The sequence below is a fragment of the Crinia signifera genome, chromosome 3, assembly GCF_055691185.1.
Source record: "Crinia signifera chromosome 3, ASM5569118v1, whole genome shotgun sequence".
Taxonomy (NCBI): domain Eukaryota; kingdom Metazoa; phylum Chordata; class Amphibia; order Anura; family Myobatrachidae; genus Crinia; species Crinia signifera.
In genome coordinates this window covers 225,442,544-225,514,632 of record NC_139219.1, presented here as the reverse complement: position 1 = coordinate 225,514,632, position 72,089 = coordinate 225,442,544, and the positions used below count along the sequence as shown (strand labels likewise).

General features: G+C 44.5%; 1 long non-coding RNA gene across 1 annotated transcript; it reads left to right on the top strand.

Moving 5' to 3' along the window:
- The first annotated feature begins 12,446 nt into the window (after positions 1–12,446).
- Positions 12,447–38,343, top strand: LOC146062667 (uncharacterized). The gene is made up of 3 exons (XR_014471457.1): positions 12,447–12,499; positions 37,454–37,528; positions 37,991–38,343. It is a non-coding gene; the product is annotated as an uncharacterized LOC146062667 (long non-coding RNA).
- Positions 38,344–72,089: the final 33,746 nt, after the last annotated feature.

Sequence of the window (72,089 nt, the reverse complement as noted above, 5' to 3'; positions counted from 1 at the left end):
ACCAACTAACCCAGCTACAACTAGTAGATGTTTGGAGGGCGTGCCACCCGGTTGATCGAGAGTACACGTGCCTGTCGGCGGCGCATGGCTCCCTCTCCAGGATCGACTACGTGCTTATGTCCTCATCCCTATTTCCTAGGGTACAGGACTCAGCACTGGAACCCATAACCATATCTGATCATGGGATCAGCTGGGTGGCGCTCGCGACATACATTGATAAGGGCCCTGTTAGGCAGTGGCGATTCCCATCCCAGCTATCGGACTCAGAAAACTTCCGCAATATGCTTGAGGTGTCCTGGATGGACTACAAACTATGTAATGTACAAGCGGAAGAGGACTCCCCTCTCCTATTCTGGCAGGCCTCAAAACCGGTCATTAGGGGCTCAATCATATCATACTCCGCAAAACATAAAAAGGAATCCCAAAAACTGTATTTAGAATCCCAAGCCAAGCTGACTGATGCATACCAATTATTCCAAAAATGCCCCACGAGGATAAACAAAGCTCAGTATGAAGAGCAGAAAGCCCTTTTTGACATCATATTAACTAAAATGAAATCTAAACTCACATTCCTTTCCCAGGCCAGATTTCACAAACATGGCAACAGAGCGAGTAGACTTATGTCAAACCTTCTACGAGGACAATACCCCCACTATACAAGCCCTTCAAAAAACAGATGGTGCAGTAGTACACTCAGGCTCTCAAATAGCAGAAACCCTACATTCATTCTACGAAAACCTATACTCCCAACCCCAAATAGACACACAGGAGAAAGAGAAATTTTGGGACTCCCTAACACATCCGACACTAGACGTAGACTCCTAACAGCCCCAATAACAGAAGAAGAGGTCCTGGCCACTATTAAAGCCCTGAAGACGGGAAAGTCCCCAGGCCCCGATGGGGGACGAATTTGGCCCCTTTCGATAGGTCAGAATTAGACCCTGTGTACAATTGAACATTTGCGCATCCTCAGTCAAGGAACGTACTGCAATGAACAGTGATATTATTACCTGACAGATGTATTTACCTAATAAAAGTAAATGCTAAATTGATTTGTGGTGTTGAACAAAATCTTCAATAAAGGTCTTTTCTTTTACCATGTATGAAGAGACATAGGGATTTGATTATGAAATGTGATTTTGCAAAGCTGTCAAAATAGTTCAAGTATGTACATTTGAAGAAGCACCTGTCTCTAAATAAGAATATTCCATGCTAATCGCTCACTGAGCAGATATGATTGCAAGAGTTCTACTAGATGCTTTTTATTATGTTAAATTATGTCAATCATAATTCCCTATAATTTCACCTCTGCCTGATAGTCTTAAAGTATTTATCATTCAAAAAGCAAAATGCATTTCAGTAGTTTGAATAAAATGTACTTTAAAATACACAGCAAATTTTAGAAACAGCTTATGCTTGTGTCAGGTTTAATATACGTACAAATGGTACTCAAATGAGACATTGGGCCTGGTTCTGAACTGTTAGCAAGACTGCAATTTTTGTTAAAAAAAACAACCCTATGCTGCACTGCTGGTGGGTCAGATGTAACATGAGCAGAGAGAGTTATATTTGGAAGAGTTATTTTGTTTCTGTGCAGAGTTAATATTGGCTGCTTTATGCTTACTCTGCAATTCAGATTTTAGTTTGAACACACCCCACCCAAAGCAACATCCCATCTGAAATAGAACTCCCATTTTAGTAAATAAACCCCTCAGATCTCTGAGAAAAATAACATGGTGCACATTAAGTTTATACACAGGTGGAGAAACGCGTTTTGTGAGCCCTACAACCGGACTCCGCTGATTAACAGCAGCACAGCTGAGTACAGAACCATCTGGCGGTTCTCCATACTGTTGTGGCTGCAGATCTACCCACACCTACATCCGGAGTGCATCTCTGGTAATAAAGGGAGGACTGTAACTTGGACACCATTCAAATTGGAAAAGCCCCAGGAAAATTGTTACATAAATAGAGCCACTGGAGATGCTGGGCAGCGGGGCAGGAAGCGCTGCTGGATTTGAAAACATTGAAAAGACTGACCGAAGGCCAATCAGCATTGGAGTCCTCCAGCCCCCACTGCGTGGACGCCGCTGCCACCCTCACACCAGTAAATGCAGAGACTAGGCCGGTGAGAAAGAGGCCAACCCGGGAATGTCCTTGCTTGAGCCCTGGACTGTATTCCCGGGTAAGTCCCTGCATTTTCTGCTTGTGAATACATTCACAACCATGCACACAGGGGAAAACCATTCACAATCACCCACCATCTGGTTTTCTGCCTGTTTGCAGGCCCCAAATAAGCCTAGACATACTCGGTGCTATGATGGCTGTGAGGAGATAGAGGGCACTGCTGACATCAGCGGCCCTCCCTCCCAAAGGCCAGTATGAGTAGGTCCCCCAAGAGGCACTAGCAATCAGCGGACGAGCCGTGATTCAGGACAAGTGCAACGCTATGCTGGTGGTGAGCTACAGTAAACCTACAATAGTATCAGGGTTTTCATTATTTGAAAAAGAAAACATTCTATATCTCTGTGATGTTTGGTAGTATGGATTGTGAATGCACTGTGGGGTAGATTAGATGCAGATTTGCCTACCCTCCTGCATTGTGCAGGAGATTCCCTGAAATATCAGCAATCTCCCTCTCTCCCTCATTAGTCTAGCAATCTCCCTCATGTCACCTAGCCCACATTACACTGTTATATCATAGTTACCTCCCCTCCTGCATTCTGCAGGAGACTCCCTGAAATAGCAGCAACCTCCCTCTCTGCCTCATTAGCTAGCAATCTCCCTAATTTCACCTAGCCCACATTACACTGTTACATTTTTTTGGGGAAAAGGAATGAGAGACAGATACATTTACATTGAATCATCAGAACCATTGCCCAGCACTTTACAAAGTATAGTAGCCCTTACTAACTGCTTTGGGGCTCATCTACATGTGGATATAAGTCATTATAAAAGATTCCTCTCAGATGTAGCAGTACACACCCAGGCTTCTAGGTGCCACATTCACAATCTCTTTTCATAATCTCTCCATATATGGAACTAGACACGCTCTTTTGGTGGTGTGACACGCCCCCTCAATGGGGCACTGTGCAGAATTCTACTACCAACAAGGTTGGGTAGATGAAGCCTGATGACGTGATAAAGTGGAAGGTGATGCAGAAGCCAGTCAGCTCCCAACTGTTATTTTGTTAACCCAGCTTGAAACTTTATAGTCAGTAGCTGATTGGCTGATGCATTATAACCTTGTACTTGATCACTTTTCCAGGCTTAATACATCTGCCACAGTTCCATAGCAAGTATTATTACTACAGTAAATGGTGCAGGATACAGAAAGTAATCCTCATTTCCACTTCCAGGAATTTAGTAGCAATTTACAACTGTGTTTCAAATGTAGTGTAAAAATAACAAAAGTTGTAGAATTCACAATGTTGTTTTATTTACATTTCAGCTGTTGGAAAGAACAGTGTGAGGGTTTCTTATTCAGGAGAGAAGAAGCTTATAATAGTTTAGAGCAGAATCCATCAGATGATTTTGCTACAAAAATGTCAAAGCTTTTATGGAGCAATCAGCGTCTTGTATAATAGAACACCTTAATAACTGTTATCTGGTTCCTATCACTTGGAAGCTTAAAGCTGGACTTGTGTCACTGCTGCTTTATTAAAATGACTTGGTGCTGTGTGATCAAGGGATCTATTAATGAAGCAGCAAAAAAGCCTATTTTACAGGGAAATTGACAGAAAATCGTCTCTTCACTTTTTATCAAAGGGTTGTGAGGGAGAAATCAGAAATGTCACTGGCCTGGACTCATTTATCTGTGTTTATCAGAGCTTACCTGCACTCTACTGTAATGTTCTTGTTGGGGTGGGTACCCATTACCTTGGCCCAGGTCAGGGAAGGGCAGGATCTGAGCATCTGCTGAAGGGAATAAATGCATTACGGCAGCACAATACCTCAAAACTGCTTGAATTCTTTATCTATAGTATATACATTGAACAGTGACATTGTGGGACTGATTCAGACTAAGGGGCTGATTCAGATTTTTTCATACAGGTCCGAATTCGGCCCCATTTTTCTATGGTGGGGGTCTGCGCATTTGCAAATATACGCGTGGGAACGCCCCCTGTACAAACGCCTTTGGCAAGTATTACACTTGCCATGGCATACGCACCGTATGGGGAGGGCTGGGGGCAGCCAGGGGTGGTAGCAGGGGGCGATAGAAGGGGAACGGCCAGCGTTTTATGGTCAGGTGTTCAGCATGACAGCGGGCGGTGCTTACCTGTTCGCTGTGCTGTGAGTATATGCAGCCTAGCGAACAGGTTTGAAGCAGGCCCTAAGTCTAAAAGCACAGTGTAAGTACATGCATGGCAAAAGGCAATCACACACTGTAAATGTGCCATACAGTACCATGCATGTGTACACTATGGACATATTGATTCTTCCATTGATGGGTCTCTCTGTGAGAAATGAGTGTCTCTGGGCAGTAAATGAGCAATTAACCCACAGCATACTTGCCTACTTTTGAAAACTAGATTCAGTGAGATTATAGTTGGCAGTAGAATTTTGCACAGCACCCATTGAGGGGGCGTGTCATTCTCCCCCCAAAGGGCGTGTCTAGTTCCATGTATGGAGAGATTGTGAAAAGAGAACATGGCATCTAGAAAAGTGGGTGTGTACAGCTACATCTGAGAGGAATCTTTTAAATGACTTATATCCAAATGTAGATGAGCCCCAAAGCAGTTAGTAAGAGCTACTATACTTGGTAAAGTGCTGGGAAATGTTGCTGAGGATTCAATGTAAATGTATCTGTCTCTCATTCCTTTTTCCCCAAAAAATGTAACAGTGTAATGAGGGCTAGGTAAAATGAGGGAGATTGCTAGACTAATGAGGGAGAGGGGGAGATTGCTGTTATTTCAGGGAGTCTCCTGCAGAATGCAGGAGGGTAGGAAACTATGCTACACAGACATATACAATAGATCCGTCTCATGGGAGTGTGACTGTAAGCCAAATATAACTGTTCAGTCTCCTCACCGTGTGGGAGAGATCCACTCTGCCACAATCAGTGCCGGATTAAGCACACTTGCCTACCTGACTCTCTCAATGAGGGAGAAAATGTTCCATTCTTGGACTTAACTGGTAATGTATGATTACCACATACCTCCCAACTGTCCTGTTTATTGCTGGAAAATCCTGTTTTTTGGGGATATTCCCGCGTCCCTCAAGGGGCCGGCAGTGTCCAGCGGCAGGGGGGGTAGTTGGGAGTCCCCCGTCACACATGAATAGACACTGTGCGCATGCGCCCAGCATCTATTCTTGCAGCCGGAGGGGCTGGGGGCATAGCCAGCAGCTCATGTAGCTGCCGAGCATGCCCCCACAGTGGCGAAAACGGGGCGTGGCCATGAGTACAGGCCACTCCCATTTCCCGCTTGGCAATGCCCCCCAAATTTGTATCTCCTTGCGAGTGCAAATACAGGGCTACTCTTGTTTTATTGATTAGCATTGGCTGAAATACATAGTAGACTTTGACCCCCTTCCTTCTACTTGTCTGACACATTCTTGTTAAAACACTGCAACTGTCCAAGTTAACAAAGTTTCTGCATGTACTACCTTTGTGTCTGCACCATCAGGCCATTCTTCTGCACAGTAAGACAATAAGGTAATGCAGCTGGAAAGTAAACAGAGGTTGCCAGAGTGCTGTGACCCACAAGGTAAAATTCCATAGTGACAAAACAAGGAAACCGGCCACATTTGCTGTGCATCTCTGAAGATGTGTGTGAATACAGTCAGCTCCAATTAGGGAACATAAGCAGAGAGGATGAGAGAACATTGCTGTCTTTCCAACTGAGCAAATGGAGAAAATGACCATGAAAAATGAAATGAAATAGTTTTGGAGAATGAGAATGCAATTTCAGAGTCGGCTATGAAAGTAAGCCTGGATATTCAGAATGATGTTACTTCCAAATGTTCAGGATAAGAAAGTGTATTACCAACATGATTCTCCGGTGATAAATAGTGTTCACATTTATTTTATATACAATAAATGTCATGTACAATGCGCGGTCTGTCTGAGCTATCTGTAAACAGCAGGCTTTTTTTTTCATTTTTCTTCCACTTAATCACATTTACTGCGTCTCTCCAACTTCACCTACCTCATCTCATAGACTATTGTCCTGATGTTAAGTTGAAACAAAAGGGGATGTGGTCATAAAAGGTGTGTGGCAACATAATAGTACTTCCAATTCCAATTTACATTACAGTGCACATAGTCCCCCTGATTCATATTACACCTTAAAGTAGTTTCCCTTATATACATTACACCACACAGTTGTACCCTTTGGAAAAGTTAAATAGGAGATCCATTAAGGATTATACCCATACTGGGACACCAGTAACGGGTTTAGTACAGATAATAAGTATATAAGCCACTTATTAATTGACTGCAATTAACAACTTGTTTCTATTGTTACTAACTTTTGAGGTTTACTAAATGGCAATATAGTTTTATCTGAAATTTACATTAAACTGTAATAATATTGTTTCAATTTCTTTGAAACCACAAACAAGAGTCTGAATGTAGGTAGCATGAGAGAGCTATATATTTTATGTTAGACCGTCGATGCGATGCCGCTGCCATTCATACAACATGGCAGGCGAAGGCAGCCGCAGTAGGCAGCAACACTGCATACCTCGCTGAGCGGGTAATTGCATACCTCATGGAGATGATGGGGGGTTTGCGCTGAGGAGAGATATGCAGCGCTGGTATCGCTGGGGGAGGGGCAAGTCCAGTTTCCCAGTTGGGCCTCCCACTTACATATGCCACAGCGCAAAAATGGGAGATGAGACCACAGGCTCTGATTGGGACATAGCAAAAAATCAGATTCTGTCTATCGTTTCTCTATAGCATCCTAGAAAATGTTAGACAGAATGGGGTTGCTCTTTTTTATTTTTAGAAGCATTATTAAATGAACCAATAGATTTTGATGGCAGATAGGAACCAATTGGCCCATCTAGTCTGCCATTTTATTACCTTTTGTTAACCTCAACCCTATTTGCTCCTTAGTTCCTCTCTCCAACCTCAGCGCATGTCCTCATGTTCTAATACTTTTCTTCTTATGAAGAATATCTCCCTCCAGTACCATGTTAAAACCCTTCGAGTTTCTATCATGTGCTTCCTCTCCGTTCTCTATTTCAATCTGTACATATTCTGGGTACGGTATAATGTAGGCCATGCATCCATTTAGTTGCCCTTCTTATAGTAATAAAACAATAAACACAACATCAATGATCATTAAACTTATATATTTATATGGAATCATTTAGTCCTTCTAGGCTCAAAGTCAGACTCAAGCTATGGTTCTAAAAATTCTTTCCCAATTTTTAAAACAGATCCCTACTCCAGGGAGTAGACGCTATGAATTCTAACACAGTAATTATCACTTCAGATGGATGTCTACAAAGTTTCTTTTCAAGATGTCAAGTATTATTCCCTTTCAGAATATTTCCTCTATGTATGACAGGTACAAGATGTCCCCTTAGATGTTACAATGCCAAGTCCTTGCTATAGCAACAATAGGTCATTTTCCTCACTATCCATTTAAACTGCTGCAGTGCTGAAGGGGTTAATGTGATAAACTACACAAACAGTTCTGATACAGTAAATGTGGGGCAGATGTATTAATCCTTAACAAGAGATAAATGCAAGGGTGATAATGAGAGATAAATGTCCAGCCAATCACATTCTAACTGCCATGTTTCAGGCTGTGTTTGAAAAAAGTCAGTAAGGAGCTGATTGGCTGTATGTTTATCTCTCCTTATCACCCTTGCACTTATCTCTTGATAAGGCTTAATACATCTGCCCCTGTGTCTCCCAACCATTATGCCGTAATAGATAGGCAGTCTCTTTAAATAATACTAAATGTCAAATAAAACTTGTAACAATATAAAGATTAAGCGAGGGCTGCAAAGGCATGAGGGCATTTAAGAGCCTGTGAATTTTGTGATTGTCCTAATAAAGTTGTTGTTCAAAGTAGTTCATTACCCATAGAAGTGCATGTGATTGATAGTTAGAGTAGCCAGTTAGGTAGAAAAGGGGTGGTAGCTTATGCAGGGGTATATAAAGGGGAGTCAGATGATGCTGCTTCCTCTTTGAGTCTGGATTCCCACCCTCCCTCCCTTGCTCAATTGCTACCTGGCCTTTCGGCCTTCACCTAATTTGGCTTTACAAAATTAATTAATAATTGTCAGGAGGGCGCTCTCGACCAGCAGTCAATTTTGAGGTACAGGTGGTCACTGTGTGGTATTGCCCCCCTCTGCCAGGATGGCTGCTGAGTCCTGCCCCTGAAGGGGATGTTGGCCACTTCCTTGAAGTGTCCTCGCCATGCCATAGGAGGGGCGGTAAGACCGTCACAGTGCGGGCTGTGCCTTAAATTCAATAGGGGCGGTTCATCACCCTGGTTATAAGTTGGGGCATTGTAGTTGCCGCCATTACTAACATTTTTTACCTGAGCTGGTCTCCAAGCGCTTTCCTGGCCATCCCTTTCAATAGGGTCCTACCACTTAATAAATATTGTAGACCTTTTAACTTATGCAGTTGTTGTCCGTGTGATTATTTTAGAATAAGCTGTCCGTGTGATTCATTTCTAGGGGTAATTTAGAAGTTAAGTTAAGGTAAATGTCAATCATGATAATTCAATAGGCGCCTTATATATTTTACCATATTTGTAGGTATACTGTACTACTGCACATGTAAAAGTCAATAATCCATATTGGCAGGTCCTATATTTTGTAGACTGGTCCACATATGCCACAAGTGCAGCCCACACAACATCGGTATAGAAAGCAAATCATGAGGTTTGTATGCTACTCTGAGTAAGGCTCCATGTCATTGTTGCAACTGTAGAACAGATAAACCAGTGCACATATAATATATGTACCAGATTCAGCAAGAAGCATCTAGGGCAGGCATGGGCAACCTGTGGCTCTGCAGCTGTTGTGGAAAAACACATCCCGCATTGCCACAGTTTTAGCATTCCCTAATAGCAAAGGCATGATGTGACTTGTAGTTTCAAAACTACCTGGGGGAACACAGGCGGTTGTCTCACAGATTGGATCACACTACTATGATTGTACATACAGTGATGAGCTAATGGTTAAATATTGGTTAAATATTGATGGACGAAACCATGGACAATCAATGGCAGAGCCATCCATGGTCAGCACAAGTGCAGGTTGCAATTGTAGCAGTGTCCTTCCACTTCCCTCTACTCCCCTTCCGTCCCCTTCCCTCCCAGTCAGTCATTCATAAAATAAGTTCTGCCAAACCAATATCCTCAACAGGAGTGGTATAACACCCCAACAGTCGGGATTCCGACAGTCATTAGCCTGACGTCGGAATCCCAACTGCGGGGACTCAGGCAGCGGGGCAAGCACAACTAAACCCCTTAAGTGCTCTCTGCGCTCACCATGCTGCAGGCACAGTGGCTCACCACCTATTTTGTTCTCCTTCTATGGGGGTCGTGGACCCCCATGAGGGAGAATAGCTGCTGCCCGTGTGTCTGGCATTTAGCAGTCGGGATTCCAACATCAGGGTAATGAATGACTGTCAGAATCCCGACTGCCGGTGAGTCCTCCGGCACCCCCCCCCCCAACATGCCCAGAAGGAGCTGAACCAATGAAGTTGGTCAAGTACTATTATATATGGTACATGTATTCTGTTCTCTAAGCTTATAAAAAATAGGTTTTATTTCTAAGGCTATACGGCAGGGATGGGGGAACCTTCGGCCCTCCAGCTGTTGTTGAATTACACATCCCATCATGCCCTGCAACAGTTTTAGCATACACACATAGCAAAAATGTGGCAGGGCATGCTTGGATGTGTAGTTCAACAAGAGCTGGAGGGCCGAAGGTTCCCCATCCCTGCTATATGGGTCATGCACCAGCAGAAAGTCTCAACTGGACAACAATGTGGTAGTTACTCATTGCTGCCTGTCAGTAAACTAAGGAATTGTGTATCACATTGTTCATTAGCTAAACCAACCTAAATAAGTAAGTCAACATAGAGACCCCCCAATTTTTTTCACCATGTCGACTTTTTTCATGCCGACCTTGGCCAAGTCGACCTAAAGTCCCTGTCAATCTAAAGTCCATTTTGATCTAAGCCATGTTGAGCCTTTATAGGTGTTGACCTATGGCTTGTCAACCTAATAGTGTCGACCCAATGTATATCGACCTACATTGACCCAATGACCCATACCCAGTGGGAGAACTGCTAATAACAGTGGTTGGTACACTTAAGCCCCAATATTTTATTTACCTTCAACCCCACAGCTGGGGTGGTGGTCTTTGAGAACCCTAGCACATTAATAATGGATTGTTTTGTGTACAGTACACATTGCTTCATCAATTGTTATTAGTTTTTAATAGGTATGAGATGAGCATAACATTATAAAGTACTGAGTAATGCTCAATACAGGGCCTGGTGGTTCCAGCCACCCTGGGCTAATTCGGATGTGGCCGCCTTACTTCCACGCGACCTATTTTTTCATTCTTATTCAGGTAAAAATCTGTGACAGGCTTGGGCCTCAGCTCCATTCATATTGCCACTTACCGCTGTAGCAGTGCTGGATACAGCAGCAGCGACATCAAGTACAGCCTGGACGGCAGAGCTCATGGCCCTCACAGGGTCCCCTCTTACTAGCATCCCTGACTAAGGTACCCCAGCAATCCCAGCTCAGTTCCAACTCCAGCAGCACCAGGAAGAGCTCCCATCCCAGCGCAATCTATTGTGCCATTGCTGCGCCCCCAGGACCCAGCGCTCCAAGCTGCAGCTTAATCGCCTATTGGTTTATACATTATTTAAGGATCTGTCCTTTATTAGGACTCACTTGTTTGTATCAGCCTCACTTGTTTGTATCATATAAAATGTTGCCTTATGTCATTTAAATTTAGATAGACATGGACAATTAACAGGAGGTTTAGAGTGCCCCAGGTTTTATGCATACAGCAGTACTGCATACAGGTACATACACGTCCATCTCAGCCTGGATGACCCAATGCTTCCTGAAACTATACATGGTTAAAACTGAACTTCTAACCTTCCATCCCCCGCACATCCCCTCTTCTCCCACTATCTCCATCAGCATTGGTGAAACCGAGATCCACTCCACCGACCAAACGCGCTGCCTTGGTGTCATCATTAACTCCTCCCTCTCTTTCACCCCCCACAGTCTTGCCGCTTTCACTTCGGCAACATCTTGCGCATTAGACCATTCTTCTCCACTGACGCGACCAAAATTCTCATTCACTCTCGTCATCTCCCGCCTTGACTACTGCAACATCCTTCTCTCCAGGCTATCTCTCACCCGCCTCGCCCCTCTTCAATCCATTCTTTACGCCGCTGCTAGGCTCATCTTCCTCTCCCGTTGCTCTACCTCTGCCTCCCCCCTCTGTCTATCTCTTCACTGGCTCCCCATTCCTTTCCGAGTTCTCTTTAAACTCCTCACTACCACCTACAAGGATCTCTCCTCCTCCACCGCTCCTTACCTCTCTTCACTGATCTCTATCCACACTCCCTCCCGTCCTCTTCGCCTGACCTCTCACCTAATCACCTCCTTCCACTCCTGTGTCCAAGAATTCTCTCATGCTGCCCCCCTGTACTGGAACAACCTCCCGCCACCCATCAGGCTTTCTGATTCCCTTACCTCCTTCAAGCTCTCCCTCAAAACCCACTTCTTCCGACTAGCCTATCCGTCCTCCTCCTAACCTCTTTCGCTCCTCCTATCCTGCCAACACTACCCCTCCATCCGTTCTCATCCGTTCCTACTTATCCTATTATTTTTTTGTTCGTCCACCCACCTTCTTTTAGTCTGTTAACTCTTATGAGTAGGGCCCTCCTTCCTCACGTACTCACCCTACCTCTTTACCTCACCAGTGCTCCTGCCCTGTTCTTCCCTTCCTCTACTTCATCTTCAGTTTCCTTGACAATTTCGACACCTACTTCAGAACTGATGCTGATTTTAGTTCTACCAGCTATACCCCTATTTATGCTGTATTGTATCAACACACTCTGTACGTTACCTTGTAATTTATTTTTTGTTTGCTATGTAGGGCGCTGCTGACACTTTGTGGCGCCTCATAAATAAACAAACAACTACTACACCACTACTGTGACCTCTCGCAGCAGTGTATGGCTAGCCGATTTCTTGGATGAAATCAGCCCAAATTGCGATAGTGTATTGGGGCCGTTAGTGTAACAGCAAAATATTTTTTTTTCATTTTTTTTTTATTATAAAGCAGCAACATAATATGCAATGCTGTACATTGTAAGGCTCATGATACTAATGAAGGGCATACAATGACACGAGACAGAAGGTAAAGATAACACTGCCTAAATGAGCGCACAAATCTTACAATGAGGGGTACGCATCACTGAACCTGCCGTTCTGAGATTCAGCTTGTCTGCTCACAGCTTGTGTGCACCTGAGATGGGAGCACAGATGAGGTGGGTACAATAATATACCCATTATTTTTTCTGCTATGTAATGGGGCGTGTCACAGGTAACAATTTGATGCATGTAAATTAAATAGCTTCTGCTGAACAACACTACAGAGAAAAATGTTTCCTTTGTGAGTATATATATATATATATATATATATGATATCTGGACATGTTATGAAGATGATGACAGCACAGTAGGCTGCCAATTATTATCACTACATCTTCCATCTGCAAATCCAGGGTCACAGCCTTTGTTGTTTCTATCCTCACAATCACATATTTCTTGCTGCATTAATAAAGCTGCTTGCTTCACGCTGTTAATTGTCAATTCCAGTGGTATGAGTATTACCTAATATTGCAGCACAAGGCACCCTGCTTCCTTGTCTGTAGTGCTCGGAAATGGTTCCAGGTGAAGTCACGTCAGTAATTATTGATAACCGTAACAATGTGCTGTTTTTCATTTTGATTGTTTCTTCTGAGACAAACCTAATTTGAATTTATATGAAATTGTTCTCAGGGTCCAAAGCAGCAAAGACCCGAGTACAGTATTTATAAAATAGCTTACTGCTCTTTATATGGTTTCATTCATCTCTTCTGCAGATCCTGAACAGTGCAGATGACTCCCCATACACAATGGGACAGTTTATACTTGTTCATTAGGCTGCATGTACTCAGTCAGCACTGCCCCCCGCCCCACCGAACATGCCCCACTGAACTAGCATGTGAGGGGATGAATGCAAGAACACATCCACCTCACATGTGGCCGAAAATTCAAATAGGGTAGCCTTACCTACTGCCACTCAAAATGCTGCCAAACATTGTTGGCCGGAACTGACTGGCAGTTGGTGTGGCACCCCTATATGAACTTTGGAGCCGCCACTGATATTAACAGTGTAGTACAGATGGAGCACCTCTCAGCCAGCACTGGGGCTCGCCAGAACGCCCCCATTGGCAAGCCGGTGCTCCATCTGACTGGGACGCACGAGCCTTGCCCGTCTCCACTTCAGGGAGATGGGCAGGGTTAGGGGGGGGGGGCGGGAAGGTGGGATCGGGCGGCGGGGACCAGCGGCGAAGCGGTGGGGAGCGGCGGGGAGCTCCGTTGTAAGGGGACGCATGCGCGTCTCGTGTGCGCCGCGCGTGTCCCCTTCCGGCGACTGGTGGGGGCTGGAGGCTGGCGAATCTACAGAAAGCCCCTGGAAGAATGATGGCCACCACATTTGTATAATGTAGCTCACAGACAATGTCTAGGAAGCCTGCAAAAGCTCGACATGCACAAGGTCAACATTGACAAAAGATTCCCATGGAAAATTCGAGGGTTGAACTTGACATGCCTTTATAATGTGTCCACACCTGAGAACCCTCCAATGGGTCATTTTGCTTGTTATGCAACCATTCAGAATTAGAGTGTATGTGGATGCTAAAATATGAAAAAAGTACAAATATATATAAAAAAATAAAAAAAATTCCATGTTGACATTTAGCCTGTTCTCAATATTGATCTTTGTAATGTCGACCTTTTGGTATGAACCTATTGACTGTCCACCTAGACATATCTGTCTGCAAGGATCTAGATGGCTCACCGAAAATGTCTCAGCAGTCTGTCTATAGGTCAACACCGAAAGTCCAATTGTTCGACAATCAATAGGACGACACTGACAAAAGGTCGACATGCGCAAGTTCAACAGTGACAAAACATCAACACAGTCAACATGTCGACATGGAAAAGTTTGACACCTGTGTGAGATGGGTGTAGGGGCGGTGCGGTGCATGCTGCCATGCAGGTGTCGTCGGACCACTTACCTGGTGCCGCATCCTCTCACCTTCAGGCCGTGCTAAATCACGGTCCTGGAAACTCCAGCACCCAGACACGAACTCCTAGGGGGAAGAAGAGGTGATGAGTACTGTTCTTCCTGGAAGCAGACCGAATCGCCCTCCGTCCTGCAACGTCTCTACAATAGGAAGCTCGGGGCTCCGGGAAACATCATCATCGGCGCACGGCCTCAGAGCCCGGAGTGTCACCTACTGGCACTCGCACACAAGGTGAGGCCTTGACCTCGCACACCCCTGGATTTAGGAAGGAAGGGAGACAGGCAGAGACAAACACACACAACACTCACCGTCGTCAATCTTGTACCTTCTCCTTAACGTCCCTTACAGGTCCCTGTAAGGAAGCGACAACACCAAAAACAACACCGTGCAGAGTCTAACGCTTACTAGTGTAACACGTAACTAGGTAACTACATCACATAGCCCTCAAACTGACTATGTGTGTGTGTGGTGTGACACAAACTAACAGTGCTAACAATCCTACACAGAGACGCCCTGCACGGAAAACATACAACCATACAAAATATGAACACAACCCGTCTCTTCAAACCTCTGCCTATTTTCAGGTGTAACTGCTCCCTTCCTGACTAGAGCTGGCCAGCGTATGCACACTCTAAAAAAATCCCGGTTAGCTACTTGGGGACCCACGAGGGGACTGCCGCAGAGCACGTCCACCTCTTAACCCCAACCACCCACAGGAAACCACAATATGGGGCCTAGAGACCTTTTCCTACTCACATGCAGGCCTAGTACCTGCCTGTTAATTACACCAGTGCCTTACAATACAATCACCCCTAACTGTGGCTCAGGCCTAGTGCCTGTCTGTGTCCACAGGCCTAGTGCCTGACTGGGGGCACAGGCCTAGAGGCCTGATTCAATTAGCCCCCGAGCTATGGGGGGCCTCGGGCCTTGTGCCTGGTGATGGGGGCCATGGGCCTAGTGCCCGGCTAATTGGGGGGGAGCCCAGGGGCCTGGAGGGCCCAACTGAAGGTTCAAAGGCCAGAAGGGCCCAACAATTGCATGACCACGGGCCGAGAGGGCCCGACTACAATGCCCACAGGCCGGAGGGGCCTGAAAGTAACCACGGGCCTAGTGCCCGACACCCGGTGGTTTAGGGTAGGGGTAGGTTTTTTCTATCTAAGGTCAAGTGTCAAATTTTGCTTCCAATGCATCCTGACATTTAGTAACATTGTATGAATGCATATGCAAATTTTGCTTCCAATGCATATCGACATTTAGTAACATCCTATGCATGATGATTTTAGCAAAGGACAGCGTATTGCCCACTGCCAGTGGTGTAACTATGGAGGGTGCAGGGGGTGCAGCTGCTATGGGGCCCGGCCGTATCAGGGGCCCCAAAGCCCTCATTGCACTGTACTTCCATAAGCCAGTCGCAATACAAGTTTAGGAGAGGTAGTAGTGGTATCACCAGGATTCCTTACCCACTGACTGTGTTTGAGCCCCCTGGTGGAGAAACTCATGAGATGATGGTAATGTCATCATCTCACAGAAACAGGAAGCTCTGCAGTGGCGGGCGCATGGAGCAGGTTCTGCAAGTAGGACTCTCTTTGCGGATTCCGCCTTCCACCTTTCCCTGGCTGACCCGGCTCCTACTGTGATCTTGCCATCTGCCGAGGTCTCCATGAGTGCTGCTAAGTGGAAGGTACATGCACCTGCTGATCCTCGTCCCAGCAACAGAAGAGGTGCTAATGTGGCTAACAGATGGATCTGGTATAAAAATTATGGGTGAAATTTAATAGGATGAGAGATTCAGAAAGTGAGAGATTTGGTAAGAAATCTTCAGTTTTTTGGCAACCATTTACACGACAAAATCAAACTGGTTTTGCATTGTAGATGATTACCACTAAAAAAAACTAGAGATTTCTTACCAAATCTCTCACTTTCTGAATCTTTCAACCTATTAAATTTCACCCAATGTTTCTCCATTACATCCAGCGAGCCACCTCTCTCCCCACTCTCTTCTACCTGCCCCTTCTATACTTTCACCATTTCCTCCTTCCTGACCCCACTGCACTGATCTGTCATGTCCCCTGGTCCTGGCACCTCTGTACTCTCCTTAATATCATGTAACTGCCCCCTCTATCTGTTGCTGTCATTCCTCTCTAATGCCCTCTCTATACCTGGCATGTCACTTATGTTCTGTCCCACTCCCTGTCACTACTCTCTCCTTTCCCCTCTGTCTTTTCTCTCCTCCATCTGTCCTGGTCTTGACACCTCTCTTCTAACCCTGTCCAAGTAATGGGATACATACGATATCCCGGCATTCCCAGCATCCCAATACAGAGAATCTAACCTTATCCCGCTTAACCTACCCACCCCTATCCCCACACACGCAGCCCTCCCCATTAGTGCCTAACCCTAACCCCCACTTCCTGCAGCACTTGCCTACAATTTTGTCTCTATCCCTATGGGTGTGGTATGACACAACAGTCGGGATTCCGACAGTCATAACTCCAACGTCGGAATCCCGACTGCACAGCTCGCTGCGCTCGCCACCTATTTTATTCGCCCTCTATGGGGAGTCGTGGACCCCCACGAGGGAGCGGGATTCCGACGTCGGTGTAATGACTGTCGGAATCCCGACTGTCGGGGAGCCGTCTGGCACCCATCCCCACTGCCATGTCCTTACCACTCCTTTCTCCTGCTCACTTTCTCCTGGTCCTGCCACGTCTGTTTTTTCCATCTCCCTGCCAGCTAAACCGGTCACATCTGTCCCGCCACCTCTACCCTGATAAATTCACCTCTTTCCTGCCCTGTCCCCTCTGTCCTGTTCCCACTGTCATGTCCCTGTCCTGTCACCTCTGTTCTGGGGTGGGGGGGGATTCAAGATTTTTGTTATGGGCCCCACTAAGTTCTAGTTACGCCGCTGCCCACTGCATCCGAGTCCCGGAATCCTTTCGCATTCAGGCTTAGTACATACGCGAACACGGACACTTTGGATGCTTCTACACTTTGCTGCATCTCGGCCCTATAAATGTTTTGAAATATGTTTTGTCAATGATACATAGCAGTCATAAGAAAAAACATGAATGTTATAATAATCATAATATAAATGACAATGAAGTGACTAGTTTTATTGTTCACAGTGGAGAAAGGGACTATTTAGAAGGGGCGCATTGTAGTGTAGTGTAGAGTCAAGCATAGACAAGTACATAGACAAAATAATCTCCTATACTGTGGATACCAAACACATTCATGTGGTAACTTAACCTAATTCAAATTGTGAGGGTGCAGGTTTTGAAACAATCCAAGGAACCCAACCAGGTCAAAGGAGTTATAACAACATGTACTTGCTGACTATGGGCGAAATGTAATAGGGTGTGATTTTTGGACGAGTTCCAAACTCGCCAGAAATCGCACCTTTAAAAATCGTGTTTTTTGCTGCGAATTCGCATATGTAATGAGATGCGAATTAGCGGCAAAAAATGCGATTTGCCGCGATTTCGGGCGATTTTTAGTCATGAAAATGTGCGCATTTTCAGTCATGAAAATGTGCGCATTTTCATAAATGCGATTTTGTGGACGCCGGCCTGATAGGGTTAAATCGATCATACGTTACATTGCTTTATACCGGAGAACTACAAGTGCCAGCAGACCTCCCCCGCATGCTGGGACTTGGAGAACCACAAGTCCCAGCATGCGGGGCATTAATGGGCCCGCTGGGACTTGTAGTCCACCTGTAAAAATAATGTTTATAAAAAACACACACACAGAGAAGTAAAAGTTTATTACACACACACACACCTCACTTTTACACCAGCGTTACTTACCATTCCTGGATCCAGCGCTGGTCTGGCTGCTTCACAGCCGGCTCCCCCCGCACTGACAGGCAGCGGGGTGAACCGGCTTTCTCCGTTGCCTCTAACAGCTTCTGTAGCGCTGTCCCAGTGCTACAGAGGCTGAGAGCGCGATTGGCTGAGCTATGCGTCTCCATGGAGACGCATAGCTCAGCCAATCAGGACTGAGCTATGCGCCTCCATGGAGACGTATCGGCCAATCGCGCTCTCAGCCTCTGTAGCGCTGGAACAGCGCTACAGAAGCTGTTAGAGGCAACGGAGAAAGCCGTTTCTCCCCGCTGCCTGTCAGTGCGGGGGGAGCCGGCTGTGAAGCAGCCAGACCAGCGCTGGATCCAGGAATGGTAAGTAACGCTGGTGTAAAAGTGAGGTGTGTGTGTAATAAACTTTTACTTCTCTGTGTGTGTGTTTTTTATAAACATTCTTTTTACAGGTGGACTACAAGTTCTCCGGTATAAAGCAATGTAACCAGTGTGGCAAGTAAGGGGGTACGGCGTGGTACGGAGTACCTGTAAGAAATATGTTGCAGGTACGCAGTACCACTTACCCCTGATCCACTGTCATTTCTATTTTCATTTTAAGTCTAAATATAATGCATCCGCAGCCCGCCCACCCAGCGTTATGATTGGTGCTGTATGCAGCTACCGGCTACTGCTGATTTAGCCTGTCACACTGACAGGCATCAGCAGCACCGACAGCATGAAGAGCAGGCTCCACTATTGTAAGCACAAGCTGCCTGGCTCTCCCCCAAGCAAGAGCCAACCCACCCCCAGTCATTCCCTGTTTCTCATTCCCTGTCTCCTGTGTCCACGCCTCTATTTTCATTTAGTCACTCCTCTAGCTTTGTGTGACCACGCCCCCTGATGACAAATGACCATGCCCATTTTTGGTGGAGGCTATCAGTACCACCAAGAAAAAAATTCTACTTGCACCACTGAATGTAACGTATGATCGATTTAACCCAATCAGGCCGGCGTCCACTGGCCACGGACGCCGGTGACAGCCCCGGGCTTCAGCCCTGGACGGGTGAAGCCTAGGGGGGGGGACCCCTTTATTGGGGGGGTCCCCACTCCTCCAGGTACCCCGTATAAGGCAGACCAGCCACGGTGCTCATGTTTTGGCCGGGGGACCTTGTATAAAAAGTGTCCCCCGGCTGTGGCATGACACCGTGGGCTGTTGGAGCCCGGTGCTGGTTTCAAAATACGGGGGACCCCCAGATTTTTTGTCCCCCGTATTTTTGGAACCAGGACCGGCTCAATGAGCCCGGGGCTGGTTATGCTTAGGAGGGGGGACCCTACGCCGTTTTTTTTTTTTATAAAAACACTTTTACACATTTTTATTAACAGGACCATGCACAGATCTCAATGATCTGTGCATGGTTCTGTCAAATTCGCCTGTCAGAACCTGGTCTATTTATTTTGCGATTTTTGGTAACATTTACCAAAAATCACACCCTATTACATTTGCGAGTTGTATACTTTATAATGGGAAAACATCTGGATGCGAATTGAAATGTGACTAAAAATCGCACTTCTAAAAGTGCGATTTCGCGGTAAAAAGTGTGATTTTTTACAGCGATTTTCAACCTATTAAATGTGCGATTTTCGGAAAATGTGCGATTTCGGCCGTTTTTGACCCAAAATCGCACATGTCCAAAAATCACACCCTATTACATTTCGCCCGATATGTTTCTCCACTCCAGTGGGGATGAGCAGCTAATGGCGGGGCCGGTTATGGGGAGGACTACAATTATGCAATTTGTCAATTTAGCTCCTGGTGTTAGCTCTCCATCCTGTCCACTTCACTAGGGACTACTCAGAATATTGTGATTCTTCTGGGAGAGGAAAGCTGCAGACACATGGTGCAATATATTGCTCAGTGTCCAGAATTCATCAGTGACCTGAAACGGTCGCTGATGAACAGGAGACTCTGCCGGGGGAGCTGCAGAGAGAAACATCTGATCACACCGACCATTAGGGGGCTGAACACGGGAGCGGGCACCCGGCGATTTATCGCTGCAGCACAGACAAATGACAAATTGCGGCAATATGGTCACTCAGCGACCATATTGCCAGCAATATTGCTCCGTGTACACAGCTTTAGTATGATTTTAGCTCAGATCGTCACCTTAGATATTTTTCTCTCTTTTATATACAGAACTAAAATTTAGAGAGGTCACCTCAGTCAGAACCAGAGCCAGATCATCCACTAGACTTTGGAGGACACACTACGGGACAGTGTTGGGTGGCCTATGTAATCAGCATATTGAAATTCATTCTAGACATAATCATTATGTTCCTGCTAGCACTTTGCTTCAGGGAGGTTCCTCCTCCTGGGACCAGGCACCAATGTGATCATCCATCTCTGCTCAGAGCAAACAGTAGATGCACGGGAACATCAAGGGGGAAATTTACTAAGATGTGTATTCTAATTCACATGTGGTGTTGCTATGGGCAACCAATCTGATCCTGTCTACTATCTTCTAGAGCAGGCATGTCCAACGTTGGCCCTCCAGATGTTTTGAAACTACACATCCCAGCATGCTTTGCAATAGTTTTAGCATTCTCTAATAGCAAAACTGTGGCAAAGCATGCTGGGATGTGTAGTTTCACAACATCTGGAGGGCCAACGTTGGACATGCCTGTTCTAGAGGGCTGCTAAATAAATAAAAAGTAGTTTCTGGTTAGTTGCCCATAGCAACATCACATATGAAGTAGAATACACATCTTAGTAAATTTCCCCCCTAATTGTTTTATGAGTGTTCCCATGAAAACGCTGGGCGTTCCCCTGGGAATGTGGGCAGGTCGATGCCTGCTGGGGGCAGATTGCTGACGTCAGCCACCAACCCCTCCCCCCCGTCAGGTGGAGTTTCAGGGCTCGCTAAGCAGCGAACGACCACTGCTTACAGTGCTTAGCAAACCTTACTGAGTCAGGCTCCAAGTGCACCGTAGATTAGTTATGTGTAGGTCATTTCAAATTATGTGCATTCCATAAATAAATAAATAAATAAATAAATAGTAGCTAAATATTCTCAGTCTCTTTGCATTGCCCCAAGGTCTTCACTAAATAGCATTCTGGCTATAAAGTATCTGGTTCGGATAACTCCTACCTTACTGCAATGTTATCATGGATCCCTATAGTACAGTTATATTCACTTAGAAATTTTAAAACCTCAGGTCTGCATAGCCAGACTTACTTAAAATGCATAGATATGAATTGCACATAGAGAACAAATTCTGTCTGGACAGCAAATTGCACAGGCTTGCCCGTACTTATAGAGTATATGCTGTTTGGTGTACTGTATCTCTGTTCTGCAGGGACTAGTCCAACTCTAATGCAAAAACAACATGATTATTCCCTCTAAAAAATAATGATGGATGTTATTTTAGCATCGTGCTGTTTCATAATTACATCTATATTCACTCTTAGGACCTATTTCCATGACAAATTATGCTCTTGTGGTGGACCAATTGTGTATAATTTTGTAGGAAAAGTGTAGTAAAGCTCAGCAGGACAGCCAATTAGAGCTGCTGAATTTGAATACTGATTTTGAAAATAGTTTGTTTTTATGATGATTTCTGTAAGGAAAAATAAAATAATTCCTCTTGCCTGGAGTAGGGATGTGCAGCAAGAGCTAAAATAATGTTCTCGTTTCAATCACAGAACATATATTGGGTGCAAAAATAATCAGCCTACCGGATGGCTCATAGGTATTGTCTAGGCAGACAGTCAAAAGGTCAACACGACACTGACAAAAGGTTGACACAGTGGTGTAACTATAAATTTTACTCTACCTCTCAACAGCATGACCCCCCCTATAGCAAACCTCCCAGGGCCGGATTATCCAAGGGGCGACAGTGGCAGTCATGGATGTTGCGATGGTCGCGATATTCCAATGGTCACGATGTTCCTGACCTATGTTTGCAAAAATCTTTTTTCTTTTTTTTTTTACAAATATCAACAAAACATTTTAATGGTCGCACCCCCACACATTTGTTGCCCAGGGCCCCCTCCATCCTTAATCCGGCCCTGATACCTCCCAACATGACCCTCTCCAGGAGGGACACTATGCTCTGTTTCTGGACTTCCCTCTTAATGTGTTATTGTCCTCACCTGTTTTTAAACAGGTTAATGGATAAGAAAGGTGTTTCCACACAGGTGATGGCAATCATACATTAAGAGGGAAATCCAGGAATAGAGCATTGTGTCCCTCCTGGAGAGGGTCATGTTGGGAGGTATGCTATTGCATTGAATAAGACTATAAGTTACTTATAGTAAGCACACTCCTCATCCTATAGATCCCTATGTAGCACCACACATACTCACTTTTGTAGCGATCACCTGCATGTGTAGCTCTATTCAGTTCCTCTCTCTGCCACCTGGACCCTTGTTGCACTCCTGTGCGCTTGCAGAGACAACTCATCCTCTATCTATTTCTCTTTGGCTTGGTACTCTTCCCTGCCCCACCTGATGAAAATGCCACATAATAAACAGCATTGAAACATTGCCTTCAATCTTATGCCAATCTGAGTGATTGCTGAAAGAAGTCCTGTGGAGTGCTGCATGTTTTTGTAAGTTCTCCTGGGCCACCCCATCCCCAGCCACCTGTTCATCAATCCTGGCTTCCAATAAGAACAACTAGCTGATCTTACCATATCTCTCTACAATCATAGGTGCAAATGTGACATTGGGTTTATTTAGTCAGCTGTTATTCTAGTGTAAAACTTGGACTGCTATGGTACATATAACAAAGTCAATGCCTGATTCAAAGATGCAATCTATACATAAAACATTAACATTGTGGGATATTTAACGTAACATTACTATTTGGTATAAACCATGAATAATACAGAATGATAGTCTGTGAATTATTAAATCATGTCCAAACAGTTAGCTAATGAGCAGCAGTTGAATTATTTAAATAAATAATATTGACGTTTAGATTATTCTAACTTTGAATTTTAGCAAGCCTGAAGAAACAAAGTATAATGCCCAGGGCAAAATCGCACATTTTAGTGACTATATTACCTGACCTCACATTAGAGATGTCCCAGGGCATAATGTGTCAATATGTTTCAACTGCTGAAAATACTGGGTGAAATGTAATAGGATTAGAGATTCACAATGTGAGAGATTTGGTAAGAAATCTCCAGTTTATTTAAAGCGGAAAATAATCGACAATTTAAAATCAAAGAAAAAAAGAAGCGTTGGGCGCTCAAAGGTGCACGCACAATTAAATTGGTACTTGTGTATTTTGGCGGCGCCCATCGCATTGCATACCATAAGGCATACGATGGTATGCGATGCGACGCGATATCGCGCGATATTGTACAATGCCATACAATTTTAAAATTGTATGACATTGTATATGGCATACAATGCCATACAATGCGATGCGATTAAACATTGTATAAGCACCCTAATGGGTGCTTACAATGTTAAATGCACCCCCACGCCACCCCCCCACTATAAACGTGAACCCGAAGCGTGGCGAGCGCAGCGGTACGCGTCCTCCGACCTTTTTGTACCCCCTCTATCCACGCCGGTGTGGAGTTGAGAATAGAAAGTGTGGCGAGCGCAGCGAGCCACTGAGCCCGAAGCGTGGCGAGGGGACGCGGATACCTGTGAAGCCCGCGAGGGGACTCCAATACCTAAGAAGGTATCCGCGTCCCCTCTAGGGGCTCGCTGCGCTTGCCACGCTTGCACAGCAACTGAGGAGCCTACAGGCAGCAGCAGGAAAACCATTCAGCGGCAGGAGCATATGACAACATAGGCAGCGGCTGAACATATGCAGCGGCAGCAGCCGGCACAATATAGGCAGCGGGGAGATCATATTCAGCGGCAGCCGGTGGGAGCGCTTAGTCACAGTAAGTGGTCTCAGCAGGACCCAACAGCGGGGGTCCTGACAACCGAGGGCAGTCAGATTTTAATGTGGGTACATCCCATGCATATGGGGGAGGGGGTGGTTTCTATACAGCCCACAGGTTTTTTGTATTTGCTGTTATGTGGAGGGAGGGGGTGTCCTCGCAATGGCAAGTTCATCCCAGATTCTGCCTGTTATGGAGTTTTGTGTCCTCTAAAAGTGTGTGTGAGAATGCGAATTTTGTGCTAATTCCCAGTGTCAGAATGTGAAACTTAGCTCAACCCCTGTGGCAGAATGTGAATTTAGGGCACATTCCCGGTGTCAGAATGTGAATTTTGGGCTAATTCCCTGTGTCAGAATGTGAATTTTGGGCTAATTCCCTGTGTCAGAATGTGAATTTAGGGCACATTCCCGGTGTCAGAATGGCTAACTCCCTGTGTCAGGATGTGAATTTCATGTCATTCCTTTTGTCAGAATGTGAATTTCAGCTCATCATATGTGGCATACTGTAATGAGAATTTTGGCTTATTCCATGTGGCATAATGTGTAAGGTACATATTGCATTTGTAGGGGCAAATTTTACACAGGGGGAGATTCCGGTAGATCCCCAGTAAGTAAGTGTCCAAAAAGTAGATCCCGGGTTGCAAAAGTCCGGCCACCCCTGTTCTATATGATACTTTTTTGCATCTGTTTCAAATCAAGACTTGGCTAGTGCTCACTAGTCTCACGTGAGCACTGGCTGATGGTGATAAGGGTTGAAACAAAATGTGTCATAATAAAGAGTTGTATTGGTTTCTGAAGTATTCAGAAACACTGTCTAGTTTGATATGTTAATAGAAAATCCTGATGGTGACAGATATTGAATATCTTTATGCAGATCATAAATAAAATAAATCTATCTTAAAGGACTGTCAGGCCATTGTACATGGTAAACAAGTGATCAACACTCTTGCAAATTATACACATATTACCATATAGTACACACTGGTATAAGGCCTTTGAAAGGGCAGTATTCAATGAGGATCATTCGCCCTGTTTCACAGCGAATTTGTGCTATTTTCGCGTTGGAAGGTGATTTTTTGGGTCAGAAAGTAAATCACCCTATTTATCGTGCACTTCTCACCATCTTTCTAAGTGATTTTCACCGTGTGTCGCCGTGTAGCAAATCGCCATATTTTCATGGTGAAGTGGAAAGTGAACTTTTAAAAAAAGTTGTTGTTGTTTTACATTTGGTGTCAAAAAATCAGAAATTTTATTCTGTGAAGGGGCATGTTATTTTTATTCATGTGCTTATAGCACATGAATATATATTTAATTTAAAAAAATATATATATTTTTTACACATAGCAGCCAGCAGGGGGCCGGGAGCCGAGAGCCGCTCATTAAATATTCATATATTCACTGCTCCCGATCATTACATATGCGCGATAGGGTTCAGTGAATACCCGGTCCCCTGCTGGCTCTCCCGGGGGGCAGCCTGTGCTGCCTGGGTCCCGGGGAGCCCACCTCCCCCCCACATACGTTCTGGGGCAGGCAGGGAGACTTCCATCTCCCTGCCTGCCGCCATCCTCAGGCTCTCTGCGGCATCCACCACAGGGGTTCACATTCGCGGTCAGGGGCAGCGAGCCCCTGCCTCATTAAATAGTGTGTCAGCGAGGGCTCCATCCCTCCGGAACACGGCAAATGTGCAGCGAATCCTAAACAGGATTCGCTGCACATCGCGATTAGGGACATTGAATTCTGCACATTGACTGGGGTCTTGTGATTTGGTCCTTTAACCTTGTCTTCCTGCACATATGACCTTTTGCATTCTTCCATATCACTGTTTACTGTGTGTTAATCATATATATATATATATATATATATATATATATAAAATATATATATATATATATATAGTGTCCATTTAAGTGTCTCTGAAACACTGCCATCTGTTGGCAGCAAATGAAAATGCATCTCTTTCTCTCTCACACATGCACTAACACAGAGGCAATCACAAGGTAGCAGACTAGTACACAAGATGTCCGGCACTCATCTGCTGAATGTGCTGGTGACAACCTGGTGCCTTCCCAATGGGGCCTTGCAGCCTTATTAGTACAGTTAGAAGTATAGGCGGCACTCACGGATTTCTTGTAAAGTTAACTCGTGCAATTATTTTATTGAAGATAATCAATCTGACATGTTTCGGGCATCCGCCCGTCCTTAGGGACCCCTGAGTAAATAGTGGCTGCTTTATTTTCACACTGCAATTTAGGTATCAGTTTGAGCACACCCCACCCAAATCGAACTCTCTCTGCACATGTTACATCAACCCCATCTGCAGTGCACATGGATTTTTTGATTAAAGAATGGATTTGCTTTTGCAAATCAACTTGACTCACCCTCATAATGCCGAACCAATGCATGGCTTCCAGCAGGACAGCTGGTGGAACGCATTATGCAGTGGTCGGTACATACTTGTCATAGACTTGAATTTGCCACCAACATAAACTACAATAGACAATAGATACATAGGTTCCATATCTGGCAGCTTCTGGGAACCTAATAGAATGTTTTTGGGAGAAAGACAGTTTCTATACACCCTATTCAGGGCTAGATTAAGGCCTCTTGGGCCTGGATGTGTAGAAGAAATAGGTCACCGAAGTGCCCTAGAGGGGCGCCTGGGAGGAGTTGTCCTCTAAAATTGGGAAGTCAAGCCCAAAAAAACAGAATGCAAGAAAAGGGGAGGTGAAGCCACGCTCTCTAAAAACATGCAACAGGTGAGAATATGATTAGGTATAAATTTATTAAAAATAAGTACAATTAAAAAATTGGGGTAAATCTTATGTCCATAAACATATATATGTACCACAGAAATAAAAATGAGAGCAGGGATAGTCACCCACAGTTCAGCCGTATAATGTCCTGTGTCCGTTCCTATAATACCTCCGGATTATTGTTCCATTTGTAGATTCCAATATAGGGAGACTTGTTTAGGAGAGATGCTGATCTCCAACCCAGGAAATGCCTGTTGTTGTGAGGTGCTCTACCTGGTGTGCATGGAAGTGCTGTCCCTCGGTTTCTGGCTATGTGGATGAGTTCTGGAGGCTGGTTCGGTTGCAGGGGATATAAAGTGAGGCGTCTGGATATTTGGGTGTCCTTGCTCTCCTCCACCACTTTCCCTCATGGGCCTGGAACTGAAAATGTCCAAAGGCCTATTATGAGAAGTGGAGGAGATGAGGCCAATGCCATGTAGGCATGTAGAACCCATACACTATAAGCCCCAATGACTTCCTAAATATACTGTATAAGAGTACAAACCATGTGGCCAGCTGGTGATCATCATGCTGTCATAATGCTGGACCTATTTTTATATTAAGGCCTGGTGCTACAGCTCCATCCGCCCTATTGTTAATCTTGCCCTGCCCCTATTGAATGATGAGAATGGAAAACCTGTTCTTAGATTCTTTCCTATCTTTATGTGTGTTGTCTACAAACCTTTGTTGTGTCCATCTTGTTTCCTTTATCTGAAGTCCTAATCCTTGAAATCTGTGCCCAATATTTGCCACTGTGATTGCAGCAAGTAGGGGAGGATGTAATGTAACATTACAGTGATGTTTATTTATTCTAGATGAGATTTCTGTGCAGGGCATTGGGACTATCAGGAGGCATTCAATGTTTTCATATTGTAAATACTTATTCCGTTTCCAACTTCATTTGCATTAATAGATGAGAAATGCAACGGTTCTGGCTGCTTTCTGTCTCCATTCCCACTAAGTGGAAAAATTGAATAAAGCTGTTAATAATTAAAGTCTGCCGATATACATTTTCTTACCTGGTTCAATTACCTTTCTTATTAACAAGATACTCACAGCTAAAGCTGTAATTTTTAACATCCTTTGCTAACTTTATTCCTGTCACTGTTAAGAATTTTAACTATATTTAAATTGAAATGTAAACTTTAATATTCAGAGGCTTTGTTTGGGATTGGGAGGGGAAAAAAAGTAAAACCAAACAGATGAATATTCTATAGTATCATATGTAAAATTGTGCTGCCATGGGAACAGAGTTATGCTCCAGTCAAAAAAGAAATGACTAAATCGCTTTAATCACCATTTTTCGAATCACAATATTATAGATGATGAGTTTTATCATTTAAATAAACTATGTGGTGTTTCTATATTTCATTATAACCAAATCTTTAAATTTCCAATTCCGATTTGCTTAAAACACCTGTCCGCATTGTCATGAATATGCATCAGAAAGCATCTTCAACTCAAGGGGGAAATAAACTTTCCACCTTATGAAATTTTCAATTAAAAAATAAATCGACAGGCACGGACGTGAGTGCAGGGAGGCGAAGAGAACCGTTTTCCAAAAGATCATTGTTGCTTTTCTTTTATATTGCTATATTAAACTGATAAAAGTTAATAGGCAGATCGTAAGTCAGTTCTGGAATTGACTTCATAATTTAAGATGTAATGGCCTTTTTAAGACTGAGTTAAAGGCATCAGCTGTATGGTAAACACTGCTTGTAGGACACTGTAATCTAATCACGCTCAGTTGATGCATTCCTGCGGCAGGGAGACTGATGAAGAATTTCAATGTGCTTCTGGCAAGGTTGCTTAAAACCCAATCCCCTCAGGAGGATACTTACAAACGTGCAGCAAGTGGTTGAGGTAACAATACACTTAGAATGATAAATAGCCTAGACAGTGATACAAGTGAGTAATAATGCGTATTACTTGTTAGAAACCTCTCAAAGTCCATTGGGACCTGCTGTGTAGTACAAAGGATTTCCAGCACTATAGAGAAAATCCATTTTGTGAAAATAACCACATTAAAAAGTTTTTTTTATGCCTATGACTCAGTGAATCAAAAGATAAATATTTCAAAGCTTTGGCCAACAAACAATGGCAGTTTAGAGTCTCATATGTATGGTATTTTAAAAGCAGAACTCTGTGATGAAGATAAGAGTTCTTCATTATTAAAGCAAATGTAGGATTTGTATCTCTTCCTGTTTTTTGCCGAAGGCAAACTTATTTTGCCAGCTACTTACAGTATTTGTTCAGCATCTTTCCATTTGAAAATGGATTTTATAATGACATATAAAATGCAGCCAAATCAGTAAGAGCTAAGAATGCAAGCATTGCTTTTGTTATCATAACTTACTCTGATCATTTTATTCTTGAAGACTACTAATAGTTTTGTTCTGTCTGTAAGAACACCGGAATATATAATAACCAGATATGAGGTGACCTTTTATACACTATTTTACGGATTCATGTTGATATAGAGACATGCACATGTTTTAGGCGGGAACTGGGAGAACAGGTATCAAATTGACAACACCCTTTTGTATAATCGAGCCAGAACTTTTCTTCAAGGTCTGTCTGAGATCTTCTCTCTTCTTTGACCTCTCTACATTATTACTTATGAATTATCCTGCTTTCCCTGCCGCTTGTTGTGCAAGAACAAGACTTACTGTACTATAATTACTGCTTCTCTGAATTATATTCTTCCGAGCTTGTTTCAGAATTACAATCAGATAAATATGGCATTCTTATAAGTATGTGTCTTATCTACACCAATTTTTCGATTAATTTTAAAATGCTAATAGCCTACACCAGCCAGTCCCTTAATTGATTTCTGACAAGAGGGAGCTGCAGTATTAAAGCCTGTCTTTTTTTATTCAAGTGATGAGAAATAGCTTCCTTTTTTGGTTCTTGCCTCTGTTTAAACTGGAACATGGAATAGTGATTGGGAAGGGAAGTAGCTGCATTGGTTTAGGACAGGTTGAGTATAGGTAGATTATGAGGGGGGTGCAGGGAATACTGCTGGGCCCCCATCTGTTAGGGGGCCCCCCTAGCCAGAGCATATAGACATTTATAGCCCTCCTGAGTCCTGTACAGATTATTACAGAAACTGCTGCTATTCTTGCATGAAACAAGATTGATTTATATGTGTATATTAATTTTGTTTAAGTTGTCTTTGTTCTACTACAACAGGGGTGGCAAACCCGTGGCTCTAGAGGTGCATGAGCTGTTTTGTTAATGAGATGCGGTCTTCCGAATCTGTTGCACTGCCGCTTGCCTCCTCTGACTGTGGCACATGGTGCGGGAGCCGGCACACAGCAGAGTAGCGCAAAATCCCTGTGGTCTCTTTTAATAGCAGCGTTAAGCTCTTCCAGATTCACTGTGGTTTGTGTAACAATCTTTTGTTACTGTATGTCTGTGAATAAGAAGATAGACATCAATTCAATATATGTGTGATTCACATTACATTATATTTGCATATTGATGCTTTATGGTCCTACACTTGGGAAACACAGGGCTCATTTATTTCTACAGTCACCAGCATTTCCGTTCATATACTAAGGGCCTCTATTTTTTTTTTAATGTCCATTATTTTCTTTCTTTTTATACAGTTGTCTCTGTTCTGCTGTAATGACCTTAAGTTCAGATCATCAGAAGAAATACACCCTACTTGGTGATGATGCAGTGTTGAACATGTCAGCCTTAATGCTTCTATATGTGCACTTGGTTTTATAGGCATCATTACCTGTGCGCACTTGCACCAGGTTTTCCTTGACTTTCTAGGAGCTCTGGATAACTACCACTTACAGTCAATTACCAACCTTTGTAGTGGTCACTGTTGCTCTTGCCTACATGCAGCTGTTCTGGCTGCTCTGACGTGCTTACTAGGACATATATACAGTAGTTGACCCTTAGTGGCATGACATACTTCTTGGGGAGTGCGTCACTGTGTCTATGATGTCAATCACCATCTTGGCATAAGGTAACCCTTTTCACATTGTTGCCTATGCCTTCTTCACAGCACTAGACTGATCCCAATCATGCAGCAGCCCTCCCTCGCTGAATTGCCTGGCTCAGTGAGCTGCATCTTCTGTATTTTCCCAACTTCATGTTATCTGGTCACACAACTTTGATGGACTGAAAACCTGCTTTATATACAGATTATGTAATTCTATGGCTCTCCATTTCTCTGCTTTACTATTTATATGGGTGTCACCCCACCACTTTCCCTAATTCACACTATGCAACTTTACCTCATCTTTGTCTTTCTGTGGATCCACGATCTATTCAGTGTACTGACTTTTATTACTATGGAATTAAGAAGACCCAACTCCTCTAAGAGTCCGCTATGCATAAGCTTCTTCAAAACTCTATCTGTGGCTCCAAACTCCCACCCTACCATACTCCTTCCTCGGCTCTGATGAGTTGTCTTTCTGTGCCTCTAAGTTGCCCATCCCTTTCTGCTGCATCTGATGATATGCTTGATGATCACTTTACACTTCACAAGATGTTACAGCTATTGGAAGACGTTAGAAATATTGAGATTGCTAGTGATACAATAAATATAATAAATGATAGGGGCAAATTGTCACAGTAAAGTTTGTAGCATTGTAGCAATGGTGGATATAAAGTAAGCCAAAACTCATTTTATGATCTGCTAGAAACCTGGGTAGTATTTGTATTTCGAGCTGTAAAGACAATGGTACAGCGCTTTGAGTCCTAATGGGAGAAAAGCTCTATATAAATATCATTATTATTATTATTATTATTATTATTATTATAATAGTACAAATGAAAAAACAATGCACCTTTATATTTGCTCATAGGAACTCATGTTTGTGTCAGGGATGAAGACAATTGAAAGCAATTGAAGTTGCAGCACTAACCAGAGTGAAATCACAGTCCAAAAGAGTCTAGAAAATGCTAATTGTACAGTCTGCATTATAGTAGAAGACTATTCCTGAATGTGTTCTTGAATAAGAAAATTACCTCATTATCAAGTCAGGTCATTATTTTTTTTTTATATTGATGTTTTTTTCTGTCAAAATCTTTGTCATGGACTGTTTTCATGGATGTATGTGAAAGTTCTCTTCTGTTGGGGATGAGAATTTTTTTATGTTTTTTTGGGAATAAATCCTTTTTATAGGATATATTTTGGAGATTTGTAAAGGAGAGATATAAAAACCATCCAGTTCAACCTTGGTATATTAGCTTCATCCCTTGTTATACGCAGTGTATACTGATATATTTAAGGACAGATTGTGATTATTGCTTGTAACTCCGTATGTCTTTAACCAATAGATGTTTGTACAACCTTATTTTAAATGTATTTATTGTGTCTGCCGACACCACCTCTCCAGGAAGAGCGTTCCATAGTTTGGCAGCCATTACTGTAAAAAAATTGTTTTCTTCTAAGGGAACAAATTCTTCTTTCCTCTAATCTAAACTCATCTCCTCGTGTCCTTGAGTTCTTCCTTACAGTAAAAAGGACGTCTGACAGTTCCTTATATTGGCCCCTGATATATTTATACATGTTAAGCATGTCCCCCCTTAAACGTCTCTTTTCTACCGTAAACAATCCTAAATGTTTTAATCTAACTTCATAGCTTAAATTCTCCATTCCCTTTGTTGCTCTTCTTTGGATTTTTTCCAGTTCTATGATGTCCTTTTTATAGTGCGAGGCCCAGAATTGTACCCCATATTCTAGATTTGGTCTAACCAATGCTTTGTACAGTGGCATAATTATATTTGAGTTCCTAGTCTCCATGCCCCTTTTTATGCATAGTATCCTGTTGGCCTTATTTGTTGCTATATGACATTGAGCACTACACCGCAGCTTGTTATCTTTTTTTTTTTTTTTTTCAAAACTTTTTTATTAGGACATTCTGTGCATATTACAAAGTGTTTCTGTTTTTTACAATCAATTACATGTTCTCAGTGTTCACATATATTAATAAACATTTTTCATTTGCAATAATAAGCATTCGTGTGGTTTCTATTTCCTTTTGTTGTTATTTCCATATTCTGACATGTTATTATATTTAGTTATCAATGGTCATTCAGTGGAACCGGGGGATCTTGTGCGGCTACTCGGCCTAGGAACCATGTAGTCGACTGTAAGCTGTCATGTATCATCTTCCTGGTATTTAATGGGAGTGTCGGTATATATGAATCCCAGAGCATAAAAAACTTCTCCACTTTTTTGCCTCTATCTATTATGGCCTCTACCCAGTCCATTCTGAATATCGCAGCTTGTTATCTATTTGGACTCCTAGGTACTTTCTGAATTACCCAGTGCCTCCCCGTTTAGGGTATAGCTAGCACCTTGGTTATGTTTCCCAAGATGCATAACCTTGCATTTATCCACATTGAACTTCATTTTCCACTTTTTAGCCCACTCGTCTAATTTATTAAGATCACTCTGAAGCGTGGAGAGATCCTCTCTTGATCTAATTACTCTGCTCAGTTGTGTGTCATCAGCAAAGATGGAAACATTGTTGAGTATACCCACCCCAATAACATTAATATATATATATATATATATATATATATATATATATATATATATATATATATATATATATATATATAGACTTCTTGGGGTAGACACAGCACTCCAGACACGTGGAATCTCAAACGTATAAAGTTTTATTGAAGATGGCAACGTTTCAATGCGGATGCATTATCGTCAGGCTCGGGAGGCAGGGAGCCTGACGATAATGCATCCGCATTGAAACGTTGCCATCTTCAATAAAACTTTATACGTTTGAGATTCCACGTGTCTGGAGTGCTGTGTCTACCCCAAGAAGTCTACATACCCGCTTGACACCGGCACCCGACCAGCAACGATCTAAGGGAAGCAGTGCCCGGCATACCAGAAGTTTATATATATATATATATATATATATATAAAATAAAAGGGGCCTTAGCACCGACCCCTGTGGCACTCCACCTAGTACTGGTATCATATTTGATACTGCTCTCTGCTTTCTATTATTCAGCCAGTTCCCTACCAATCTACAAATTTTTACCCCTAGTCCCAGATCTTCCATTTTATTTATCAACCTCTTATGTGGAACCATGTCAAAAGCCTTTGAAAAATCTAGGAAGAGCACGTCTACTGCATTTCCATTATCAAGGTTGTTGCTGATAGGTCATAGAAGCCTAGTAAATTTAGGGATTTACGATCGGCAAAATGAGCTGCCCGGGCCCTTCCAGAGCACCCCTCTATCGGTGGCCCTGCTAGGCAATTAGCAGAACAGAAGGATCCTCAGGATTTGCTGTGAACAAACAGGTGACTGGAATAAACATGGCTGCTCCCATATCCAAGGAAGGGGGGGAAACAGTGTTTGTAACTTTGTACAGCACATACCTCCCAACATGACCCTCTCCAGGATGGACACAATGCTCTGTTCCTAGAATTCCCTCTTAATGCATGATGGTCATCACCTGTTTTGAACAATTTAAGTGATAAGAAAGTTGTTTCACTACAGGTGATGGCAATCATAAATTAAGAGGGATGTCCAGAAACAGAGCATTGTGTCCCTCCTGGAGAGGGTCATGTTGGGAGAGATGCAGCACATGGTTGTGGCCTATGATAATGGCAGTGGCATGGAAGCCACAGGAGACTGGAGCTGACAGGCAGGGGTTGCTGCAGCATCAGATGACTTCTGGTGAGACTGTGGATAAGCTGTACTGTGGGCTGCATGCAAACAGCACAGAAGATATCCAGACCTGGAGCACAGTATCTGTCTGGAGAGACACTTTACAGATAAGGATACATGTCTAGGTACTGTACCTGGATCGTGACAAGTCCATTCTGCCTCATACAGTAGATACTATATCCCTATATATTATTATGATATGGTTAATTTACATGACATATAGGGGGGAATTTACTAAGATGTGTATTCTACTTCACATGTGATGTTGCTATGGGCAACCAATCAGATCCTGTCTACTGTCTTCTAGAGCAGTGGTTCTCAACCTCGGTCCTCAGGGACCCCCAACAGTGCACATTTTCCGGGTCACCCGGCAGGTGCACAGCTGCACTCATTATTCACTGGCACATTTTAAAAGATCATTGGTGGAGCTAATTATTTCACCTGCGATTCTGTGTGGAGACCTGGAAAACACTGGGGGTCCTTGAGGACCGAGGTTGAGAACCACTGTTCTGTGCTAAATAAACAAGAAGATTATGATTGGTTGCCCATAGCAACATCACATGTGAAGTAGAATACACATCTAAGTAAATTTCCCCCATAGTCTTGTCTTTTCATGGGACAATTGGTATAAATACCACAAATGCAGGTGGTGCAACTGGTATCAGATCTCAAGTTTTTGTTGTCCTGAAAACTCCTATACCAAATCCATGTGCATATTCTGAGTCCAGCATCTTTTCACTAAGCAGCCTATCTCTAAAAATGGGCACTTAGTTAGAGAAGTCCTACACTATGTTTAATATTGCTAACTTAAAAACTACTGTACATACAGTATATACACAGTAGTACCAAGAATTTGAAAACAAAATAATGAACTCCTCATATGGTTTAAAAAAAATATATCATTCCAAATTGTTGTCATTTATCAGACCACAGCTGTATCCAGCCTTCTAAATCTTGCCATACTCAACCATTAACAATTATCAGGAGGATGGGGTGACATGAGGATGCGGTGGGACAGTGCAGTGAGCTGGACAACACAGGAGGCATGTAGCTGAGGTCACACCAGGAGCATGTGGTGGAGGGAACACAAGGAGGTGGAGGGGGCACAGGTTGCTGGGGGGAGGGGTGGGAGGGGGCAAAGGAGGCAAGTGGTTACAGTGACGATAGGGACATGTTGCTGGAGGCTACAGAAGAGATTGGAGGGTACACAGGCTCCTGGTGAAGAAACAGGAGTCATGGGGGACATACAAGGGGCATGTGGATAGAGGGGCATTGGGCTAGAAGGGAAACGGACCCTGTAGGCCAGTGAAGTGCGACAGGTGAGACAGAGAGCGAGATTTAGTGAATGGCGATTTTTTTGGCAACGTGCGAATTGTTAGGAAATCGCCATCTATTGCACTTTTTTTAATTTGCATTTTTAATCCCAAATCGCGTATTTAATGTGTAGCAATTTTGCGCTGAAGAAGTGCGGTAATGGGCGATATGGGGCGAATGGAGTCGAATTAAAACGCCATAAAAGTGCTATTTCCGGGTTAGGTCAAGTGCGATTTTGTGACCAACCGGAATGCGAAATACACAATTCCGCCTGAGCTGGCCATACAACCTCCTAACCTATTGGCCCACCTTAGTCCCTTACAATACACATCACACCCCCTATATAAAGGGTCACAGGTGCCATTTTACCCTTTGAAAGGTAGTTAGGCATTGGTGATGGAGAGAAGAGGAGGCATGCGAGCAAACCCAGGAGGCAGAGGGACAGGCAGCAGAGGGCCAATTACCCCAACCACTGTGAGAGGTAGGGGAGTGAGAGGCAGCACCAGTGGCAGATTCAGGGGGGGGCACCCTGGCACGTGCCCACCCTGTCATTTCATTTTGTAGCTGAGGACCAGGGTTTTCCAATGAGCCCAGCCCTGTGTCTCTAGCCCCCCGGGAACCAGAGATATCGCCTGGCAAAGCTGTAACGTTTTTTTCCCCATAGGATAATATGGGACCCGTAAATTCCGACCCCCACCCCGTTCCGATGGCTGCCAGTTCCCTCCCTGGCATCAGAGAAGCTTGTGGTTGATCTCATTCAATTCCAAATCGCTGGGCCTTCAATGTGATAACAGGCTGGTCCATATCGGTCAATCGGTTCCAGAGATATTATGTGTAAACTATTTTTTTTATTTTTGAAATGTAATTTCATGGCTGTTCATGTTCTTTGAGGGCAGATTACTCTGGAACCAAACGTTCCAGTTTTAATCCCATTCCCACCCTCTCTCTGCCACTCTCTTAGCATGTACACTGGCACCACTAACACCGCCCCTCTGTCTGCCTGCCACTCTGTTCCTCCTGTGAGGACACATAGCTTGTTCCTGCATCATCCTCCTCCATCTCCACCTGCTGACCTTCCACCATGTGGCCTCTCCCTGCCACAGCTCTTCCTGTCAGCATGCTGCCTCTCCCTGTCCTGGCTCTCACAGTGCTGGCTGTGTGAGATACAGTGCTGCCCAGGGGCGGATCCAGGATAAAATGACAGGGGGGGCACCATGATAAAAGAGGGTTTAGGTGGGGGAGGGGCGGTGTTAGTGGTGCCAGTGTACATGCTAAGAGAGCGGCAGAGAGAGGGTGGGAATGGGATTAAAACTGCGGCCCTCCAGATGTTGTAAAAACTACAAATCCCAGCATGCCTTGACACAGTTTTAAGACTCACTTATAGCAAAACTGTGGCAAGGCATGCTGGGATTTGTAGTTTCACAACATCTGGAGGGCCGCAGTTTGAGGACCCATGCTGTATATGATGGTTTAAAATGGCAGCCATACTATACTGCAATGTGCTCATGTTTAATTTACATGAAAAATGATGATAGCCTAATCTTTGCATAATATCACAATCCTCAAGGTAACTTAGGTTAGCATACTTAGTTTAAACATTTTTTACAGTAGCCTCAAAAAAATAATGCACTTTACGTGGCAATGTCCATATTGCTAAATCTGCCATTTTGTTTTCATAGCTCCAGCTACAGACTCCCAGCCTGCTGTTGTGGTTCATCCATCTCATCCCAATCTTGGTGATTTCGAACCTGCAGGTGAGATGTGATCGTCTTAAGCAAAGCATTTTTTAATACCACACATGGCTGAAACCTACACCCTGCACTGTACAACTACACAACCATGCCTGGGAGTTCTCACTCATTTGCACATCCTGATTACTCAAAATATTTTGTCAAGCATGTGTTTTACCTAACACATGCACTTTACACTTATGATTGTCATGTGTTTGGACAGCACATGCCATTGCAATGGCCGATTATAGTGTTTAAAAAGAATTCCTTAAAAATACAGTACATTGGAATGTGAAATTTGGGGAAAAAAACAACACAACTAAGCATTCTTAAAAAACATCAACAATAGTCCCTTTGTGGTGGAAGTACTAAGCCACCACATAGATGCAATATGTATATTGCACACCACACCATTATAACTCAATTTCCATTACACACCTACCAAAATTTTGCATACCATACTTACCTCTGTAATCTTATTTGTAGGATCATCACAACCGATGCCAGAGCCAACAGATCTCATACAGATGCTGGATGATAGGAGTGAAATAATGCTGGAGCCTGTCAGCACATTGGAACCTGCACAACAAAGAACAGAGCCAATCAATGTTCCCCTTATACTCAATCACATGGGCAGCAGGCCCCACTCCTGCAACCCACCAATACTCCTACTAATGCCGATGATTTGGCCAGATCCATTCACACATTTAAAGAGAAGCAAATGAAGGGGTATGTGCAAAGCATTGGTCAGCAAATTAGAAAAGTATATCAAAGTCTGCGTGCAAGTGTAGGTACACAAATTTGTGTTGCATCCACAATAGACACACGCTTAGGAGAGATTGGGCAGGCCATTAGGGGCCAAAGCACAAATTTTGGTAAACCCAAGCTATTAATGGGCAAATAACTGCGTTGATGTCCCTACAAACTCAGTTAAGCCTAAGTGCAAGCAATTTTTTAGGTCAACAACAAACCACATCTACTCAAAGCAGCAGCATGTCCTCCACACCCATGAGTGGGTCACCCACTACTCCCCCCGCCCCCCCCCCCCCCCCCCATCGTAGTGTATGTACTAGGGGTGGGTCTGGGTCTATTGGAAAGGGTGGCATTTCCCGGTCTCAGGGCAAAAATGCTTAAGGGTATACATTTTGTGGATTTTTCTGCATCCGTACTCCTGATGACATTGTCATATTGCACTATTTTGTTCCATTTGCATAAAGAAGCCTTTTTCTGCAAGTAAAATATTTTTGCTACCTGCAACATTGATGTCATTCTCTTTAATAATTAAACCATACTTTGATTTGTGTTGGAATATTGCAATATTACCTTCAAAGTTTGTGTTAGCATTACAAGGAGAATAATGTGATTTCATTAGGGCCTATTACAGAAGTTTCAAAGGGTCCAGCATTTAGCATTGCAGAGTGTAAGTACCATGTAATTTTACCAATAAATTAAAATCCCCTCATCTCAGGCCTACATGGCAACCCCACCCCTTGCACCTGTGTTTTGTAGTTTTACCAATGAATTATACACATCACCCATGTTAGGATTACTTACATTGAAAAGGCCTAGGTACCAGCATGTATCAAGGCAAAGACAAAGCAGGTATGGCAGACATTGCAGGGGGTGTGCATTAGTACCCAAATGGCCCTGTGCAATGTTACAAAAAAGCAGTGAGTTGTTTTGTAAGGTACACCATGTCAGGGTGATATGGGTTATTCTGTAATGTCAATGTTTGCAAGCTAAATTACCTGTAAAATGGTGCCATATCATCTCTGAACGAACCACATTCCCCCTCCGCGTACTCCTAACTACCATATATTGTGTAGCTTCAGCTTCCTGCACGACTGCTGCATTGCCAACATCAACATAATTTGGTTGACCCAGAGCAATGTTATGTAGCATGCAGAAGCCTGGACGATCAGTACTACTTTGGTAGGGTGGTAAAGCAGTGTACCTGCTGATCTGTTCGAACACCTGAATCTGCTTTTCAGCACCCCAAAGGTGCATTCCACTACATTGCGGGTGGCAATGTGTGCAGCATTGTAGCGGTGCTGTGCAGGGCTTTGTGGGTTCCGCAGAGGTGTCATGAGCCACGGTAGACACCCATATCCTGAGTCACCTACAAATGAAATAAAAATGTGTTTTGTTGGGCACATATCATGTGGGTATATAGAAAATTACATTAATAAAACACTGATAACTGACTTACCAATTAGCCAGCCCTCCGGCATGGTGTGAGCCTGGAAGCAGTCCCAGAGAGCTGAGTGCCGCAGGATATAGGCATCATGGCAGTTCCCGGGGTAGCCTGCAACCAAACTGAGAATTTTGAGGTTCACATCGCATACCACCTGAACATAGAGGGAGTGGTGGCCCCGGCGATTAACATACACATGCTCCCTCACGTGCGGAGCCCGTATCCCAATGTGGGTGCAGTCTATGGCTCCCAGCACATTTGGAAATGCTGAGAGCTGATAGAATGCCACCTTCAGGTCCTGCCACTCGGACTCAAAACGTGGAAATGTGATATATGTGCGATACGGCTTCTGTAAAGCATTTAACACCTGAGAAAAATGTTTACAGAAAGTGGCTTGTGACACCCCCAGCGACCATGAGCTCACAGACTGGGATGAGCCTGTGGCCAAGAAGTAGAGGGCAGACATTAATTTCTGCAGCCCAGACACTGCATAGTTGGCACCCCCAAAAGGCTCCAAATCATTTCTCACCTGCTCATATAAGTTCAACAGGTTATTGCGGTTCAGCCTAAACATCTCCTCCACCTGTTGATCTGAGAGGGAGTCCAGGTACACCCTAGCACGGTACCTACGAGAAGCACAAAGTGGTAGGGGTACCTGGATCTGGTGGGCAGCATAATCCCTCCTCCTGTGTAGCTCCTCCAAACTTCCCAGCTCACACACTAGCAGCTCCACTCCACTCTGCAGAAACTCCATCACAAACACCCTCACAGGTGTCCATAATCTTGTGGGGTATATGTAGGGAGTTCATGATTGCAATGTGGGCCACCTGGAATGGATTTAACCATTTATGAGTTTTTCACCACTTTTTTTTAACATGAATCGCCAGCCTCTACCTGGTCTATTTTTTTCCCGATTTCAATTCGAATTTGGATGGCGAATTCCAAAATCGGCAGCCATTAAATATGCGAATTGTATACTTTTCAATGGGAAAACATCTGGATGCGATAAAAAAATGCTATATGAAATCGCTTTTAAAACATGTGCGAGTTAGACACCAAAACATGCGAATTTAGCAGTAAATCAATGCCTATTAACCCCTTCCCGCCGCAGCCTGTTTTTGCCTTCCTGACAGAGCCCTTTTTTTCAAATCTGACATGTATCACTTAAGTGGGGATAACTTTTTTTTGCTTTTACTTATCCCAGTGATTTTGAGATTGTTTTCTCGTGACACATTGTACTTCAAATTAGTGGTAAATTTGGGTCAATACAGTCTGTGTTTTTTTGTGAAAAATACCAAAATGTCGTAAAAAAATGGAAAATTTAGCAATTTTCAAAATGTTAAATTTTCTGCTTGTGAGACAAATAATCATACCACTCAAAATAGTTAATAACTAACATAGACCATATGTCTACTTTATGTTTCCATCATTATTTCAACCTCCTTTTCATTTTTTTGGACACTAGGAGGCTTAAAATATGAATAGCAAATTCTCAAATTTTCAAGAAAATTTCAAACTCTGATTTTTTTAGGGACCAGTTCAGTTCTGATGTGACTTTGAGGGACTTGTATTTGAGACACCCCCATAAATGATGCCAATTTAAAAACTGCACCCCTCACAGTATTCAAAACAGCATTTTGGAAGTTTGTTAACCCTTTAGGTGTTTCACAGGAATTAAAACAAAGTGTAGGTGAAATTTCAAAATTTCATTTTTTTTGCAGATTTTCAATTTTAATACATTTTTCTAAGGAACACAGTAGATTTTACTAGAGAAATGTGACTAAAAATTGATTCCCCCAATTCTTTTGTTTTCATAAATATCCTATATGTGGCCCTAGTGTGCACGTTGACCAAACCACAGGCTTCATAATAGAAGAAGCACCTACTTGATTTTGGAGCCTCCTTTTTATGAGATTATTTTTTAGGCACCATGTAGGTTTCTAGGCACCATAAGATGCTAAAAGTTAGGAACCCCCCCACAAGTGACCCCATTTTGCAAACTACACCCCTCAGGGAATTCATCTAGGGGTATAGTGTACATTTCAAACCCCCAGGGGTTTCACCAATTGTGGTACAACTGGGCAGTGAAAATGAAAAATTACATTTTTTACACAAAAATGCAGTTCTGGCTCAAAATTTTTCATTTTCACAAGGAATGAAGGAGACAAAGCACCCCAAAATCTGTGCCCCAATTTCTCCCGAGTACGGCAATGCCTCACATGTGACCAAAAAATACCATTTGGGTGCATGGCAGGACTCAGAAAGGAAGGAGTAATTTTTGGATTTTGCAGCTCAGATTCTGGTGGAATGTTGGTGGGTGCTATGTCGCATTAGCAAGACCCCCGAAGCACCAATACAGTGGAACCCCCCCACAAGTGACCCCATTTTGCAAACTACACCCCTCAGGGAATTCATCTAGGGGTATAGTGTACATTTCAAACCCCCAGGGGTTTCACCAATTTTGATACAACTGGGCTGTGCAAATGAAAAATTACATTTTTTTACACAAAAATGCAGTTCTGGCTCAAAAATTTTCATTTTCATAAGGTATGATGGAGAAAAAGCACCCCGAAATCTGTGCCCCAATTTCTCCTGAGTACGGCAATGCCTCACATGTGACCAAAAAATACCATTTGGGTGCATGGCAGGACTCAGAAGGGAAGGAGTGATTTTTGGATTTTGCAGCTCAGATTCTGGTGGAATGTTGGTGGGTGCTATGTCGCATTAGCAAGACCCCCGAAGCACCAATACAGTGGAACCCCCCCACAAGTGACCCCATTTTGCAAACTACACCCCTCAGGGAATTCATCTAGGGGTATAGTGTACATTTCAAACCCCCAGGGGTTTCACCAATTGTGGTACATCTGGGCAGTGAAAATGAAAAATTTAATTTTTTACACAAAAATGCAGTTCTGGCTCAAAATTTTTCATTTTCACAAGGAATGAAGGAGACAAAGCACCCCAAAATCTGTGCCCCAATTTCTCCCGAGTACGGCAATGCCTCACATGTGACCACAAAATATCAGTTGGGTGCATGGCAGGACTCAGAAGGGAAGGAGTGATTTTTGGATTTTGCAGCTCAGATTCTGGTGGAATGAATGGTGGGTGCTATGTCGCATTAGCAAGACCCCCGAAGCACCAATACAGTGGAACCCCCCACAAGTGACCCCATTTTGCAAACTACACCTCTCAGGGAATTCATCTAGGGGTATAGTGTACATTTCAAACCCCCAGGGGTTTCACCAATTGTGGTACAACTGGGCAGTGAAAATGAAAAATTAAATTTTTTACACAAAAATGCAGTTCTGGCTCAAAATTTTTCATTTTCACAAGGAATGAAGGAGACAAAGCACCCCAAAATCTGTGCCCCAATTTCTCCCGAGTACGGCAATGCCTCACATGTGACCAAAAAATACCATTTGGGTGCATGGCAGGACTCAGAAGGGAAGGAGTGATTTTTGGATTTTGCAGCTCAGATTCTGGTGGAATGTTGGTGGGTGCTATGATGCATTAGCAAGACCCCCGAAGCACCAATACAGTGGAATCCCCCCACAAGTGACCCCATTTTGCAAACTACACCCCTCAGGGAATTCATCTAGGGGTATAGTGTACATTTCAAACCCCCAGGGGTTTCACCAATTGTGGTACAACTGGGCAGTGAAAATGAAAAATTAAATTTTTTACACAAAAATGCAGTTCTGGCTCAAAATTTTTCATTTTCACAAGGAATGAAGGAGACAAAGCACACCAAAATCTGTGCCCCAATTTCTCCCGAGTACGGCAATGCCTCACATGTGACCAAAAAATACCATTTGGGTGCATGGCAGGACTCAGAAGGGAAGGAGTGATTTTTGGATTTTGCAGCTCAGATTCTGGTGGAATGTTGGTGGGTGCTATGTCGCATTAGCAAGACCCCCGAAGCACCAATACAGTGGAACCCCCCCACAAGTGACCCCATTTTGCAAACTACACCCCTCAGGGAATTCATCTAGGGGTATAGTGTACATTTCAAACCCCCAGGGGTTTCACCAATTGTGGTACATCTGGGCAGTGAAAATGAAAAATTTAATTTTTTACACAAAAATGCAGTTCTGGCTCAAAATTTTTCATTTTCACAAGGAATGAAGGAGACAAAGCACCCCAAAATCTGTGCCCCAATTTCTCCCGAGTACGGCAATGCCTCACATGTGACCACAAAATATCAGTTGGGTGCATGGCAGGACTCAGAAGGGAAGGAGTGATTTTTGGATTTTGCAGCTCAGATTCTGGTGGAATGAATGGTGGGTGCTATGTCGCATTAGCAAGACCCCCGAAGCACCAATACAGTGGAACCCCCCACAAGTGACCCCATTTTGCAAACTACACCTCTCAGGGAATTCATCTAGGGGTATAGTGTACATTTCAAACCCCCAGGGGTTTCACCAATTGTGGTACAACTGGGCAGTGAAAATGAAAAATTAAATTTTTTACACAAAAATGCAGTTCTGGCTCAAAATTTTTCATTTTCACAAGGAATGAAGGAGACAAAGCACCCCAAAATCTGTGCCCCAATTTCTCCCGAGTACGGCAATGCCTCACATGTGACCAAAAAATACCATTTGGGTGCATGGCAGGACTCAGAAGGGAAGGAGTGATTTTTGGATTTTGCAGCTCAGATTCTGGTGGAATGTTGGTGGGTGCTATGACGCATTAGCAAGACCCCCGAAGCACCAATACAGTGGAATCCCCCCACAAGTGACCCCATTTTGCAAACTACACCCCTCAGGGAATTCATCTAGGGGTATAGTGTACATTTCAAACCCCCAGGGGTTTCACCAATTGTGGTACAACTGGGCAGTGAAAATGAAAAATTAAATTTTTTACACAAAAATGCAGTTCTGGCTCAAAATTTTTCATTTTCACAAGGAATGAAGGAGACAAAGCACCCCAAAATCTGTGCCCCAATTTCTCCCGAGTACGGCAATGCCTCACATGTGACCAAAAAATACCATTTGGGTGCATGGCAGGACTCAGAAGGGAAGGAGTGATTTTTGGATTTTGCAGCTCAGATTCTGGTGGAATGTTGGTGGGTGCTATGTCGCATTAGCAAGACCCCCGAAGCACCAATTCAGTGGAACCCCCCCACAAGTGACCCCATTTTGCAAACTACACCCCTCAGGGAATTCATCTAGGGGTATAGTGTACATTTCAAACCCCCAGGGGTTTCACCAATTGTGGTACAACTGGGCAGTGAAAATGAAAAATTAAATTTTTTATACAAAAATGCAGTTCTGGCTCAAAATTTTTCATTTTCACAAGGAATGAAGGAGACAAAGCACCCCAAAATCTGTGCCCCAATTTCTCCCGAGTACGGCAATGCCTCACATGTGACCAAAAAATACCATTTGGGTGCATGGCAGGACTCAGAAGGGAAGGAGTGATTTTTGGATTTTGCAGCTCAGATTCTGGTGGAATGTTGGTGGGTGCTATGTCGCATTAGCAAGACCCCCGAAGCACCAATTCAGTGGAACCCCCCCACAAGTGACCCCATTTTGCAAACTACACCCCTCAGGGAATTCATCTAGGGGTATAGTGTACATTTCAAACCCCCAGGGGTTTCACCAATTGTGGTACAACTGGGCAGTGAAAATGAAAAATTAAATTTTTTACACAAAAATGCAGTTCTGGCTCAAAATTTTTCATTTTCACAAGGAATGAAGGAGACAAAGCACCCCAAAATCTGTGCCCCAATTTCTCCCGAGTACGGCAATGCCTCACATGTGACCAAAAAATACCATTTGGGTGCATGGCAGGACTCAGAAGGGAAGGAGTGATTTTTGGATTTTGCAGCTCAGATTCTGGTGGAATGTTGGTGGGTGCTATGACGCATTAGCAAGACCCCCGAAGCACCAATACAGTGGAATACCCCCACAAGTGACCCCATTTTGCAAACTACACCCCTCAGGGAATTCATCTAGGGGTATAGTGTACATTTCAAACCCCCAGGGGTTTCACCAATTGTGGTACAACTGGGCAGTGAAAATGAAAAATTTAATTTTTTACACAAAAATGCAGTTCTGGCTCAAAATTTTTCATTTTCACAAGGAATGAAGGAGACAAAGCACACCAAAATCTGTGCCCCAATTTCTCCCGAGTACGGCAATGCCTCACATGTGACCAAAAAATACCATTTGGGTGCATGGCAGGACTCAGAAGGGAAGGAGTGATTTTTGGATTTTGCAGCTCAGATTCTGGTGGAATGTTGGTGGGTGCTATGTCGCATTAGCAAGACCCCCGAAGCACCAATACAGTGGAACCCCCCCACAAGTGACCCCATTTTGCAAACTACACCCCTCAGGGAATTCATCTAGGGGTATAGTGTACATTTCAAACCCCCAGGGGTTTCACCAATTGTGGTACATCTGGGCAGTGAAATTGAAAAATTAAATTTTTTACACAAAAATGCAGTTCTGGCTCAAAATTTTTCATTTTCACAAGGAATGAAGGAGACAAAGCACCCCAAAATCTTTGCCCCAATTTCTTCCGAGTACGGCAATGCCTCACATGTGACCAAAAAATACCATTTGGGTGCATGGCAGGACTCAGAAGGGAAGGAGTGATTTTTGGATTTTGCAGCTCAGATTCTGGTGGAATGTTGGTGGGTGCTATGTCGCATTAGCAAGACCCCCGAAGCACCAATTCAGTGGAACCCCCCCACAAGTGACCCCATTTTGCAAACTACACCCCTCAGGGAATTCATATAGGGGTATAGTGTACATTTCAAACCCCCAGGGGTTTCACCAATTGTGGTACAACTGGGCAGTGAAAATGAAAAATTAAATTTTTTACACAAAAATGCAGTTCTGGCTCAAAATTTTTCATTTTCACAAGGAATGAAGGAGACAAAGCACCCCAAAATCTGTGCCCCAATTTCTCCCGAGTACGGCAATGCCTCACATGTGACCAAAAAATACCATTTGGGTGCATGGCAGGACTCAGAAGGGAAGGAGTGATTTTTGGATTTTGCAGCTCAGATTCTGGTGGAATGTTGGTGGGTGCTATGTCGCATTAGCAAGACCCCTGAAGCACCAATACAGTGGAACCCCCCCACAAATGACCCCATTTTGCAAACTACACCCCTCAGGGAATTCATCTAGGGGTATAGTGTACATTTCAAACCCCCAGGGGTTTCACCAATTGTGGTACAACTGGGCAGTGAAAATGAAAAATTAAATTTTGTACACAAAAATGCAGTTCTGGCTCAAAATTTTTCATTTTCACAAGGAATGAAGGAGACAAAGCACCCCAAAATCTGTGCCCCAATTTCTCCCGAGTACGGCAATGCCTCATGTGTGACCAAAAAATGGCAGGACTCAGAAGGGAAGGAGTGATATTTGGATTTTGCAGCACAGATTCTGGTGGAATGTTGGTGGGTGCTATGTCGCATTAGCAAGACCCCCAAAGCACCAATACAGTGGAACCCCCCCCACAAGTGACCCCATTTTGCAAACTACACCCCTCAGGGAATTCACCTAAAGGTATAGTGTACATTTCAAACCCCCAGGGGTTTCACCAATTTTGATACAACTGGGCTGTGCAAATGAAAAATTACATTTTTTGGTACTTGTTTCCTAGCACGGCCACAATCTTATGGATCGTGTACCTTTAAGTTAAGGTACACGATCCACACGATGGACCCGATTTCCTTTGAAATCAGGTCCATTTTGCCGGCAAAGGTACAAAATCGGGGGCATCGCGTCGGTCGGGACCATTAACATTGGTCCCGAAGCGACCGACGCGATGCCCCCGATTTCCCCATAGGCTTCAATGTTAAAATATTTTTTAACATTGAAATCGGGAGGATCGCGTCGGTCTTGTGCCATTATAATGGCACAAGATGAGATGGACTTGATTAAGTCCATCTCACCTTTAAAAAAATGTGAAAAATGTGAAATGGGCCAATATGACCCATTTCACATTATAGATGTCCCCGTCGTCACCCCACGATAGACGCCAACCCGAAGCGTGGCGAGCGCAGCGAGCCCGCGAGGGGCAGCGGTGCGCGTCCTCCGACCTTTTCATTCCCCTACTATCCACTAGGGCGTGGAGTGAGAATAGAATAGTGTGGCGAGCGCAGCGAGCCACCGAGCCCGAAGCGTGGCGAGCGCAGCGAGCCCTGCGAGGGAACGCGGATACCTTCACAGGTAAACGCGTCCCTTCGCGGGCTTCACAGGTATCCGCGTCCCCTCGCGGGGCTCGCTGCGCTCGCCACGCTTCGGGCTCGGGCTTCGGGCTCTATTCTCACTCCACGCCCTAGTGGATAGTAGGGGAATGAAAAGGTCGGAGGACGCGCACCGCCGCCCCTCGCGGGCTCGCTGCGCTCGCCACGCTTCGGGTTGGCGTCTATCGTGGGGTGGGGTTTACGTCATTAAATTTAGGGGTCTAGGGAATATTTTACATTGAATCCAATGTAAAATCGGGTCCCAGGGACCCGATTTACATTTCATTCAATAAAAAAATCGGGTCGAAAATCGGGTCGGTCGCGTCGATCGCATCGCATGCGACCAAATCGCATGCGATGCGATCGACCCGATTTTTCCGACACGACCACCCCGATGTAAATCGGTGTGGCCGTGCTAGGAAACAAGTACCCGTTTTTTTACACAAAAATGCAGTTCTGGCTCAAAATTTTTCATTTTCATAAGGTATGAAGGAGAAAAAGCACCCCAAAATCTGTGCCCCAATTTCTCCCGAGTATGGCAATGCCTCATATGTGACCAAAAAATACCAGTTGGGTGCATGGCAGGACTCAGAAGGGAAGGAGTGATTTTTGGATTTTGCAGCTCAGATTCTGGTGGAATGAATGGTGGGTGCTATGTGGCATTAGCAAGACCCCCGAAGCACGGTGAAATGATGAACCTAATAATCCATAGATGTGTGGTATCTTTTAAAACACTCCTTTATACATAGGCCGGGTTTGTCGGGGCAAGTTTCACAGTGGAAAATAGTATCCTTTCTTATTCCCTTTTTATAGCAAACTTTGCACCTTTTTTGTGTCCTGCCCTTTTTTGCAGTGGAGGGGATTTCGTTAGGAAAATGCTGCCCTGGTACAATACGGGGGCCAGTACTAGAAGTACTGCGGCCCTCTGCCTGCTGGTTCCCAAATATTAGGCCCTTTATGACTTCCTCTTGAAAGTGCATAAATGTCCCCCTCTGGCTGGTAGAACGGAATAGCACGTAAGCGTTATACAGTGCCATCTGGATGATATACACGGCCAGCTTCTTGTACCAGATTTTTGTTTTCCGCAGGGCACTGTACGGCTTCAGTACCTGATCTGAAAGATCCACTCCGCCCATGTACTTATTGTAATCTAGGATACAATTCGGTTTTTAGGTGTGGGTACTGGTACCTCGTACAGGGACGGAGGTGGTACTGTCTCCGTGAATTGTTGTCAGTATAAGGACATCCCTCTTGTCCTTATATTTGACCAACAACATATTTTCAGTGCATATTCCCCTGCTTTCACCCCTTCTCAGTACTTGGGCAATGTGCGTTTTTGGGAGGCCTCTTTGGTTCTTGCGCACAGTACCGCAAGCTGCTGTACCTCTTGAACCAAGGGCCTTAAACAGGGGGATGCTAGTGTAAAAGTTATCCACATAGAGGTGATAACCTTTATCCAGGAAGGGGTGCACTAAATCCCAGACAATTTTTCCACTAACACCTACGAGGGAGGGGGGGCATTCTGGCGGTTCAATTCTTGAATCCTTCCCTTCATATACCCTAAACCTGTGGGTGTACCCTGAGGTGCTTTCACACAGTTTATACATTTTTATGCCATACCTTGCCCTCTTACTGGGAAGGTACTGGCGGAATTTAACCCTTCCTTTAAAATGTATAAGGGACTCGTCGATACAAATAAATTTTTCAGGGATGTACAACTCTGCAAATTTGGCACTGAAATGATCAATGACCGGCCTGACTTTGCATTATCGGTGTAATGTAAAAATTTAAGGATTATCTCAAAACGAGTCCGAGTCATGGCCATACGGTAAAGTGGGGTGCTGTACAGAACATCTGTACTCCAATATTGCCTAATTTCTGGCTTTTTTACTATGCCCATATGTAACACCAGACCCCAAAACGTCATCATCTCTACTGCATCTACAGGGGTCCACCTAGCAAATGATGACGTGGGGTTTTGAGCAATAAACTGCTGGGCATATAAATTACTTTGGTCCACCATTAAATTTATAAAATCATCAGAGAAAAATAATTTGAAAAAGTCAATTTCTCTGAGACCTGTTGAATCAAATTGGATTCCTGGGATGGCCAAAAACTCAGGAACCTGGGGCTCTAAATTGTCTGATGGTGGGGTCCATACGGGATCAATCATTTGGGGGGGGGTCTCAGATGCTCTACGGGGGCGTCTTTGAGGGGGTCCCTCATCACTAGAGGAGGAAGAGGAGCTTAAGACGAATCCTTCAAATTCCCCGCTTGCATCACTGGCTGTGTCAGAGTCAGAGGCAAGCATGGCATATGCCTCCTCCACTGAATACATTCTTCTGGATGACTGGGATGACATTTGGGATGACATTTGGGATGACATTTGGGATGCCATTTTTATTTTTGTGTTTCTGTAAGTGTAATGTTTCAACACGTGTATAGTGTAGGGGGGGTACAAACTTTATTTCAACACGGGGGGTGTGTAGTGTGTAGTGTGTATGTAGTGCAGAAAAAAAAATACTTTATACAGGAATTTGATCCCAATAAAAAAAAAAAATTGAAGGGGTTAAAAAAAAAAAAGGTCCTGCGCCAAAAATTGAGCACAGATGTTGGTCAGTAACGTCCGTCACTGAACAGCGCTCAAAGGCAACAGGAATTTGATCCCAAAAAAAAAAAAAAAATTATATCAACCCTGTGCCAAAAATGCTGTTCAGTGATGTACGTCACTGATCAGCGCTCAGCGGCCACAGGACACCCACAAAAGCAACGTGGGTGTAAAAACAATTTAAAAAAAATAAACCACAGCACTCTCCAAAAAAAAAAAACAATTTAAAAAAACTGCAGAAAAAAAATTATATCAACCCTGTGCCAAAAATGCTGTTCAGTGATGTACGTCACTGATCAGCGCTCAGCGGCCACAGGACACCCACAAAAGCAACATGGGTGTAAAAACAAAACCCCACTGCACTCTCCAAAAAAAAAAACAATTTAAAAAAACTGCAGAAAAAAAATTATATCAACCTTGTGCCAAAAATGCTGTTCAGTGATGTACGTCACTGATCAGCGCTCAGCGGCCACAGGACACCCACAAAAGCAACGTGGGTATAAAAACAAAACCCCACTGCACTCTCCAAAAAAAAAACCTGCAGATCAGTGATGCAGTGATGCACTGATTAGCAGTGAGGGGCAGCAGGCACACAACTGTGGGTGCAACCTGACAGGGTATATATAAAAAAAAATAACCCTGGACCCCCAAAAAGTTGCTGATCAGTTAATTTATACTGATCAGCACAAAAGGGGGGGCAGCAGGGGGGCAGCAGTCAGTTGCACAGGCAGCACAAGCTTTGGTGCAACTGACAGGTATATATATATAAAAAAATAACCCCTGCACCCCCAAAAAGTTGCTGATCAGCACAGATATACTGATCAGCACAAAAGGGGGTGCAGCAGACACAAAATATAGCACTCTCTATCACTCTCTATCACTCTCTGTCACTATCTCTCACTATCTCTCACTATCTCTCACTATCTCTCACTATCTGTCACTATCTGTCACTCTATGACACTGCAGCAGCAGCACACAGGAAGTGACAAGATCCAGGAAGCATCCAGCTGCTGGCAGCACGCTACCAGCGGTGATCAGGTAAGTATTAGGCAAGGATCAGGTATGTATATCACGACAGATTGGCCGGTGACCGCTCTGCACGCAATTCCAGACCGGAATGGCGTCTGCAGCGCAGTCACCGTTAGTTTAAATCACGCGCTATGGCTGTGATTGGTCCGTCGGTCCGACGGACCAATCACAGCCTTGGGGGCAGGTGGGGTGAGGTGGGGTGAGGTGTGGTCATCACCGGTGACCCCCTCACGCCCCCTCACACCCGGCGGTGATTGACACCTGTGTTACCGAGCGTCTGATTCGCCGGTAACACAGGAAAACGCTGCGACTGGCTGTTCACATTGAACAGCCAATCACAGCGATCGCCGACGGGGGGGAGGCATCGCCGCCCCCCCTGGACATGCTGGGACATGTCTGCTGTCAGGGACAGCAGAAATGTTTAAACTGTCACCGCGTCTATAGACGCGGGGACAGTTTAAAGTCATGACGTATATATACGTCATGTGTCGGGAAGTACATCCCGGCCATGACGTATATATACGTCAAATGTCGGGAAGGGGTTAAATTGGCGATTTATAAAAAACAGGCGATTTCGCCATTTTCACTCCACAAAAACGCAACCTATTAAATGTCACCCAGAGTCTTTCCTAACATACGCCAGTATAAGCCAACATTTTGACTAATACAAAGAATACGAAAAATACAAATAATACTTTTTAATATCTGCTTTGGGTTAATCAGCACCAACAACTGAGAGGCACAGAACTAAGGAGACAGTTAGAACCTATAAGGAGTTTAAAATCACTGTCATATCAGACAAAAAAACGGAAACCTTCCTGCATCAGTTTTATTACATATTTCATCATTGAAGTATATGTGCTCTAACTCTGCTTCATATTGCCACTAATCAAGTTTGAAAGGACAAACAAATACTAACAAATAATAAGTATATGCAGAACAATGCAGGACTGTCTATAAATAATATTACAACCAAATAAGGACATACCATAAAAGCCATTTCCTGCCCTAAACAGCAAACTATGCTATATAAACAGATTATTATCTGATTACTAACCAGATTGTTGCTACTAATTATTTGTAAGTATGTCTTTATAGTAAAAAAACATCAAAAGTCTTGAGCGCTAAATATGGTGGAGCAAAATAGGCAAGATCACACTTACACTATTATAGGGCAAAGTCCCAAAAGGTTCCTATCTTGTTTGCAACGATGTTCTAGGAACAACACATTAGTGGGACTTGATCCTGATGAAGGACGAATGGTCCGAAATGCATTGAGCAGCTGTACCCGTGGCTGGAGAAACTACAGCATCCTCCATTGAATATCCCATTGATCCACTTCCAATCCTGTCGGCGATCGGCTTTAAGGAACCGGCATCTTTCGGCAGCACGACCACAGGAGTGGTTGGTGAGATCTATCCCCTATTGTTTATCACCGGCTGGTGATTTTACATGCTTTTTACCATTGTACCATTGTGAGTGTGATGAATGAATAAAATTGTTCCCCCCTGTACAAGAGGTGTCTGCACTATTTTCCTTTCTTTACCAGATTTATCAAGAAAGGAAAAAGATTATTATTAGGATCAAGTCCCACTAATGTGTTGTTCCTAGAACATCGTTGCAAACAAGATAGGAACCTTTTGGGACTTTGCCCTATAATAGTGTAAGTGTGATCTTGCCTATTTTGCTCCACCATATTTAGCGCTCAAGACTTTTGATGTTTTTTTACTGTCTATCTGGTTGAAGTCTGGTGTCACTTCTTTATCATTTGTCTAAGCTGCTTTATCTGCGCAATTGTACAGAATATCCTCCATTTTTTAAGTATGTCTTTATGTTTAATTATGTACTGATGTGCTATGAAATTTAAATGTTGATTTTTCTTTTTTATATTCCAATTTTTTATGATTTTCTATGAAGGCCACATAGACAGCTGTATAAACATTTGTTTTGTTAAACATTAATTAATGACTCTAGCCTATGCGCAATCGTGTTTCTTTTTACCTATTTCGCTCTATACTAGCCAGTGCCTCCCCAAGCATTTACCTCACTACAGGGTGAGTATCGGGTCCCCCTCCTGGTCTCCCGGAAAGGGTGGCAATCCTCCCGCATATCCCCCCATCTCCCGCAATCTGTCCCTCGTTGGGGGGGGGGCTCTGTGGGTAAAATGCAGCGATCGCTACCATTTAGCCCTGCCCCCCGCAGTGCAATGCCTGAAATACCGGCATGTGGCCCCGCCCCCGAACTGACTTTTTTTTTTTTACTGACTCAGAGTGGTGAGTCCTGGACTGTGCTATACTATACATCTCAAATAGACACTTGTTTGCCACATGACATTGGCTTCATCTATTTGCTGGAACCCATGACTGTCCTGTCCAGTTTATCAGCACCTGAAAGAAACAATAAGACTGTCCCTGTTACACCCCTGTGGCTGGATCCGGTATTGCAGGAGCCATTTATCTGTTATAGGCAGCAGTTCTCCAAGCCGTTTGCAAAGGATTCTTTTATGTTAAAAATGCACCTCCATAATCAATTGGGCCCCAACGTAATCGTACGATGAAGACTTAGGGACACTATTCCTGGACGCAGGAATACGGGGGTTAACGCCAATTCATATTATGCACAGTTACATGTTATTCTATATTGGGTCATATATTGTTTTGTACAGTATTGTTCATATGGTAATAGTTTTCACATAAAATGCAAAGTCCTTTTTGAATATTTACAGTATTAGCACAGAATTGAATTGGTTCCTACTTTAGTGAACAGCTTGCTTGTAGCATCCAATAATCGGTATTCACCAAATGGCAATTGTTTATAACAAATCTGTTCTCTGCGGAGGAAACTGTTTAACATATCCCTTGTCTCAACTGATCTTCCTTACCTCTCTGAAGAGTGGAAAGAATCTGAACCAGGCTTGGAAACCCAGGTAACGAGGTAAAGCCACACAGTTGCCATTTCAAACCACTCGTTAGTGTCACACTAAAGGTGGACATACATCAGAAAGATATTGTACCTAATCATATAATCTCAATTGATTGTAAGATGGATTGTATGCAGATTGTGTGCACATTGGAGCATTGGTCCTCTGATCTGATGTAAGATCAATTGGGATTGGGGGCAGATTGCATGTGCTTTTAAGCACATGCTATCTGTCTTTAGATGGCTCATCCGTGGCGTAATTATAGCTCCGCAGCCCCCCCCCGCGGGGAGGTGCAGAGAAAGTTTGGGCGCCGGGGGTCTGCGGGGCTATAGTTACCCGCTGCTGTGCTGTCTCTGCCGGTACCTGCTGCCGTGTCGTCACGGTCCCGTCTCTCCCAGCGCTGGCTCCTGCTGCTATAATGAAAACGGACACTTAGAAAATGGCTGCCCCCAATAGGTTAGGAGGTTGTATGGCCAGGTCAGGCGGATTTGTGTAGTTCCCATTCCGGTTGGCCACAAAATCGCACATGACCTAACCCGGAAATCGCACTTTTATGGCATTTTAATTAGACAGTTTTCTGTCTGCAGTATGGGGGCAGCCATTTTCTAAGAGTCATTTTTCATTATAGCAGCAGAAGCCGGCGCGCCGGGAGAGACGTGACTGTGACCGCAGATGCGGCCAGGCAGGTACAGGCATGGGGGGGAAACCGAGGGGAGGGGGAGTGGGGGCACCCAAAATTTAGCGGCGGGGGGGCGCAAAACAGGTAGTTACGCCACTGTGGCTCATACAACCAGAGTCATGTGACACTTCCTCCCTGACTAGCAGAGAAGAGAGGTGCAGCTTCCTGGTGGCCGTGGCAGTGAAGATGCTGGGAGCCGCAGAAGTATCCAAGTGGCAGATTGGCGGGCGGCTGAAGAGAGCGGTGGATGTCCTTTTGCACAATTCTGTCACTACTCTGAGGATTGCTGCATTCGGGCTATTTAATCATGCCATAACACAGCAGTCGTGAGCAGATTGGTAGTTGCTGGCAACCTTTAAATTAAAAATAAATAAATAAAAAACTGGATATTTGGTACTCCTATCCTTTTGATCCTAGTAGGCCAGCCCCCTATTGAAATGAAGCTTCAATCATACAATCATGCAGCAGATGGATTGTATGATGGATTGTATGATGGAGTGGAAGGAGAATTGGACACAATCATGAGCACAGTCGATCTTAAGATCGATCTTTCTGATGTATGGCCAGCTTAAGGCTTAAAAATCTACAAAGAAAAACACATTTAGGATACTAGAATGGCTTTTATACCTGAATGAAATTAATACATACAGAGAAATTGCACGTGTGGCAGTTTTAGCTGAAATGTTAATTCCCAGTACTACAGAATAGCAGACCTGTATTCTACATGGATGTTCCACGATGTGGCCTGGTACCCTGGACATAGCATATGTATTTAATGGCAGAGTATAATACTGTAGTTGCTATTAATTGTTCATTAGAAAATGCAAACCCTTAAATAGCTTGTACTATTCTTTGCTGCGTAGCGACTGTTACTAGAGCACAAAAAAGGAAAAAAGAGAGAGAATAAATAGTAGCACTTTGGTTTATGGCATAATCCTTTATAATCTTAGATTTCTGAAAGTTCACCACAAGGACATGTTTGTAAGTGCGCTATATCTGGCATACACAGATGCTTACTTTATATTGAATTAAATTTAATAGGGTTTGGACATCTTCTGACACACAAAAACATCTGTATGGATGTTACATTTTGTGTAGATAAAGGTTTATGTGCAAATTTAAATTTTAAACACGGATTGGCAACATGAAATGCACTCAACTGTGGGGCAGAATTATTAACATTATTTTTACTAAGACTGTAGAAGCCAGCTTGTCTGGCTGAAAAGAGCATAAACTCACCTGGCTATTGGCAGGAATCCTTAGCTCACACACTTGATCTGGGCCCGGGGGTTCGGCTTATCTTGATTGACGGGTTGGCTGATTTGAATGACGGTTCAGGATAGGCTGGTTGAGGTCAGAGGTGGAGATTGATGGGGTGATGTTCTTGCTTCCAGAAGATTCTGTCTCTTGCTTCAGGGAACGTTGGACTGTTAAGTACAAAGATTCATTTGATTAGCTAGATTCTGAACTTAATTGCTGTATTTTCCATTAAAAAACCTTTTGTTCACCCATCTATATTTCTCTAGATACTAAACCTCCTCTTTCTGTCACCTTTCCTTTCTTTTCTACCTGTTTCTATCCCCTCTATTTCTAATGGCTACCAGGCCCAAGCGTTCTGTGGGGGCTCCCACTAGATATATCAGCCTTGATGAGGCTGATATTAGGGCCAGGGCAAGGCCTCCGGTGCGCGGCGATGTAAGGGGCTTATCCCCTTCGCCGCGCAGAAGAAATGTGGGCGCCAGGGTTCTTCCCCCTGCACAAGTTTTGCCCAGCACTTCCATGGCTGGTGCAGGGCGTCGCGGAGCTCAATCCGCGACGCCGCGTGCAGCCAATTTCAATGGCGGCGGGCAGCGGGGGAGATCGCGCTGTGCTCAGTCAGCAGCACCGTCGCTGGTCTCTCCTCCCCCCGCCCGGGTAGGCAGTAGACGCCGGGGGTCGCGTTCCGCAGCGTTAAGCGCGGCTCAGCACGCAGCTGACGGGGTGGGAGAGGGGGATGCCGGGATACAGCCCGGCCCGGCTCCCTCTCCACCATCGCTGCTCTCTTCTCCCCCCGCCCGTGTACGCAATAAGCGCCGGGTGTCGCGCCCGGCCGCAGACACCACGGCGCAAAACAGTTTGAATGTGGTGGGCGAGGGGGATGCCGGGATACAGCCCGGCCCGGCTCCCTCTCCCCCTGTTCAAAAAAATGGCGGGCGCGCTAGGGGACGGGATAGCCCCTAGCAACAGAAGGGCACAAAATAAAAAACGAGGCAAGGGAAAGGGTGCAGTGCCGGATGGCACTGGGAGCAATACTGCGGTGGCTGCTGTGAGAAGTGGCCGCCGCAGACATAATAGTGAAAATGCTGGCAGTGAAATCAATAATGAGCCTGCAGCGCCATCTAGTGGCGCGACTAGAAATAACATGGACAGGCACCTATTTATTCAGCTATTTAGGAATAAATTGTCCGAAAGGGAATTTCATATGCTTGAGTCCGTTATGGAGGATTGGCAGTCCAACAGTGACTCATCGGACGATTCAAGGTCATCCGATGGTTTTTCAGGGACGACTGTTTGCAGTAGTAACGGCAGTGGTTCTCAAAATTTGCAGGGTCCATCCGGCCACCAGAGGGGGTCGTCGGATGGCGGCCAGGAAAGCGAGCAACAAGGTCAGGCGCAGGATAGGACTTTGGTAAGTAACGCAAGATCTAGGCGTAGGGAACGCAGGAGGTTAGCAGACGAACCAGCCAGGCAAAGTGTTGTAAGTACACAGGGTAACAAGATACTGCCTGGTCGCTCCTATGCGGATGCAGTGAGGGGGTCTAATCGGGCCGGAGATACGGTGACTTTAAATTCATCGACTCTGACGTCCATTTGCGTCAGAGTCGATGAGCAGTGGCTCCTTTGCTGACCACCGGCCCAGGTGGACAAGGGAGTGCTGCTCCTACGGCTACAGTGGCTTCGGTGTCTGACATCATAGCCCGAGCCATAGCGCCTACCATTGCCACGCAGGGGGGCGAAAGAGCAATTTGTGAGAGGGAAAATCCATCGCCTGTTGATGTGCCTGTTATCGGTGTCGTTAATGATACTATATTGGCAGGTCGAGGATTTTCACAGCAAGATATGGACCGACCGTCGTCGAGCCGTAGCAACAATGAAGGAGCAGGACGAAGAGCTGGAGCATCTGAAGCGGGTGAGTCCTCTAATGATCCAGACTGGACTAGTGAGGGTAATGCCATTTCGGGTAGCGATGGGTCCCGCCGCTCATCTTCACCAGAAAAGTCTAAGCGTAAAAGGTCTGCCAAGTCTCGTAAGAGGCGACGCAGACATGAAACTTCTGATTCTTCATTGGCGTCGACAGCTTCCAAAGGTAATTCATCTTCGGACGGCGGCGTGCGCAGGCGCAAGCGAAAGAGGCGTAGGGAATATAGGTCCCATAGCTCCGGATCCTCTAATGTATCGGTTGAGTCTGACGCAGTACAGTGCGCGAACACCGCTGTTAAGCAGGTTTGCGCCCTAGGGCTAGGGATAGGATTAGAAAAGGGCGCTATGTAGATATCTTTGCTTTAACAAGCAAAGATAGGTTGGGCCCTCCTAGCCGCAAGGAAAAAAGGACCCGCTAGCGAGGATGCCTTTCGAAGTTATAATAACTGGGTTAGAGGCATACTTATTTTTGCGGCCTGTTATTTAGAGACACATCCAGATGAATATGTGAACCTGGTGAGATACCAGTTCCTTATTCATAAACTCTACACCTCTTACGTCGGTCCCGGTTGGCGGGTCTATGACGAAGAGTTTAGGAGGAAGCAGCATGGCCGGGAGGTGTACGATTTTGGCAAGAAAGACGTAGAATTATACGGCGAAGTTGCCGAATCAGCTACACCTATTAGGGCTCCTGAAAATAAGGGGTGGGTAAGACAGTATGGGAGCAGGCCTTACAATAATATTAATAAGGGAGGTAATACGAAGCATGGCCATGGTAGGTGCTACTCATTTAATAATGGGCAATGCAGCCTGGGAAACCGGTGTCGTTTTCGGCACCTTTGTATCAGATGCGGAGGTCAACACGCAATCAAGGATTGCTCAAAACCTCCAACTGGTGGGGGAGGTGGGGCTCAGTCCACGACAAAACAAAGCCGCGGTCCAGCGGCACCTGTCGTTGGATAGGGCCCCAACTCCAATAGTATTGGTCAGGATGTTACCATGGCTGGAACGGTATCCGGACAGAGATGGAGCAAGATTTTTGCAGTCCGGATTTTCTGAAGGTTTTCAATTACCTGTTTCCGCTCCAATTAGTGCGGGAACTAAAGGAAACCTACGCTCAGCCATGGAGCATCCTGACATAATATCACAAAAAGTTGAAGCCGAGGTAAAACTAGGTCGCATGGCAGGCCCGTTTTCAACACCGCCAGTTGAGGGACTAATTTTGTCCCCTATTGGGGTGGTTCCCCAAAAAAGTTAAGGGGAAGTTCAGGCTGATTCAGCATCTTTCTTGTCCTAGAGGGTCGTCTGTCAATGACGCTATCAATGACGATTTGTGCACAGTTAATTATTGTTTATTTGAGGATGCTATAGACATCATTCGAAAAATCGGTCCTGGTGCCCTCATGTGCAAATTGGATGTTGAATCAGCTTTTAGACTATTACCTTTACATAAGAACGCATTTCAGTACATGGGATTTAAATTGAATGGGGGTTTTTACATAGATAAATGTTTGCCCATGGGTTGCTCCATTTCATGTGCTTATTTCGAGCGCTTTAGCACATTTTTGCAGTGGTGCCTGCAGGAAGTGTCGGGAGCTGACAGCATTACTCATTATTTGGATGACTTTCTTTTAGTGGGTCCTCCAAATTCTGACCTGTGCCTTAGGTTACTAGAGGCAGCGCTTGATTTATTTAGAGATTTCGGGGTTCCCGTGGCAGGGGAAAAAACCGAGGGACCTACTACTGATTTGGTGTACCTCGGAATTGAAATTGATTCCGAGCTAGGTCTGTGTAAACTTCCTATAGATAAAGTACGCCGGTTGCACGACGAAATACGTTATGCCATCGCGGCTGCTAAGTTAACACTTAGACAGGCTCAATCTTTATCGGGCCTGTTTAATTTCGCATGTAGAGTTATACCCATGGGCAAAATATTTTGTAGAAAACTTCAGCGGGCGACAGTCGGGATTCGCAAACCCCACCATTTTCTACGTCTATCTTCAGAAATGAAGAGGGATCTGAAAGTGTGGGAAATGTTTCTGGATAATTTCAACGGCATATGCATATGGCAAGCTCCAGCCGTTGCTAATGCGGAGTTGGAATTATATACAGATGCCGCAGGATCTTCCGGATTCGGCGCATTTTATGCGGGACGTTGGTGCGCAGAGGCCTGGCCCGAATCTTGGGCACGAGACGGCATGACCAAGAATATGCTATTATTGGAAATATTTCCAATAATGGTCGCCTTAGAGCTCTGGGGCTCAGAACTGGGAAACAGGGAGGTTGTCTTTTGGTGTGATAACCTAGGGGTGGTTCAATCCATTACACAACTAAGGTCAACCTCTCTCCCCGTTTTGCGTATTTTAGCACGGATGGTGATGATGTGCTTGGCGAACAACATTACGTTGCGAGCCAAGCACGTCCCAGGCGTTCTCAATGAAGTAGCGGATGCATTGTCCCGTTTCGAATGGGTGAGATTCAGGCAACTTGTGCCTTTAGCCCAGAAGTATGGTGAACAATGTCCATCTTTTTTATGGCAGGTGCCTCTGGAGGAGTAGAGGAGCTGGCCCTGCGGTCGCTAGCGCCAGCTACATTTAGAGCTTATCTGGCCTCATGGGAGCGCTGGAACGAGTTCATGCTTGAACAGGGTGGCACAGGTAAGAGCTCTAAGCGTCTTATTAATGCCTATGTATGGAACCTGTATACGGAGGGTAAGTCCAGAAGTTTTGTTGGACGCTCTCTGGCAGGCATATCATTCTTTTTGCGTCTTGGTGGGAAGAGAGACATCACCAAGTCTTTTATGCTTTCCAGGATGCTAAAGGGATGGGCCAGAGCCAGGCCGGTTTTGCCCGACAGGCGACGGCCGATTGATGCCGGCCTGTTGCGTCGAATCTCGAGGTCCCTAAGAGTGATTTGCTCAAACGAATACGAGGTTCGACTCTTCAGGCTGGCCTTTTCCATGGCTTTCCATGGGGCGTTCAGAGTAGGCGAACTGGTGTCCGCAACCAGGGCATCTCCCTCGCCTATGCTGTTCGGCCATGTCGACGTGCACCACGACGGTTTATGGTGCAAGATACAGCGCTCAAAGACTGACGTAGCGGGCAGGGGGCAGTGGGTCCATTTGGGTCGGAGTGGCGACCGCCGGATCTGTCCGGTGGCGGCGGCTCTGGCTTACGTGGAGTTGCGGCCCCAATTGCCCGGGGCCTGGCTGATGCATATCGACGGGTCCCCCCTTACTAACTTCCAGTTCAGGTCGGTTTTCAGGCGCTGTATAGTGCATCAGGGTCTTTCTCCAGCCGACTTTGGGACACACTCTTTCCGTATCGGCGCCGCTTCGGCAGGCGCTGCGGCGGGTTGGTCTCAGGTCGACATACGAGCACTCTGAAGATGGCGGTCTGGTGCATTTAAGCGATACATCAGGCCGACATAGTCCAGTGAGCCCATTTGAGGAGTAGCCGCTCGCCCAAACACGCTTTAGTGTTTGAGGGGCCTTGAGGAATTGTTTGTGTTATCACCAGTCTTAAATCAGGCTCTAGCCAACTGGTGGTAGATTTGTGTTTTTTGCCTCAAGTCAAATCGGGTGACCCACCCCCCCCCCCCTTCCACCATAGAATTAGAAACAACAGGTAGGGATTATTCATAATTGAGTGGGTCAAATAATCAATTAGTCTTAAATAGATCACCCAATCACAGTCCGATTAGTTATCAACAATTTAATATAGAACTCCAAAATCACCATTAAGGGAATCTCCCGGGCCCCCCCCCCCCTTTAAAATTGTGCCAGATGTTTGCATTTATTTCAAATTTTCTAACAGTATATATCATTTCAACTTACAGGTCAACGCTTGGACACCAATATGATTTGGATGGTGGGGCATTCATTTATCTATTGGTTGTCCTTGTCCCAGGTAACCACGGATACGGAACGTTTCCCTGAGACGCGATTTATCCGTTGGCTGGGGCGTAGAGGTATGAGGTGGTCCGCGTTGAGGGGTCTCTTGGATGAGTCAGTTAGGGCGTTTGGTTACCCAATTTTTGTCATCATCCACTTGGGGGGCAACGACCTCACGCATAATTCCGGTCTCAATATTCGGTTTGAGATTAGGAATTTATTGCTGGACCTGATCAGAGAATGGAGATTTTGCCGTTTCTTCTGGTCGGAGATTATACCTAGGAGGGTTTGGAGAGATGCACTCAATCCGGGTGCCATTGATTTGGTACGTAGGCGGATCAATTCCGTAGTCGGCAGGGCTATAGTAACGGAGGGCGGAGTGGTCGTCAGGCACGAGGCCATATCCTTTAGAAACGAGACCCTGTATAGGCCAGATGGGGTGCATCTCTCTTTAGTCGGGATGGATTTGTTTTTTCAGAATTTAATAGACGCATTGAGAAGTTTAGAGTTTTAGTTGAGGGAGTATTTGGAATTAGGTTGGTGGCGGGTCAGTTCAAGTTGAACTGATATGGCGGAAAGAACGGTAGTTAAATTAGAGCTGTATTTGCACTTAGCTGGTGGTTGATGTCGAGATGTGGGCATCACCGATCCAGGTGGGCCCGCATCTGGACCTTAACGATCATCTACTTCGGATAGCGTAAATTCATGCGGACATTTGTAGTTTAGGGCAGGTGGCCCAATTTTTTGATGACTTGGGCAGAGTGGTGAGCTCTGCCTTAGTGAGATTTGCGAGGTCAGGGGCAGAAGCAGAAGGTCAACCCCCTGACCTTAAGGGCAATTGGCCCCTTTTGAAAAGTCCGCTTCATAATTGAGCCGTTGTCTTGGACGCTGGCAGGTGGCCGGTCCTTGGCAATTAAGGGCAGGAGGCCCTTAGATCCGGAGTTTGTTATTTTTATTACTTTGTTATTTTACAGCAATGTTATTTATTTTGCATGCCGTTCTTTGCCCGCCACCTTAGTTAGAGCAGGGACATAAATTTTAGTTAGATTCAAATAGGCCGCCCCTGCTCAAAATAAATAAGCCGTCCCCTTTAAGCCCATTCAGTTGTACGCGTCTTTATTTCTTAGATAAGTGGAGTGAGTGTGGATGAATGCCTATGTCTGTGTGGAGTTTAAAAAAAAAGGGGGTTTCACATAATTTTCACATTATTTTATTTTCATATGGGAAGTTTTTCTAATGCTGTAACTTTGTCCAGTTCAAAAGATCCAAGTTTGCCCTCATCTTATCCAATCAGGTGGGAGCAGGAGCAGAGAAAACCTGGCTGCACCCTGGTAATATACACAGAAGGGTTTTTGAATCTGCACAGACTCAAAACATTAATTCAGAGCATCTCACAAAAAATGCAGATCGTGGGATTTAATCTCTTTAGAAAACAATGACAGAAAGTAATTCCATTTCTCTGGGAGGGTGCAGAGAGCCACAGTCATATCCAGCTACTTCATTAGCCACCCTGCCACCCAGCACACAGCATCATATGTTGGGCTGGGAACAGGGCCGGTGCTAGGGTGTCCGGCGCCCTCCTGCAAACCATACATTTTGCGCCCTTTCACATTGCCATTGCAACAAGCTGCAGCCCGATTGTGGGAGTGTATGCAACATGCGATCCTACTGTATGGAGGATCTCGGGTGCATGTACAGTACATGTATATGGCAATTCGTATTCATAATCATATTGATGTACTATCAATACGAATACGAATTGCTGTATTTTCGGGATAGTAAATGTCAAAAATGAGTGTATTTCTGGATACAAATACGCCTAGTGTATTTTTTACAAATTTCCTTTAGTAAATTTCCCCCGACATGTCATCCAGGCATTCACAGACAGCGCTACATGCCTCAGCGCAAGTGTCTGTGAGGAAGAGGGGGCAGGTCGCATGAGGAGGACAGTGTGTGCGCGGTGCAGGGAGCTGCTCAGCCTCTCCATACTGCCGCCTGCTGTCAGACAGGCGTGCAGGTGGCAGTGACAGTGAGGGCTGAGGCAGCTTTAGCAGAGCAGGCAGGGAGACAGCGCCTTTTCAGCATGGCGCCTCCCTGCTTTGCAGGAGCTGCTGAGTGGGTAGCGCCGGCCCTGGCTGGGAAGACATATTATGCTGACAGGTAAGAGGTGTTAAAGGCATACATGGATATGGATCTGGGCCACTACCGGGCATCTCCAGCAAGCCTGAGCCCTTGTTATACAGTAAGTACTTGCTCCACCCCTCACGGCAGACTTGGGTGTGGGCTCAAGCTCCCTCTTTTGTCTAACTTCCATTAAATTCACCTGTGCACGAATAAAAAAGATTCATATTATTATTATTATTATTATTAATAATAATAAACCGACATAAAGAGAATAATAAATAACGTCGCATAATTCACTGTCATCAGTTTTGACACCAATACACTGGTGACATCACAAGAGTTTAGACTGGAGGAAGGCTGTATAATCATTACTGCTCCATTGAAGTTGCAGAAATGAAAACAGTATTTTACATTTATATTATGTTTTCCAAACCAGAAGGTTTACTACACTGTCATAACCTTACTCATTTGTGAATCAAGGCTCAAAATAATTGGCAGATCATAATGGAATGCAAAACCCAATAAAGTCACAAAAAAACAATATCACATTGGACAAGAGGAACGATATATTTTTATTCTGCATTTCCCAGAAGATTAAAAGAGCCTTACGTATTGTAGTGAGGCACTGTCACTGGGAGTTATCCCTTTAATTTGGAGTCTTGTCTCACACATACGAAGACAAGTATTTATTAGATGCGTGGGGAAATTACATGGTGACAACAGAAACAGCGGGGAAGGGGGTGCAACTCTGCTACTCACCTCTTTTCGTATTTCATACCCATACACTCCCACATTAAAAAACAAATACATGTAACTGAGATACAGTATGCAGCCCACCTCACCCCTCATCATGAAATGGCCGCTTCCTTTAAGAATGACAGTTTGCACATGACATCTAAAGATCACTTTATATACAATTGATGTATCTCCTACATTTGTTTTTAAGGCATGTGTGCTTAGTGCTAAACTTAACACAGCAATGTTCTAAAATACTGTATTATACCCTGTATATTTAATATCTTTTGCCATTTAGTGATTCACAGTTTTGTACATACATCATGCCAAGAACTTTAGGTGTGACATCGGGCAGTATTCAATGTGAAAAATTTGCCGTGCATGGCGAGAGATTTTTTCTCTCGCCCTGTTCCGGAGGGCTCGCTGCCTCTCCTGCTCCCTCTATTCAATGTGGTTAAGACTCGCCGCCACTCGCGGCGAGTCTTAACCCCTGCAGCGGACGAGCGTCAGCGGCAGGGAGCTGGCAGGGAGCCATGGGACGGTGGCAGCCAGGGAGATTAAAGTCTCCCTGGCTGCCCCAGAACATATATGGAGGGGAGGGGGCTCCCCGGGACCCAGGCAGCACAAGCTGCCCCCCCCTATAGCCAGCGGGGGACCCAGTAATCACTGCACCCGATCGTGCATATGTAATGATCTGATGCAGTCAATATATGAATATAAATTCATGTGCTATAAGCACATGAATAAAAATAACATGCCCCTTTACAGAAAAAAAATCCAGATTTTTTGACACCAAAATTTAAAAAAAAAAACTTTTAGTTTAAAAGTTCACATTCCAGCTCTCCATGAAAAGATGGAAAATTGCTACACGGAGAGAGACGGCGAAAATCACTTAGAAAGACGGCAAATACTTCACATTGAATAGGGTTGCTCACTTTTGGAAAGCAAAATGCTCCGTCCAAGGCGAAAAAAGCACAAATTCGCCATAAAACAGGGCAAATTTTTCTCATTGAATACTGGCCATCAGACAGTTTTAATATTCTCCTTCACTGGCTATTGCCAGTTTGCAATAATAGTTCTGTACATAGCTATAGAGCAATATTAATCTCCAGAGCATTCTGTGTCTCCAGCCAGTTGGCAGTAATAGAAATGGATTTTAGGGTGCTTTGTCAAACACAATTTTCCATTATCATCTATTGCTATAGAACTTTGCACTGTTTCGGACCATTTTTTGGACTCTTAATGGTTTATTTACTAAGATAGGTGTACTATTGAAGATAGGATGTTGCTATGGGCAACCAGATTTTATCTATTATCCTCCAGAAGGTGTTAAATAAATAAGGAAGTCGACTTTAATTGGTGCTGTGGGCAAAATCCCATCTTCAAAAGAACTCCTATTTTAGTAAATAAACCCCTCACAGTCTGCATTTGGGGCTGATTCTAGATCACAGGCAGTGATCCGGGTTTGGTCCCTGCCCAGATGTTCGCCTGGCAGTTCGCCTGCTCATTGCTCACTCGCCTGATAGTTCGCAGAGGGGAGAGTCTTCGTTCCTGGTGGCTACAAATAAAAGTCAGTTCAGACTGACTTGTATTTGTGAAGGCAGGAGACATCATTCGATGGTCGGCGTGAGAGGAGATGTGTCTTCGGTACATGGTTGTCAGGGGAAACGGCGGCAAGGGAAGGGGGGGATTTCCAGCGGGGAGGGCTCTCTGGCACTCGGAAAGCTGCGATCTTCACCCCTTACCGAGTCAACTAGAACCAGGGCCTTAGTTTGTTGTTTAAAGTCATTAACATAGAATTGTCAATTAAAAATACAAACCAACTATGCAGGTGGTGCAACTACTGTACATCAGTCAACTAGTATAATTGCCATCTATGCTGGGATTTTGCATAGTCACTGTGTACGGGGCTGCCTCCAGAGGTGCAGATTGGGAGAGAGAGTTCATGCAGATATAATGACCTTGAACGCATTCATCTGATGAAGATCCTTTATGTGTTTTGCAGTTTAGGATACTCCTCCCTCTGCTGGCTGCCTGCTGGCACTGAGACAGCTAAGATTTCTGTTCTGAAAAGACCTTGAATACAGAGAACATCAATAATCCTTTATTTCTTCTTTAAATAACAAGTTGACAAACAAGATAAGACAGTGCTGAGTTTTTTTTTGCACTTTCTTGGGAGCAGAATTTCTGTTTAAACTACAACATTTAAATTTTTTTTTTTTCCAGGGTCAAACAGAATAACATGTCATCTGTATAATAACATGACAGGTTGAATACAGATGCTGCATTGTCTGTCTGTTTGTGAAGTAGGATAACGATTTTTTATTTGTGTTTTTTGTGTTACCTTAACAGGGGCTGGCTGGCAACTTTTAGCCTGGGGGGGCAAATCCAGAGCACCTGCCCATAAGTAACAGCGCATTGTTAAATGGAGGTTTTTCGTATATGTATTAATAAAAAAAAATACAATAATAGGACACCACAGGCTGCTCCCCTGTATAATATCAGGGCCCCCACAGGAATCTCCCCCTGGCTAGTTATGCCAGAACCAGTGGTGTAAGTAGCCATTTTGGTACCCTGTGCCAGAAAGGAAATTGGTGCGTGCCCCACCACCACACTAAAAATAAGAGAGTGCGCGCCGAAGCCGCGCGTCAAAATGTAGGAGCGATACTTCATGGGGAAGAGGCGTGGCCATATAAAAGTACTAATAACATCGTAATGCTCATAACACATTATACCATACACAGTAATGAGCAGCCTGTGGTGTCATGGCATTATTATTATACAGGGGGTCGGGCAGCCTGTGGTGTCATTGCATAATGCCATGACACCACAGGCTGCTCCCCCTGTACAATAATAATTATGACACCACAGGCTGCTCCCGCTGTATAATATAATTATAGGGTACTTGTGTAGTTTCACGACGCCAGTATGGCGCCGTGCGTCTGAGTCCCCTTGCGGGGCTTGCTTCGCTCGCCCACGCTGCGGGCTCGGTGGCTCGCTACGCTCGCCACGCTATCTAAAATCAACTCCATGCCAACATGGATAGTGGGGGTATGAACTATTCATGTTGGCATGGAGTTAAGTTTATTTTAGATAGTTTGCGGAGCGTACAAACCGGAAGTAGCACGGCGCCATGCTGGCGCCGTGAAACTACACAAGTACCAATTATAGTAATGCCATGACACCACTGGCTGCTCCCGCTGTATAATATAATAATAGTAATGCCATGACACAAATTATTATACAGGGGGAGCAGCCTGTGGTGTCATTGCATTATTATTATATTATACAGGGGGAGCAGCCTGTGGGGTCATGGCATTATTATTATACAGAGGGAGCAGCCTGTGGTGTCATTGCATAATGCCATGACACCACAGGCTGCTCCCCCTGTACAATAATAATTATGACACCACAGGCTGCTCCCCCTGTATAATATAAAAGTAATGCCATGACACCACAGGCTTCTCCCCTGTACAATAATAATTATGACACCACAGGCTGCTCCCCCTGTATAATATAAAAGTAATGCCATGACACCACAGGCTTCTCCCCAGTACAATAATAATTATGACACCACAGGCTGCTCCCCCGTATAATATAAAAGTAATGCCATGACACCACAGGCTGCTCCCTCTGTATAATAATAATAATGCAAAGACACCACAGGCTGCTCCCGCTGTATAATATAAAAATAGTAATGCCATGACACCACAGGCTGCTCCCTCTGTATAATAATAATGCAATGACACCACAGGCTGCTCCCACTGTATAATAATAATAATAATGCAATGATACCACAGGCAGCTCCCACTGTATAATATAATAATAGTAATGCCATGACACAAAATTATTATACAGGAGGAGCAGCCTGTGGCGTAATTGCATTATTACTATACAGAGGGAGCAGCCTGTGGTGTCATGGAATTACTTTTATATTATACAGGGGGAGCAGCCTGGGGTGTGATGGCATTATTATTATACAGAGTGAGCAGCCTGTGGTGTCATTGCATAATGCCATGACACCACAGGCTGCTCCCCCTGTACAATAATATTTATGACACCACAGGCTGCTCCCCCTGTATAATATAAAAGTAATGCCATGACACCACAGGCTGCTCCCCCTGTATAATAATAGTAATGCCATGACACAAGTTATTATACAGGGGGAGCAGCCTGTGGTGTTATTGCATTATTATTATTATACAGGAATCAGCAGAAATATTGTTTTTTTATCTGTGAGTTTAATGCTCACTTACTGTATTTTCTTCCTCCTGTCCTGCTGCAGCGGCTCCCAGAAAGCAGATTCTGTGGCAGTGCAGCCTGTCCTGCTACGGCCCCCCGACTCGTCCAACCTGCGGCTTGCTCTGCCTTCCTAGTTCCTCTGCAGACCCGCGGATGGTAGGCGTCTGCAGAGGTGTACAGGCCACACCGACGGGGAATAGAGGGAACAGGCGGCCGGGCCCTTCTCCATGTAGCCGTGGAGGCCGGCGGCCATGTTCCTGTGGCCGCAGAGATCTTTTAAAAGACTACAGGAACATGGCCGCCGGCAGTGCAAAAAAAACCCGGTAAGATGGCCGCGGACATGGCCGCGGCCCGCAGCACACATGCCAGAGCGGCCTGGGGGGCAGATGGCACCTTGCCCCCCCGGCCCAGCCCGCCCCTGTACCTTAATATTGATCAAGTATGTTAAGATTTGTGTTTGGCTAAATTACTTCTCTAGAAATCACTCCAAGTCACAGAAATTATAATGTTATTTGACTATTGCATTTTTTTTTTAATTTACATTCAATTTATTTTCTTTAACATTTAATTTATGCTATCAAATGGGCTGCCACGATTAATATTTTTTAACCAATTGAAAAATATTTTGTTATTGTAAATAGTTTTAAAATAATATTAATAACTTATAAAGGTTTTTTTCAATTTCAGTATACTGAAATAACTAACTTTTATTTCCATTTTGTGAATGGTAACTCATATTCAAACCATTGTAAACAGGCTATTAACTAGGGGTGCATGAGTCCTTGGGGGACGGTATAGTCACTGCTACAAGGCCCCTGCATCTGGCTAACATGCACCTGCAAACAGTGGAGGAACATGTGGGTGGTGAGCCCAGGTGCAAAAATATTATTTGGGCCCTCCTTCTCCACCCCAACCCAAGTTGACAATATACAACTGCAGTGGGTGAGAGGTAGAGGCAAAGGGTGATAAGAAAAAACAGTAAGTGACAGGGGCAGCAGTGGGCCCGTTAGTCCTCAGGGCACCCAGTGACCATGCACCAATGGTAGTTCCGCCTCTGCCTGCAGCCAGTATCAATGCTACAGTGTTACCTGGGGCACCCAAAGCTGCATTTCCTGGAGCTGGAAGCCCCGTCCCCTCAGCACAACGTTATGCACTCAGAGGCAGGGAAAGCATAGGGCACACCGGTACTCTTGCTCTGGACACATGCCCCACCACTTCATCAAAAGAAAGCTTGTATTCTATGGCTGGGGTGGATATCTCTGCTGTATCGAGCCGCCCCTGTGTCCCCACAGGGCTATACCTCCCTTTTTCTTTTTTGCAGTAAGTTTTTCCCTTTGTTTTTGTATCTTCAAACAACTGCAATTTGTATTTGTCTGAATTTTACTGTATATGCAAGGAAATGTAATATATTTTTACCAGTTCCCGAACCTTCTCCCTCTTTTCCCTCACCCCTGACTTTCCCTTTCCCCCTCTCTTCCTCTTCCCATTCCCTGTCTGAGCCCTTCCTCATGGTTTCTTTCTTATTTGTTCTAGTTTTAATATGGAAAAAAGAAGAATGGTATTTTCCTCTTATCTAATGTGATTATACTTTGTATTGATTCTCTTAGAAAATAAAGAGTTTAAAAAAAAAAGAAAGCTTGTAGGTCTTCAAATTCTTTAACGGTCTCTCTTTTTGAAACCAAGGCATGTCAAGAACTACTGTGTGGGAAAATTGTAATAAAAAAGTATGCATCCAACACCTGCATTTCATGATGTCCTTTAACAATTAATTATACAATTTAAAGGTTTACTTTCCAGACTGACAGTCTGATAGAATAGGCGATCGATAATTAGGATGAATTTTTTTCCACAACAAATGTTGCTCCACTTTACTAGACCTCTAGTAAAGGGCCTGTCAGCATGGGCTCCTGCAAGGGGTGCGGTTGAAGTGGCTGGAATTCAGGAGTGGCAGACAACGGGAGCGACCATGCACCTGATGTCAGCGAGAGCATCGAGCAGCCAGTTGACAGAGGAAGGGATCTGAATACTCCCAAACTTATGGAACCATGGTGGGCCTGCCAATAAGTCATGTAGCAAGACAGGAAACCGAGCGGTAGGGCTGGATTGCATTGGTCCAGGCAACGGCTAGGAAAAATGGCATCCGTCAGTGTAGCAAGCTACAGGTGGTGATCCATACAGAGACCCGAGTGGTAGCTGCCAGAGCATCCCTGTGACCGGCTGGATAGCAGAGGTTCAGGCAACTGCTGGGAAGAATGGTATCCATACGTGGACTCAACTCACCTGTTTACAAATGTTCCAGTTGAACCGACCCATTGAGCCTGAATTTAGACTCTCCTGTAGTACACTCTGGTTTCCTCAGAGCCAAGTCCATTGCAGGGTATACTGCTTGTTACGAGATCTTTATTTTCCTATAGCCACTATAACGGTATAAAGCTGGAATTTGAAGTAGTTGGAAATACTGTACTCTACTTGTTGCAGACTCTAAATGCGACAAACTCCTGTCTCCCAAGATTACAGCCATAACATTCCGTCCCAGCCACCGCCGCCGTCACCAGAAGTCCGCTCAGGCGCGCACCCCTGTCCCCTGCGCAGTACCTTCATACATACTGTGCATGCGCTGGCCCAAGCCTCTGGGGGCTGCCTTTGCAGCAGCCCCCGGAGGCTTGATCGGGTTCCCGGGTTACGGTGCATGCGCAGTATGGTCCGCAATACTGCACATGTGCGGAACCCCTTTTGGGGGCTGACACTCATTTGCGCGGAGAGAGGCATCCTGGAGGGAGGG